Source organism: Oncorhynchus clarkii, chromosome 3 (assembly GCF_045791955.1).
Source record: "Oncorhynchus clarkii lewisi isolate Uvic-CL-2024 chromosome 3, UVic_Ocla_1.0, whole genome shotgun sequence".
NCBI classification, from domain to species: domain Eukaryota; kingdom Metazoa; phylum Chordata; class Actinopteri; order Salmoniformes; family Salmonidae; genus Oncorhynchus; species Oncorhynchus clarkii.
In genome coordinates, this window is record NC_092149.1 from 17,529,022 (window position 1) to 17,589,969 (window position 60,948).

At 41.3% G+C, this 60,948-nt stretch overlaps 3 protein-coding genes and 1 long non-coding RNA gene across 4 annotated transcripts; 2 read left to right on the forward strand and 2 right to left on the reverse strand.

Annotated features, from left to right (window-relative positions):
* Positions 1–1,376: 1,376 nt before the first annotated feature.
* Positions 1,377–10,253, forward strand: LOC139405778 (C-X-C chemokine receptor type 3-2-like). The gene is made up of 3 exons (XM_071148199.1): positions 1,377–1,522; positions 6,257–6,383; positions 7,153–10,253. Exons 2-3 carry the CDS (start codon positions 6,351–6,353, stop codon positions 8,260–8,262), a joined length of 1,143 nt encoding a protein of 380 aa, XP_071004300.1. The 5' UTR covers positions 1,377–1,522; positions 6,257–6,350; the 3' UTR covers positions 8,263–10,253.
* An 8,607-nt stretch (positions 10,254–18,860) lies between these two features.
* On the forward strand, positions 18,861–22,640 carry LOC139405779 (C-X-C chemokine receptor type 3-like). The gene is made up of 3 exons (XM_071148200.1): positions 18,861–19,052; positions 19,764–20,123; positions 20,442–22,640. Exons 1-3 carry the CDS (start codon positions 19,041–19,043, stop codon positions 21,216–21,218), a joined length of 1,149 nt encoding a protein of 382 aa, XP_071004301.1. The 5' UTR covers positions 18,861–19,040; the 3' UTR covers positions 21,219–22,640.
* Positions 22,641–23,460: 820 nt separating this feature from the next.
* On the reverse strand, positions 23,461–25,147 carry LOC139405780 (C-X-C chemokine receptor type 3-like). The gene is made up of 2 exons (XM_071148201.1): positions 24,814–25,147; positions 23,461–24,635 (listed from the first exon to the last, which is right to left on the reverse strand). Exons 1-2 carry the CDS (start codon positions 25,075–25,077, stop codon positions 23,901–23,903), a joined length of 999 nt encoding a protein of 332 aa, XP_071004302.1. The 5' UTR covers positions 25,078–25,147; the 3' UTR covers positions 23,461–23,900.
* Positions 25,148–36,244: 11,097 nt separating this feature from the next.
* On the reverse strand, positions 36,245–37,073 carry LOC139405781 (uncharacterized). Its single transcript, XR_011633912.1, has 3 exons — positions 36,940–37,073; positions 36,547–36,658; positions 36,245–36,452 (listed from the first exon to the last, which is right to left on the reverse strand). It is a non-coding gene; the product is annotated as an uncharacterized lncRNA (long non-coding RNA).
* Positions 37,074–60,948: the final 23,875 nt, after the last annotated feature.

Below are 60,948 nucleotides of genomic sequence, written 5' to 3' on the forward strand. Positions count from 1 at the left end.
TGCGGTTTGCGTCACATGATGCTGCGTTTTGAGTCATATGATGCTGTGTTTTGCATCATATGATGCTGCGTTTTGAGTCATATGATGCTGTGTTTTGCATCATATGATGCTGTGTTTTGCATCATATGATGCTGCGTTTTGCGTCATATGATGCTGCGTTTTGCATCATATGATGCTGCGTTTTGAGTCATATAATGCTGTGTTTTGCATCATATGATGCTGTGTTTTGAGTCATATGATGCTGTGTTTTGAGTAATATGATGCTGTGTTTTGCATCATATGATGCTGTGTTTTGCATCATATGATGCTGTGTTTTGCATCATATGATGCTGTGTTTTGCATCATATGATGCTGTGTTTTGCATCATATGATGCTGCGTTTTGCATCATATGATGCTGTATGATGCTAACCACCATTTACTAAAATATCCACACAAGCCACTAGCCAGCCAGCCATATACCATGAGTTAGAAGATTATGAGTATTAGGCTATAGTATGACTTTAGTGAGCATTGAAGATAAATCACAATCAGTAAAAAAATATTGAGCTAGCTAATTAGCAGATTCAAATCAATCATTAACATCAATGACCAGCTTATAGCCTACCCTCTTTTCCTGATGTCAATTGTGTCTTTGAGAGGCACTGTAACCATAGCAGCTGGAAGTAGAGGCTACAGCACCCCTTGATTAATCAGAATAATATATATATATAATTTTTTTAATCGCACCAAATTAGTACACTGGGCCTTTATTACTCCTATATGAGCAGACAAAAATAGTCGTCAGCAGTGTGGGGAGAAAAGATTCTACACCCCCACCCAAAATATCTTCCCTCTGCCATAACTGTAACTAGCTTGCTTACGATTAGTGATTGTAAGTGAGGGTGTTGTTGCAGAAATAAACAGTTCTATTCTAAAAATACAAATTTAAGTAGATTTTCTTTGAAATAAGGGGGGAGTGCCCTTTTTTTCATTTTGAGCACTTTCCCCCTGAAAGGTCTGTGCATGGCTCTGTGCACAGCTCATAGTACTACTGTTAGTGTTTAAATACTGGAGAGTTGAGACCCAATCACGGACGCTGGACAGAGTGGATTTCAGTTGTAACAAAAGACAGTTTTAATGAGTCAAAGATATCTTGTCCCGCAGTTTTACGTGCACGGACCTAGTTCACATAACTCGGCAAGGAGTCAGGTGAAAAAGAGGCCTTATACAACGGTTACATTCATTTTTATACATAGAATAAAGTAGGTGGAGTCTTGTCGTTTCGGTCTTCTTGACTGGTCGGAGGGTTGGAGGCAGGCCTTGCTCTAGCCAGAGCAGAAGCCCCATTGGTGCACAGCAGAACCTTATCCTGAGCATCCGACCAATAGAGGGGGTCAGTCTTGTGGCTGGGTGTATGTGTTCTTGTGACGGAATGTCTTTGTTTATATGAGCTATGTGTATGAATATTTGTATAACACTACCCTTTCAATAGGATGATACATGAGAACTCAGCTGTGCAACGTCTGTGAGGGCTTTTCTGAGGTGAGTTTTTGTCGCTCGTCACTGAAACCAATTAGAGCAGGAGCATGCGGTGGCCTCTTTCATACTCCCTCTGACTCATTCTAAATATATTTTCGCTAAAAGGCTCTCTGTGTGGCCTTATCTGTCTCACTACTGTTTGTGGAGTTATGCTCTGATAAAGGTCGACTGACTGGAACTGACTGGAATTGACTGGAATTGTGCATTTGACTGGAAGTTTGCAGTGACTTTTTCATCTTTCTCCATGAAATTGTGAAATCTTACACTCGTGTGTGCAATGTAGTTGCTTTCTGGTTGGTTTCCTTAAACAAATAGTAGTATATGTTGATACACTATAAGATCAAGTGAAAAGGTTTCCCTCAATTGGATAGAAAAGAAACGCCCAATCTGAGAGCTTTAAAGATTTTCAAACAAGATTTGCATAATCCCCTTTAAAAACTTTACTTATGACTAATAACACCAACGAATTACCCATTAATATAATAAGAAAGTTATTTCCCCATATACCTTGAATAGTTTACCAAAACATACTTTGTACATGATCTTACTCTCAATGCCCAACAATCTGTTGCTTTTTTCCATTGACTAACATCACACCTCTCATACAGCCCTGTGAGTCACAGAGTGTAGAGGAAGGAAACAGCAGCTACGAAGTTGCACAATAATAGCCACCACTCCAAACAGTAACAACCTAAACATGCTGTAATGTCCCTCAAATTCAGCCTTGTCTCTGCACAAATACAGCCTTGTCTCTGCACAAATACAGCCTTGTCTCTGCACAAATACAGCCTTGTCTCTGCACAAATTCAGCCTTGTCTCTGCACAAATTCAGCCTTGTCTCTGCACAAATTCAGCCTTGTCTCTGCACAAATTCAGCCTTGTCTCTGCACAAATACAGCCTTGTCTCTGCACAAATTCAGCCTTGTCTCTGCACAAATTCAGCCTCGTCTTTGAACAAGTTCTAATGTTGTGTATGCTATGTAATGAGTTTTATTAAGATTAAGAGCAAAGGTATTGCAGGTATTTTCAGACTTTTGCTTCTTCCATTTGTGCTCCTGTTTAGTGCCTCTACATACCTTTGTAATATTGACCTCACAACCCAGAGTAAAAACCTTGTAGCGTCTTTATTCTTTAGGCAAGTGAATAAAGAAGACCTGACAGCTCCACCACCTAACGTCATTTACTTGAACACCCATGACATCCATCCACATCTGAATAAACTGAATTGCACAAGAAGTATCTATGTGGATTGAGATCGTTACCCTTAGTTAGAGGTTGTTGTTACACATGGTGACATGCTATTTTGATACCCCAGCAGTGGTAAAATAAATCAATAAATAAAGTGTGGAAAATACTTATTTTCCACCATAATTTGCAAATAAATTCATAAAAAATCCTACAATGTATTTTTCTGGATATTTTTTTCTCATTTTGTCTGTCATAGTTGAAGTGTACCTATGATGAAAATTACAGGCCTCATCTTTTTAAGTGGGAGAACTTGCACAATTGGTGGCTGACTAAATACTTTTTTGCCCCACTGTGTGTGTGTGTGTGTGTATATGTATATATATATATATATACACACACACAGTGCCTTGCGAAAGTATTCGGCCCCCTTGAACTTTGCAACCTTTTGCCACATTTCAGGCTTCAAACATAAAGATATAAAACTGTATTTTTTTGTGAAGAATCAACAAGTGGGACACAATCATGAAGTGGAACGACATTTATTGGATATTTCAAACTTTTTTAACAAATCAAAAACTGAAAAATTGGGCGTGCAAAATTATTCAGCCCCTTTACTTTCAGTGCAGCAAACTCTCTCCAGAAGTTCAGTGAGGATCTCTGAATGATCCAATGTTGACCTAAATGACTAATGATGATAAATACAATCCACCTGTGTGTAATCAAGTCTCCGTATAAATGCACCTGCACTGTGATAGTCTCAGAGGTCCGTTAAAAGCGCAGAGAGCATCATGAAGAACAAGGAACACACCAGGCAGGTCCGAGATACTGTTGTGAAGAAGTTTAAAGCCGGATTTGGATACAAAAAGATTTCCCAAGCTTTAAACATCCCAAGGAGCACTGTGCAAGCGATAATATTGAAATGGAAGGAGTATCAGACCACTGCAAATCTACCAAGACCTGGCCGTCCCTCTAAACTTTCAGCTCATACAAGGAGAAGACTGATCAGAGATGCAGCCAAGAGGCCCATGATCACTCTGGATGAACTGCAGAGATCTACAGCTGAGGTGGGAGACTCTGTCCATAGGACAACAATCAGTCGTATAATGCACAAATCTGGCCTTTATGGAAGAGTGGCAAGAAGAAAGGCATTTCTTAAAGATATCCATAAAAAGTGTCATTTAAAGTTTGCCACAAGCCACCTGGGAGACACACCAAACATGTGGAAGAAGGTGCTCTGGTCAGATGAAACCAAAATTGAACTTTTTGGCAACAATGCAAAACGTTATGTTTGGCGTAAAAGCAACACACCTGAACACACCATCCCCACTGTCAAACATGGTGGTGGCAGCATCATGGTTTGGGCCTGCTTTTCTTCAGCAGGGACAGGGAAGATGGGAAGATGGATGGAGCCAAATACAGGACCATTCTGGAAGAAAACCTGATGGAGTCTGCAAAAGACCTGAGACTGGGACGGAGATTTGTCTTCCAACAAGACAATGATCCAAAACATAAAGCAAAATCTACAATGGAATGGTTCAAAAATAAACATATCCAGGTGTTAGAATGGCCAAGTCAAAGTCCAGACCTGAATCCAATCGAGAATCTGTGGAAAGAACTGAAAACTGCTGTTCACAAATGCTCTCCATCCAACCTCACTGAGCTCGAGCTGTTTTGCAAGGAGGAATGGGAAAAAATGTCAGTCTCTCGATGTGCAAAACTGATCGAGACATACCCCAAGCGACTTACAGCTGTAATCGCAGCAAAAGGTGGCGCTACAAAGTATTAACTTAAGGGGGCTGAATAATTTTGCACGCCCAATTTTTCAGTTTTTGATTTGTTAAAAAAGTTTGAAATATCCAATAAATGTCGTTCCACTTCATGATTGTGTCCCACTTGTTGTTGATTCTTCACAAAAAAATACAGTTTTATATCTTTATGTTTGAAGCCTGAAATGTGGCAAAAGGTCGCAAAGTTCAAGGGGGCCGAATACTTTCGCAAGGCACTGTATATATGTATGTATATATGTATGTATGTATGTATGTATGTATGTGTGTATATATATATATATATCTATCACCTTCACATAAGGATTCAGACCCTTTACTCAGTACTTTGTAGAAGCACCTTTGGCTGTGATTACAGCCTCTGTCAGGTTGGATGGGGAGCGTCGCTGCACAACTATTTTCAGGTCTCTCCAGAGATGTTCGATCGGGTTTAAGTCTGGGCTCTGGCTGGGGCACTCAAGGAAATTCAGAGTCTTGTCCTAAAGCCACTCCTGCATTGTCTTGGCTATTTGCTTAGGGTCATTGTCCTGTTGGAAGGTGAACCTTCGCCCCAGTCTGTGGTCCTGAGAGCGCTGGACCAGGTTTTCATCAAGGATCTCCTTGTACTTTGCTTGATTCATCTTTCGCTCGATCCTGACTAGTCTCCCAGTTCATGCCGCTGAAAAATATCCCCACAGCATGAATCTGCCACCACCATGCTTCACCGTAGGGATGGTGACAGGTATCCTCCAGAACGTGACACATGGTATTCAGGCCAAAGAGTTCAATCTTGGTTTCATCAGACCAGATAATCTTCTTTCTCTTGGTCTGATTCCTTTAGATGCCATTTGGCAAACTGCAAGCGGGCTGTCATGTACCTTTTACTTAAGAGTGGCTTCCGTCTGGCCACTACCATAAAGGCCTGATTGGTGGAGTGCTGCAGAGATGGTTGTCCTTCTGGAAGGTTCTCCCATCTCCATAGAGCAACTCTGGAGCTTTGTCAGAGTGACCATCTGGTTCTTGGTCACCTCCCTGACCAAGGCCCTTCTCCCCCAATTGCTCAGTTTGGCCTGATCGGCCAGCTCTAGGAAGAGTCTAGGTGGAAGAAGTTTGGTGGAGGCCACTGTGTTCTTGGGGACCTTCAATGCTGCAGAAATGTTTTGGTACCCTTCCCCAGATCTGTGCCTCGATACGATCCTGTCTCCGAGCTCTACGGACAATTCCTTCGACCTCATGGCTTGGATTTTGCTCTGACATGCACTGTCAACTGTGGGACCTTACATAGATCTGTGTGTGCCATTCCAAATCATGTCCAATCAATTGAATTTACCGCAGGTGGACTCCAATCAAGTTGTAGAAACATCTCAAGGATGATCTCATAGAAAAGGGTCTGAATACTTATGCAAATAAGGTATTTCTATTTGTTATTTTGGATACATTTGCAAACATTTCTAAAAACCTGTTTTGCTTTGTCATTATGGGTTGTTGTGTGTAGATTGCTTTAGAACAAGGCTGTAACTTAACAAAATGTTTAAAAAGTTACGGGGTCTGAATACTTTCTGTATGTACTGTACATGTGCAATGTACTACATATTACTAATATAAGCCAGGAATAACAGCTAGAGATGGACAGAGAAATGTTTTTCTAGTTATGCACTGTCTCTTCGATATGTCACAATCCCCATTGGACACAGTCACCGGTTCCCAACAGCTGTCTTTGAATAGATGTGCTTGGGCTAAAATATGAGAGGATTCGGTTCCTGAATTGCTAACTTCTCCTTTTTAGTTGGTTCAGAGTGGCAAAAGAAGAGAGGAACGCGGGTGAGAATACGAGAAGAGTGTCCTGAGTCTGAAGGTGTTCCGCTGTTTCGTTGGTAACAATGGATTACGTCAAGGCAACCACAGATTACTATGTGAGTAACGGTGTTGTTATGCGACATACTAATAAATGTAGTTCTTTATGACTTCAAGAGCAATAGATGGTGCAATAAATAATTGGAACTAGCAGACAAAGAAAAAGTATAAGCTAAATAAGTCAAATAAGAAATTATATTTTACAACAACATGGTTAGTCAAGAAAATAACAGAATAAAAAAATATATGACAATGAATAACAATCTGTACATGAATATCATAGAAGCTACTAGTGTAGGACCTTAATTTGATCATGCTTTTGTTGCTAAGAATTTTTCTGCACCACAGGAAATGCAGATAAACTTTGAAATTGACATAAATTCACTGAAAACGTACAATAACTCACGGTTATATTAACATTACTTTTCATGTAGACTACTTTTGTCCAGCTAATAGCCTAACCACTGATCAAGCACCATTATGGACTAAATGCTCATATCAGGTCGCTTCAGGACTATTTAGCTGTGACTATATAGGTCAAATTAAGATCTGTAACAGGTACACACATCTGTATGAATTTAGCACTGCATCATCTTGAGTTTAGTCAGAGATACAAATGCATTCTGTCCTATGAGGAGAATCCAGGGCCTGTATCCATAAAGGGTCTTGGAGTAGCAGTGCTGATCTAGGATCAGTTTTACCTTTTAGATCATAATGAAAAAGATTATATGGGCAGGGCGGAATGCTTTATGCATACGGACCCAGAACATTGTTGTAGTTAGCTAATTTTCCTTCCTCTCACTCTCTTTTCCCCTCCTATGTCTCCAGATTTATGATGACAACTACAGCTTTTCACCAGAAACAGGCAGTAGCCAATCCAGTGGCGTGCCCTGCAACCTGGATGGCATCATGGACTTCACCCGGAGCTACTCCCCTGTGGTCTACAGCCTGGTGTTTGTGCTGGCGCTGGTGGGTAACATCCTGGTGCTGTGTGTGCTGATGCGCTACCGCACCTCTCAGACAGGTGGGACCTGCTCCTTCTCCCTCACCGACACCTTCCTGCTCCACCTGGCCGTGTCCGACCTCCTGCTGGCCCTCACGTTGCCCCTGTTCGCCGTCCAGTGGGCCCTCCAGTGGGTGTTCGGCATGGCCGCCTGCAAGATTTCCGGAGCCCTGTTCTCTCTGAACCGCTACAGCGGCATCTTGTTCCTGGCCTGCATCAGCTTCGACCGCTACCTGGCCATTGTCCACGCCATCAGCACCGGCTGGAAACGCAACACCTGCCATGCACAGATTGCCTGCACCCTGATCTGGACAGTGTGCTTGGGCCTGAGTGGGGTGGACATCACCTTTAGACAAGTGGTGAAGGTGGAAGTGGGGCGCTCGGGGGATCATCAGGGCCTGCTGGTGTGCCAGACGGTGTTCCCCCACAGCTCAGTGCAGTGGCAGGTGGGGATGCCGCTAGTCAACTTGGTGCTGGGTTTTGGGCTGCCCCTGCTGGTCATGCTCTACTGCTACATCCGTATCTTCCGCTCCCTTTGCAACGCCTCGCGCCGCCAGAAGAGGAAGTCCCTTCACCTCATCGTCTCCCTGGTGTCCATGTTTGTGCTCTGCTGGGCACCCTACAACTCCTTCCAATTGGCCGAAAGCCTGAAGAAGCTGGGCGTGATTAGTGGAGGCTGCCAGTTTGGCCGCACGGTGGACATCGGGATCCTGGTGTCTGAGAGCATGGGCCTGTCACACTGTGCCCTGAACCCGCTGCTGTACGGCTTTGTGGGGGTGAAGTTTAGGAGGGAGCTGACCAGAATGTGTAAGGGGCTGCTGGGACAGAGGTTCTATCCAGGGATGAAGGAATGGGGAGGACAGAGGAAAACACGGAGGCCCACTAGGTCCTTCAGCTCAGCAGAGAGTGAGAACACCCACTCTATCATGGCGTGAGCCAGCCACGTGCACAGATAGGGGTCTACCTGTGCCCAAGCACCTTTTTGTTGTTGTTCTGAACCCACAAGTCATCAAGTTCACCACCCCCAACCCCCCATCCCATTGGTCTGCCCTGTACAGAGCTTGCATGTGCCTGGTATCCAAACATGCATGGCTTGAAATGCAGTCACCGGTCGAGTCTGTGTAGCAAGCTACCTAGTTTAAATATCAACAGTACTGCCACAGCAGCATAACATTTGATCTACATCATCATCAATATTTGGTTTGGCCTACATAGCCTTCGAGCAGCAGAGAGGCAGAAGACATAGAGAGGAGCAGCTGCATTCAGGCTCTACAACCCATCTCAATCCCTTCATCAGTCAGGTGTTGCACATGTGTGTCAGGGCAGCAGCAACACAGGTAGTCTAGACTTTAGCTAACCACCATATACTAAAATATCCACACAAGCCACCAGCCAACCAACCATATACTTACTATAGCATGAGTTAGAAGAGTATGAATATTATAGTATTATATGAAGTTATGATTTAAGAGCATTGAAGAGAATCACAAAATGCTAGTTAACTATCAGATTTACATCAATCATCAACACAATGATCAGCTGATAGCCTATCCTCTTTACCCGATGTCAGTCATGTTTAGGAGGCACTTTAAATATATAGGTTTATGTTTTTGTTTTTTTAGGTAGTATGTTATACATTTAGAGATATCATTTTTTTAAAGGTGGTTGTCACTAGTTACCACAGGCACAAAGTCCAAATTGGCTATAATGTAAAAATTCATGAAAACAAATATTAGCTTTTTGGTCTTAATTTAAGGTTAGGGTTAGGCATAAGGTTAGCAGTGTGGTTAGGGGTAAGGTTAGGTTTAAAATCAGATTTGAAGAAGAGAAATTGTAGAAATAGACAGGAGTCTAGCCATAATTATGACTTTGTGGCTCTGGTAACTAGTGAGGACCGTGAAAGGTCTGTGCATCACGGCCCAGGTGAGAGCCTGGAGAGAGGGAGAAAGAGAGAGAGGGAGCGGGGGATGTGGAGACTGACAGAAAAAGAGAGAGGAAGAGAGAATACAAGTCAAAAGGGGGACAGGTAATATTGAACTAGTGGGTGCTGAAAAGAGGAAACACAAATTGTTTATTATGAAAATGACAAAATGGGAAAGAAATACAGATGTGCACATTGTGTCAAAGTGAGGAAAAAATGTATGTTATTTTGTTGTGATTCGTTCCTCTGGTGCTTCCTGATAGTGGCCCTGCTCCTACTGTAATAGGTCAACATTATGGTGCTTTTAAAGACAACACATTCTCAGGGAGGACATTTTTCATATAGTAGCCTATTTTCACTCTCTTCTTGTAATTTTGGTTAATGAAATTCTACTGTCCATCCAATCGTATAGCCTTCCAAGTTAAAACCCCATCTGCCTCTCGTGTGACCATGTTATCCCATCTGCCTCTAGTGGTGTGACCATGTTAACCTCATCTGCCTCTAGTGTGAGCAGCAAAGACTGCATAATATGAAGGTGAGCAGTGAACAATTTCTCAAGCTGTTTGGTTTCCTGATAAGTTGATGACTATAATTTCAAGGAACTGGATAATTTCTTGCAAAATATATATTTTTAAATGTATGAAACCTACTTCCTCAAAAGGCAGCAAACACTTATACCTTTCAAATCCTGCAGCAATAGTTTTTTCTTTGGTTGATTGCTTCATTTTTTCACTTGTTTTAGAGGGGAAACAAAGGTGTTAAGTAAGTCATGACAGACATGCAGCTTTACTTATGGCAAATGTCCACGTGTCCTTTGGTACCAGACTGTTATTCAACATTTTCTAATTCACTTCTTTAGATGAGATTGTTATACATCAGTCAGCACAACACATATGTACATAGGATTGTATACATGTATTTCTGTGTTGTAGAAATCTTAGGAAGTAGAATAAAACATTGGGGGAAATGTACTTTTGATATATCAATAAATAAATGATATGCAAATATCTTGTTACGTCTCTAGATATTTTTGGCTATACAACATTTCAAGGTTAATTTATCTGCATTAATGTAGCCAGTATCAGGAAACATTCAATAAGCACTTACAAAAAAAGGCCAATCTCGCCATCTGGTGGACAATGTATAAAAAATGTATGATTTATTCCTTTCCTTATTCTCTTAATCTGTAGGATACTTTATCTCTACTTTGAAACAACCTGGCAGGTGAAAACAAATTCCCAGGCCATTCAACCTCGTCTCAGAGCATTTTGATTTATTCTGTATGTAAATCCGAGACACTCCATGTTATGTTTGGTATGGGTACCAGTGGAGGCTCCTCAGAGGAGAAAGGGGAGGACCATCCTCCTCAGGGAATTTCATACAAATAAAACATTTCAAAAGTTTCCCTTTTTAGATAAAACTATACTAAATATATTCACATGTCACCAAATAATTTATTAAAACACAATGTTTTGCTATGAAGGTCTACAGTATCCTCAACACCACTCTGTAGGGTAGCACCATCGTGTAGCCAGAGGACAGCTAGCTTCTGTCTTCCATAGACTTACACAGTAATCATGACAACTAACAGAGGACGTCCTCCAACCTATCAGAGCTCTTGCTGCATGAATGAGAAGCCCCTGACTGCAGTTTGCAGTTCAGGGCCCGGCTCAATGTGGACGGAGTCAAATGCGTTTAACCTTCCCCTCTCCGTCAAGGTCACCCAAGTTGAGGTAAACGTCGGTATCAACGTCAACAAAAGCGAATCTTAATCGAACCTAATCAACATGGATAAAATTATAAATCGTGGAAGTAAGTGAGATTGTAATTATGCATAATGTACTTAGTAATATTCTTGTATACCAGTGCAGTGGTATATTTTTAATATGGCCAACTACTACACTGATATTAGCATAGCGTTAATTAGCACCTTTTATTTTATTTACCTTTATTTAACTAGGCAAGTCAGTGAAGAACAAATTCTTATTTTCAATGACAGCCTAGGAACAGTGGTACAGTTGTACATTGTCAGCTCAGGGGTTTGAACTTGCAACACTCTAACCACTAGACTACTAGGCCACCCCAAATTAATTAATAATTGCTCACAATGAGGAAATCTTATTTGGACAGATTTGCCTACATGAGCAGTAAGCCTAGGTTTACGAGTACGCCATCGTGCTCCATCGTGCATACATTTATTTTGTCCCCCCACCAAACGCGATCACGACACGCAGATTAAAATATCAAAACAAACTCTGAATCAGATACATTAATTTGGGGACAGGTCGAAAAGCATTAAACATTTATGGCAATTTAGCTAGCTAGCTTGCACTTGCTAGCTAATTTGTCCTATTTAGCTAGCGTGGTGTTGTTAACTAATTTGTCCTGGGATATAAACATTGAGTTGTTATTTTACCTGAAATGCACAAGGTCCTCTACTCCGACAATTAATCCACACATAAAACGGTCAACCGAATCGTTTCTAGTCATCTCTCCTCCTTCTAGGCTTTTTCTTCTCTTGACTTTATATTGAGATTGGCAACTTTCATAAATTAGGTGCATTACCGCCACTGACTACATTCGTATTTCAGTAGCATGTGGGTATAACCAATGAGGAGATGGGAGAGGCAGGACTTGCAGCGCAATCTGCTTCACAAATAGAACTTAGCCCTTGGCAACGCAGATGCTCGTTGGCGCGCGCAAGAAGTGTGGGTGTAATAATGAAATAATATAGATATGTAAATGTATTTTGCAACGCGAGCGTTGTAGTCAGCCTGTAAGTTACACATAGCGAGTCTACACAGCCTACACATAGTATATACAATAATGAAATCACCTGATCCCAAAATACATAGTAAGTCAAGAAAAGTCGTTGTAACTTGTCCACACTGCAAACTGAAGTTAAATAAGAAAAACTTCAAACACATTGACGAAGAAAGTATACACATTGCTTTGAAACAGTGTCCAAGGAAAGAGTTTTGGCATGTGAGAAATGGTGTGTTTGCAGTCGAAAATACATTTTCTGATCCAGCATCACCCATGTTGTGAAAAATACTTGGGCTACTTCAGTTCCAACTGTGTTCAAAACTGTTATGCATGCTGGAGTATTAAAAGCTGTTGAATTGTACTTTTTCTTTACTTTCACATACACGGTGTTCACAGAAACATTGCTCTGATCTTGTCCCCTGGACATTGGAGGACTTTTGGTGTGGATGTTCAGGTTAGATATTCCATTAAATGATTCCACTGAACTGTACCATTTGATTGTCATTCCTGTATTGAAAATTGTACCTTGTTCACACCACAGGGCCTACCAAAGCAAGGTTTCTCAAACAACTGTGGGGTGTTTGTTTTGATGGTAAGATGCTATTCAGTATATTATATTAGTCCTATTTTCTGTTATAACATATAACAGGTTATTATTATTTCTGTGCTTGCAGCATGCAAAGCACACTATTGTTATTGCTCATACTTTTTCTTGTTTATTATTCTTGACACTTTTTGGGACCTATTTCCTACAGTTTTTACACTACATACACTATTCATGCATCAAACTCCTGCAGAGCTGGATGCTGATGTGACATGCTGTGACTTCTTGGGGGGGGGGATGTCTTTATTAGTATTATTATTTACTATTATCATTATTGTTGTTATAACTATCAAACTTAACAACCTACTCTTTCTTAACTTACAGTACACTCTGTACATTGCAATGGAAGCACAGTGTGATTTTACTGAAGTATGTATGAAATTCTCATCACTAGTGGATATAATGTTTTATGTGATACCCATCCGATTGTGTGATTATCTTTTTCAAAGGAAAACATGCAGCAAATTAGGCGATGCTGGTGCCTGGTTCTCCTGCAGAACTTTCCCATGTCGTAAGTCTTGAACATTATGAAAACTTCCTTAAAATCACTTGTTTTACTGTCGCCAGACTGACCTGAATATATCTTCATTTTTTATTTTTGTTATTTTTATTTCACCTTTATTTTACCAGGTAGGCTAGTTGAGAACAAGTTCTCATTTGCAACTGCGACCTGGCCAAGATAAAGCACAGCAGTTCGAAACATACAACAACACAGAGTTACACACGGAATGAACAAAACATACAGTCAATAATACAGTAGAAAAAAGAGAAAACAAAGTCTATATACAGTGAGTGCATATAAGGTCAAATAAGGGAGTTAAGGCAATGAATAGGCCATGGTGGTGAAGTAATTACAATATGGCAATTAAAAACTGGAATGGTAGATGTGCAAAAAGATGGATGTGGAAGTAGAGATACTGTGGTGCAAAATGAGCTAAATAAATAAATACAGTATGGGAATGAGGTAGATAGATGGGCTGTATACAGATGGGCTATGAACAGGTGCAGTGATCTGTGAGCTGCTCTGACAGCAGGTTCTTAAAGCTAGTGAGGGAGATGGGAATCTCCAGCTTCAGTGATTTTTGCAGTTCGTTCCAGTCAGTGGCACCAGAGAACTGGATGGAAAGGCGACCAAAGGAGGAATTGGCTTTGGGGGTGACCAGTGAGATATACCTGCTGGAGCGTGTGCTACGAGTGGGTGCTGCTATGGTGACCAGCGAGCTGAGATAGGGCGGGGCTTTACCTAGCAGAGACTTGAAGATAACCTGTAGCTAGTGGGTTTGGTGACAAGTATGAAAGCGAGGGCCAGCCAACGAGAGCGTACAGGTCGCAGTGGTGGGTAGTATATGGGGCTTTGGTGACACAATGGATGGCACTGTGATTGACTGCATCCAGTTTGCTGAGTAGAGTGTTGGAGGCTATTTTATAGATGACATCTCTGAAGTCAAGGATCGGTAGGATGGTCAAGGGCAGACAGGTCTGGAGTGAACCAAGGGCTATATCTGTTCCTGGTTCTACATTTTTTGAATGGGGCATGCCTATTTAAGATGGTGAGGAAGGCACTTTTAAAGAATAACCAGGCATCCTCTACTGTCGGGATGAAGTCAATGTCGTTCCAGGATACCCCGGCCAGGTCGATTAGAAAGGCCTGCTCGCTGAAGTGTTTTAGGGAGCGTTTGACAGTGATGAGGGGTGGTTGTTTGCTGGCAGACCCATTACGGATGCAGGCAATGAGGCAGTGATCGCTGAGATCTTGGCTGAAAATAGCAGAGGTGTATTTGGAGGGTGAGTTAGTTAGGATGATATCTATGAGGGTGCCCGTGTTTACGGATTTGAGGTTATATCTGGTAGGTTCATTGATAAGTTGTGTGAGATTGAGGGAATCAAGCTTAGATTGTAGGATGGCCGGGGTGTTAAGCATGTCCCAGTTTAGGTCACCTAGCAGCACGAGCTCAGAAGATAGATGGGGGGCAATCAAATCACATATGGTGTCCAGTGCACAGCTAGGGGCAGAGGGTGGTCTATAGCAAGCGGCAACGGTGAGAGACTTGTTTCTGGAAAGGTTAATTTAGAAGTAGAAGCTCAAATTGTTTGGGTACAGACCTGGATAGTAAGACAGAACAGGTTATCTTTGCAGTAAATTTGCATTCATACTGAATGTATGTAATGTATGTCGTTCACTCGCTAAGGTCTGAAGAAGAGAGGTTGAAAGATCGAAAAAGCAGTGAAAACAAAACACACTACAGGTAGGTGTCATAATGTTTGATGAGTGGTATAGTCTTAAACTAATGTATCTGTCCATTAAAAAGAGAATACCAGTTGACTGCTTCTTCCCTAAATAGTTATTGCATAGTTTGGAGCAGTGCTTTGGGTCATTGTCGTGTTGTAGGAGGAAATTGGCTCCAATTAAGCGCCATCCACAGGGTATGGTATGGCGTTGCAAAATAGAGGGATAGCTTTCCTTCTTCAAGATCCCTTTTACCCTGTACAAATCTCCCACTTTACCACCACCAAAGCACCCCCAGACCATCACATTGCCTCCACCATGATTGACAGATGGCGTCAAGCACTCCTCCAGCACTTTTTCATTTTCTCTGCTTCTCACGTATGTTCTTCTTTGTGATCCGAACACCTCAATCTTAGATTCGTCTATCCTTAACACTTTTTTTCCAATCTTCCTCTGTCCAGTGTCTGTGTTCTTTTGCCCATCTTAATCTTTTATTTTTATTGGCCAGTCTGAGATATGTTTTTTTCTTTGAAACTTTGCCTAGAAGGCCAACATCCCGGAGTCACCTCTTCACTGTTGACCTTGAGACGGGTGTTTTGCGGGTACAAGTTAATGAAGCTGTCAGTTGAGGACTAGTTGAGGCATCTGTTTCTCAAACTAGACACTTCAATGTACTTGTCCTCTTGCTCAGTTGTGCACCGGGGTATCCCACTCCTCTTTCTATTCTGGTTAGGGCCAGTTTGCGCTGTTCTGTGAGTAGAACACAGCGTTGTACGAAATCTTCAGTTTCTTGGCAATTTCTCACATGGAATAGCCTTAATTTCTCAGAACATTTCTCTTGCCTGTTTGGAATGTTATTTTGGCATTAATACGTGTCTCATATCAGTTTGCAAACAATGTAAAAATATATTTCATTCAGTTAATAACGCTGCATACACACGGTCTCTTTTTTGTTTTCTTGAATAAGGCAGCTCCAAAATGCAGGTGTTTCAGCCTAGCTCAGTGCTTTCTGTGGTGGTGGGGCGAGCCAGCAGAAAATAGGAGCATTGCGCCGTGATTGGCTCAGTGTTCTGTCACTCATGGGGACAGTATGTCATCACCAAGTTTAAGTCCTTAGTAAGGGTGGACATCCAAAATTTCAGCCCTTTGGGTCCTGCCATAGAGTTATATTACAAGTGCCATTCCAAGAAGGCTCAAGGTCATTGGCCACAGATAAACCAAATTCCTGGTTAAATAAAGGTCAAATAAAAAGTTTTTTTTAATCATGTCAAATCACGTTGTATGTACATTAGCTTTGATTGGACTGATGATGTCAACATCTTACTTTCAAAGTCTTAGTTAGCAGTCATCATCATGAATCAAGTCAACAATCTACTGACAAATCCTTTTAATACTTGTCATATGAAGATAAATTATTAAGATAAATTATAGATAAAACGTAGCAGTAATCATCGGCCATTGGACATAAAGATTACACAACAATTTGGAAATTCCAAATTCAACGATGAGTCGTTGGTCTATTTTCACCAATGTGGTATTGTAAACACATCGTTCGTGGCCCAGTGTGTGTTTGTTTGGCAACTTTTTTTGTACAGCTTTAACAGTGGTACTGATGTTAGTGCTGGTACTTGGCCTGCACATAAATTCAGCACCCATATCTTTCTATAATAGAATTGTGTAATTTAACGTGTCAAATTAAAAGTTTATTTAACGCGTCAAATAGTGTTATATATTTTTTGACACACAAAGATCCAAACGGCATTCAATGTGCTACACCCTAATCATTTGGTATATTTTCACCTCTTCATTTCGCCTACTGTTCTAACTTGCAGCACATGTAGCCTATAACCTGTTTTCGAGAAATGTAATCGTTGAATATTGTAAGAGCTTTCATTGTCTGTTTATATGCCCCCTTTATTTATCCTACGGTTCTGACTTGTTGTACAGGGAGAATACTGTAAGAACGGCCCATGTTCTGAATTCTGTCTCTGTACATTTCAAAGGTGCTAAACAAATAGTTATATTGACTACGTCCATCGTCGCTCGCTCATTAATGTCTTAATCGGAATTACAGATTGTCTCTTATTCGCTTGTCGTCCCATTATGCCATAGTTTGTACATCTAAATTGTCAATAGAAACCACATTTGTTTAAGCAAGTCAGCCATATCAGCTGTTTTTTTTTAAAGGCAGTAAATGAGTGAACTGTTTCGCTGCCAGACAAGGCTTCACTGATAGCCAGGTGTAGCAGTGGTAAGGTGTTGGAACTGCTGTTGGCACTCTGCTGTTGGGACAGCTTTATGTAGGCCCTAACAGTTTGTGGGCATGGTTTGTCACCATTATAGTGAAATGTATGTATTGTTTAGTGTTGTGTAGAGGCATTTCTGGCATGCATCCCCCCCAAAAAAAATTTTGCCCCACCAAGATCTACAATTGCCACTGACCATACTAAACATAACATATCAAACTAAATTTCATCTCTCAGAATGACTTATAGAATAATACAAAATGCTCTGAGACCAGGTTGGGCCATAGAAAATGTAATGTAGGTATGCATAACCCTATTGCTTTTAGTAGGCTAATCTTGTGTCTTTAGATCAGTGAAGGAGGAGAGGATATGAGATAGTTTAGGGCAGGAGGTGTTGTTAGTCTAAACTATTGAGATGGACTTGTACCACAAATGTAATATAACTGAAGCACTATTTTGTCAGGCCCCGATGTAGCACAACTACTGTGATTGAAGCGTAGGATATGCATGCAAACTAGAACTGTCTCCAACACTTCATGTTTGGACCTTGGAGCTCATATGTATAGCAGCGGCACCTACCAATACAGAAGTGGATAAACGTTTCCCTCGAAGTAACGACAGCTGCTCATACCAGCACTATATTTGCCAACCTGGTCTCGGAGCATTTCATATTATTCTGTATGTACCAAAGCACTATATTTATTATGAATTGTATTTATTTTATTTTTATTTAACCATATAACTAGGCAAGTCAGTTAAGAACAAATTCTTATTTACAATGACGGCCTACCTCGGCCAAACCCGGACAATGCTGGGCCAATTGTGTGCCGCCCTATGGGACTCCCAATCACAGCCGGATGATACTGTACGTTACGTTTCGTATGGTATGTATTAATTTGTGGATGACCATCACCCATTTCTTATGATATGTTACCAATTGCAAATCCTATTATATGTTACGCATTTGCAAAACGTACAATATGTTACAGATTTGCAAAACTAAAATTTTTGCTATGTGGCAAGGTGGCTAACATTAGCTAGGTGGCTAACATTAGCTTGCTGGCTAACGTTAGCTAGGCTACAGGTTAGGGTTAGGAGTTAGATTAAAGGGTTAAGGTTAGGGGGGTTAGATAAAATGGCTACGGTTAGGGTTAGCTAACATGCTAAGTAGTTGCAAAGTAGCTCAAAAGTAGTAAGCAGTTGAAAAATTGCTAATTAGCTAAAAGGCTAAATTTGTCCATGATGAGATTTGAATTCACAACCTTTGGGTTGCTAGACGTTTGAGTTATATGCCGACCACAACCAACCACCATACTTTAGTTTTTCCTTAAGTAACCCTCTGTCTTATCTAACCATACTAAACGTAACATATCATACACATTTTTGTTTCACGGATCTGGATTTACATTTACTATGTTGTGTCTTGTCTATGAGACCAGGCTGCAACATCAAAACAACACTTCCAACAAATCCACTCTCGCCAGATGCAACTTTGTTATACTGCGCACAGCACTGCTTTTGTGAGCGCAAGCCCTGCCAAGTACATGTTATTGACCAACAATCGGCATCTGTGGTAGGTGTTACCTCTGCAAAGCTCCCAAAATACGGGCGCTGGTTCTCTGGGTGTGTGACGTGTATACTGTACAACTCTGCTCACGGTGAGAGTAGAGGACTGAAATGACTATACTTCCTCTCTTCTAAAAGTCTTGCATCATCCCCATGACCTCCTTCACTTTTCTTTTGTGTGAACTGTTAGGTGAAGTTGTTGTCTCTTTTTCCCCTCTTCCTTTAAGCTCTTTTCTGTTCTGCTTCTTTAAGTGCTCAGGGGATGAAGCCATTCAAACAAACTGCCTGTTCTCTCCTGGCTTATTTATAGTGTAAGTAAACAGCAGTGTTTGTCTCTAGTTTCTCCAATGGTACTGGGACTAGTAAATGATTGGTTATAGAACATGGCTAATGTGGTAAGTACATTTCTCATTTCAAACCCTTTCTACTGTCTAGGTGTCTTCTCTTTTCTCCTCGTCTGTGGTCTTTGTCCTACACAAGTTCTCTTTACTCCGCTTAAGTCTTTCATGCTGTTTGAATTCCTTTCTGTGTGTTTGTATGCATATGTCTGTGCATCCATACACCCATATTTCCCAGGATATGTTCTCTCTCTCTATCACTTTCTCTCTGTCTCCCCCTCTCTCTTGCCAACTCCCACCAGTCTTTCTGGTTTAACAGAAAATCAGATAAGTATAGAATACCTACAGAGAGGTTAGAGAGTGTGGTTAGAGCACAACGAGACAAGCTCCCATAGTGTGTCAATGGCACCAGTCAGATGGTCTGCAGTGCAGTGGACAGGAGAACAGTACTTTCCGCTCTTACTATGCTGTGTGTAGTGTTTCCTCATCTGGTGACATCGGAATCATGTGAGCAGCGTGAATGTAATCTGATCTGGCCCTTGTCAGATGAGACACTTCAGGGGATACCTCTCGTTCTCACACCCACACAACCTGTCAGTGTTAGAGCAGAGGACCGGAGACTAAAGACAGATCTCTCTAGGTATAACTTTGTGAAAAAGGAAATTGTTGTCCTCACCAACACATATTCTGCCCGCACTGTTTTTATCTTAAACCCAATAGATTGGCCTGTATTACCCAAATGATCAACTGATTTCGACTTCTCCACAGACAGACATGGATTTGGACCTGGGAGGGATATTTCTAGAGAATAGCACCTATAACTACGATGAGGACTATGTTTATAAAGAGGACTGCTCCCCTGAAGATGGCATTGGGGTGCATTTTGGCACGGTGTTCCTCCCAATGCTCTACTCCCTGACGCTGGTCCTGGGGCTAGTGGGTAACGTGCTGGTCCTGGTGGTTCTGGTCCAGAGGAGGCGGAGCTGGAGCGTGACTGACACCATCATCCTGCACCTGGGCATGGCTGACACCCTGCTGCTGGTCACGCTGCCCCTTTGGGCTGTTCAGGCCACTGGGGACTGGAGCTTTGGGAACCCCCTCTGCAAGATCACTGGAGCCATGTTCACAGTAAGGACTGTGGGGGACAGGATTGGTCAAGCAAGTGTATATACCTGTATGAACACATAAACTTGGGGTTGGGGATGGGGAGAGAGGGTAAATTAAAAGGATTTGGAATAGTGTGGAGTGGCGTGGTACATGATGGGGGGTACAGTTAATGGGCTCTTCCTCTGAGTCCATTAATAAACTCTCAACATTTCTGGGAAAAGAGGAAGTACAGAAGAGGAACACAGCTGTGTCAACTTAATGTTCATTCCAGCCAAAAGCTTTCTCAAGTTTATATCTCTCTGTCTCTCTGTCTCTCGCTCTCTCTCTTTCTCTCCTCAGATCAACTTTTACTGTAGCATCTTCCTGCTGGCCTGCATCAGTCTGGACCGCTACCTGTCCGTGGTCCACGCGGTCCAGATGTACTCTCGCAGGAAGCCCTGGATGGTGCAGGCCAGCTGCCTGTCCGTGTGGCTCCTCTCCCTCCTCCTCTCCATCCCCGACTGGCATTTCCTGGAGTCTGTGAGGGACACCAGACGAGACAAAGTGGAGTGTGTTCACAACTACTCGTCCCTCTCCCAGTCTTGGTTTGAATGGCGCCTGGCCTCCCGCCTGCTCTACCACACGGTGGGCTTCCTCCTCCCCTCTGCCGTGCTACTCTTCTGCTACTCCTGCATCCTGCTGCGGCTGCAGCGTGGCTCCCAGGGCCTCCAGAAGCAGAGGGCCGTCCGGGTCATCCTGGTGTTGGTGCTGGTCTTCTTCCTCTGCTGGACTCCCTACAACATCACCCTCATGGTGGACACTTTTCAGGGGAGACCTGGGGAGCCTGTTTCTGTGTCCTGTGAGAACGGGAGGACAGCTGTGGAGAACAGTCTGGTTGTCACGTTCGCTCTAGCCTGCCTGCACGCTTGCCTCAACCCAGTGCTCCATCTCGGACTGTGTAGAAACTTCCGGCGACGCGTGCTGGATATGGTGAGGTGTGTTGAGGGGGTGCAGCACGATCTGAAACGCTCACTGTGGGATTCAGGTGTGGTTGAAGACTCACCTGACCAAGCAGAGGAGAAGGGGACGTTGAACCCAATGACAATCATGGGACAGGTACAGTCCACCCAGAGCTGATGGGTAGGAAGAGGATCCAAATGATTAATATAGTATGTCTTCCTGTCTTGAGGGGAAGTTGATGTATGGGTGATGGGTTTGAGTCTGGGGACGGGTGGATGACCGTAACCTGGGTCATGAGAGAAATACATGCATAGTAGAAAGCCCCTTATGAGGACTGCTTTCTTTGAATTGCACTTTAATGGATAACGCTCAGATGAAATGTATATTTATATATTTTTATAAAGTCAGCGGGTTGTCTGCTCTTCACGTTTTACCTATCAATGTCGTCCGGGTCTGTAGAATCTGTTGGAAAGAATCATGCATCCATTATTCAAACCTAGATCTATATATATATATATATGTGTGTGATTCGGAATAAATGTGACATGGAATGGAACAGAAGAACTGACCTGGAATTTTCATGACAAAACTTGACCCTATTTGTATTTTGGTTAAGCTGAATGTCTGGTTTACCAAAAAACACAATTTTAACCACTTTTCATCTTTCCTGTTTTCGCTCATGAACATACTTGCTTTGGTTTTGTTTTACTGTGTGATATTTCACCTCTTGTTTTCTATGAGATACGGAGGACAGGGAAATCATGTATCAGTAGCAGCAACACACCAAACTCAAGATATGACCTGCTTCCTGTTTCTCTTCCTGTTTCAGCTAAAGTGGATTACACTTTTCTCTTCTTGCTAAAAGGTGTTCCTTTCCCTTTGTTTAAAAACCCTGTCAGTAGTTTGCTGTAAAGCTCAATCTCTCTGTAAATGCCATGTCTGTAGATTTCTCTGTTTCACTCTCTTTATGTATTGAGCTATCTTTTGTTTGAGCACCTCCATATCACTTTGTCCTCACCTGTGAGTATTGTTTTTGGTTATAGTGTTTGTTTGCTGGTGGGAAAAGGGGGAACCAAGACAAGTCGCCCATGGGCATACACTACCCGTAGGTAAACTTTGTTAAATACACTAGTTAGAACTGGGCCGACCACCCACTGTATTTTTGGTTAGTTAGTTAGCTGTTGTTGAAATAGGCTAGTCTAGCTTAGGGGTGTTTTTGAATACTTATTTCTTTCCTTGGGTCCAGCTCAGCCCCTTTTCCTGCTCCCCCCATTACCGTGTGTTTTCCAATAAACCCTGAGTTTTTGGTAGATTTCAGTTGTCGTGGTTATTTCGTTCTCACTTTTACTTTTTCACTATTATAATTTGCATGAGTTATGTTACGGGTCTCGTCTCCCCTAGACTGTCGGGCCAAAAGGGATTCGTAACAAACCGGAAGGTTGCAAGTTCAAACCCCCGAGCTGACAAGGTACATACATATCTGTCGTTCTGCCCCTGAACAGGCAGTTAACCCACTGTTCCTAGGCCGTCATTGAAAATAAGAATTTGTTCTTCACTGACTTGCCTAGTTAAATAAAGGTAAAATAAAAAAATAAAAAATCGCTCCTCCTGTGTTATATATATATTTTTTTTTTAACTTTGTTTTGTGTGCAAAGCCCTTTGGTGCAAAGACTTGTCACCCCATGTTGGTAAGCTTTACTTGGCTTCCTGCCACAGTAAAAGTATGTCTTTTTCAGCTGAAACCACAGAACTTGGGTAATTATGTTATCTTTTTGCGGACACTCTTATCCAGAGCAATTATGTGCCTTCAAACCAGTGACTTTCCGGTTACCTGTGCAACACTCTTAACCGCTAGGCTACCAGCAGGCCTACCATGTGTTCATGGAATGTTTGCAGATAGAAATGTGCTGTATAGAGCTGCCACAATTCCCCATTCTACATGCCAGACAATCATAGATATCAATACATGTCTATGATTGTTCTGTGATGTTGAATCATCCTGAAAAGGCCTTTGGTGGTGGTGTGTCTACATCACTTATGCTGATCTGAGTCTTGCTTCCTCTAGGGGTTTTAATTTTTGGTGTACAAGCATCTATTAACCAACCACTAAAAGACAGAGATTCTGAACGATAGTATAAAAAAATATTTACTTTATTTAGTATTTTACTATGGTTCCTTGAAATGCTAACCTGATACTGTGCATTTTTGTTATGAAATGGGATGTCAGTAATAACAAATGCATTAACTATAACAGAGCACATATGCCAGTTATCATTTAACAAAACATGAAGCAGGTAAGTAAAATGATTAATTACAAAATTAAAACAAAGGTATTTCTATACTCAGAAATGTTTTTAATATTTGTTTTTATAATGGAAATATAATTTTGTAATCACGTTAATATTATTTTTTAAGTATGTTCAACTGATTGATTTACTTGTGTAACTTCATTATAGGCTCCATTCTTTACAAAGAGTTTCTTTAATAGGAAATAATTCTAAGCACTCTATTGGGAAAAGATGATGGTGAAACAGTGCGGATCTAACAACCTTTCCTCCAGCCCAAATCTGCTGGAGGGGAAGTTGGAGTAGGCCAAAGGTCACATTGATATTCCACTTATTGAGTCAATAACAACTCAAGAGCAACAGGATGCAGCGTTTCCTAAACTCGGTCCTCAGACACCAAGGGGTGCACGTTTTGGTTTTCGCCCTAACATTACACAGCTGATTCAAATTATCAACGCTTGACGATTAGTTGATTATTTGTATCAAATGTGTAGTGCTAGGGCAAAAAACAAAACATGCACCCTTTGGGGTCCTTAGGACCTAGTTTTGGAAATCTTGGGATAGAGAGAAGTACTTAATAGATGGCAGAGGTGTGGGAGGTGTCTCCAGACTCAGACCACATGGAACTCCTCCGGCTGGCAGTCTGCAGCCTGACTCCACTCTTCAGCTTGCAGCCCAGGGACCTCAGCATGTCCAGCAGGTGGCGCCGAAACTTCACCCCCACGAAGGCGTAGAGCACGGGGTTGAGGCTGCAGTGCAGGTAGCCCAGAGAGGAGGTGGCCGTCAGGGAGATGTCCAGGGCATTATGGCTCTCGCAGGTGTCCACCAGGGAGTTGCTGGAGTAGAGGGTGTCCACCATAAGGGTGATGTTGTAGGGCGTCCAGCAGAGGAAGAAGACCAGCACCAGGAACAGGATGACCCGGACGGCCCTCTGCTTCTGGAGGCCCTGGGAGCCGCGCTGCAGCTGCAGCAGGATGCAGGAGTAGCAGAAGAGTAGCACGGCAGAGGGGAGGAGGAAGCCCACCGTGTGGTAGAGCAGGCGGGAGGCCAGGCGCCAGTCAAACCAAGACTGGGAGAGGGACGGGTAGTTGTGAACACACTCCACTTTGTCTCGTCTGGTGTCCCTCACAGACTCCAGGAAGTGCCAGTCGGGGATGGAGAGGAGGAGGGAGAGGAGCCACACGGACAGGCAGCTGGCCTGCACCATCCAGGGCTTCCTGCGAGAGTACATCTGGACTGCGTGGACCACGGACAGGTAGCGGTCCAGACTGATGCAGGCCAGCAGGAAGATGCCACAGTAAAAGTTGATCTGAGTTAAGAGTTAGAGAAAATCAGACTGTTATAAAACTGTTACAAAGTTCAGATAAAGAGTAGGTTTGTAATTGGGTAAAACAAATTGATGACAATTGTATTCCATTCACTATTGTTTTCCTCAGGAATGTAAACTAAACCCAACAGTTAATTTATTTAATGTGTATAGTCCTTACTGTAAACATGGCTCCAGTGATCTTGCAGAGGGGTGTCCCAAAGCTCCATTCCCCAGCGGCCTGAACAGCCCAGAGGGGCAGCGTGACCAGCAGCAGGGTGTCAGCCATGCCCAGGTGCAGGATGAAGGTGTCAGTCACGCTCCAGCTCCGCCTCCTCTGTACCAGAACCAAAAGTACCAGCCCGTTGCCCAGCAGCCCAAGAACCAATGTCAGGGAGTAGAATATGGGGAGGAACACAGCGTCAAAACGCATGCCCTCCTCCATGCTGCACACCCCCCCAGTAGAACAGCACGTGTCACTGTAGGTCTCATTATAATCCCCATCATAATCACCAGAGAAGTGGTCAACTCTGGTGAATGTTAACTTTTCACCGCCGGCAATGAGGGAATCCTGTAAGTGAAATAGAACTAATTGTCTTTGACATTTAAGCATAATAATGCATCACAGTGTGTGAGTAAAATGCAATGGCAAAAAAAGTGACAAATGTAGTGTTTTTCCCGAGTCTTTAACCTGTATGATTTCTGTGTGATATATGTGGCTATTTTACATTTTGGAGGGTTGATTTTCAGATGACTGGGACTGTAATTCAGATGATGATATCCTCATGCCAATTGATCATACAGACTGCTCTATTGTGCACCCAAGGGGGCGCTGTCTACTCACTGACACAGAGGTAATAGAGCTCTCCAGCTTGTAGTCCTAAAGACCTGAAAGGAGTTCGTTTCGTTCAGCCATTCCTGTAGAGTACCACGGTATGATGTTTTGATAACCGTGGAAATCTCTCTAGGACAAGGTGACAGTTACGCTAGGGTAAGCCTACACGAAACACAGCCCTTATTTTAAGGGTTTCTAAAATTCGCTCTAAAACTCTTCCATTGGATATGAATGGCTTTCTGTAATTTCATCGGCAAAATTGTCTTCAGTTAACCCTATCAGTCCAGAGACCCCAGCAAAAATTGGCTTTTCATTTATCTACAGCCCTTATATCTTGCCTCACAATAAAGTGTTTTTAGCGTTTTCTTTTCAGGACAACAAGGGCTACAAGTACAACACAAAACAATTGGACATAACCAGTTGCACTCATTAGTTTTATTGACAAATTTGTATATTTAAAAAAATCTGTAGGTATAGAAGTGTTTGCTCACTGGGAAATAAATATCTAACTAGTCAGTAACAACTGTTTAGAGTTTGTGACAGCAACTATGTGAGCTTATTACAGTATTAGAGACACTATGTTCTGGGATTACCAATTATCTTCTATGTAGAGTAACCCCTTACCTTCTAACAACTCTTGTGTAGCTTGTGAGAATCATAGAGCAGAACATGTTACATGTGCGTGTTCGTGAGAATCTCAGCTTTTCAAAGATAGCTTTTAATAGTTCTACTTCAAACCATTCAGACTCTACATTTTTGTAAAAAAGACTCAGCCCCGGGTCCCTTAAAGGATCTACCCTTGTCTCACAAACACCACTCAGCCCTCGTTAATCACACAGACTAAGGGTTGGTATCCATAGACAAATCGAATGGTACAACCCAGAAGACTTTAGCTCTGTTTAAAAGGGGTTTGAAGTCCAAAATATACTAGGAGAAGGAAGGAGAATATCGTCACAATAATGCTCCCCAATAATGCAACTGTGATGATTAATATTGGTGTGTTATTGTGGAACATGTGAACATCTTAACAAAATGTGTGGGTACTGTCTTTCTTTTCACACATTTTATATACCCGGGACTTCACCTGTGAAATATGTTAGATGAGATGTGGGCACACTACCTGAAACCCTATCTGAGTTTTATTTCCTCTCAACAGGTTTCAAATGTCAATAACGTAGGGGTTTCTTAGGTCTGACTAAAATTTAGGATATTTCTGAAGCGCGTCTAACAAATTAAAAGTCTATTATTACTATCAATTTGCATTGTGAAAAGTTATGTAAAATTGCTTATAATACCATTAATACTCCCAACTGTTTTTTTTTTTTTTAAATAGACAAATAAAATAAGTGTACCCAGTTGTACAAAATCAATGTTGTTATTCAATATTATAGTGATTATTCTGTATATGCAGTTGAAATATGTGTCTATAGGGACACTTACCATGCCTTTGAATGGTATTGATGCAGTCTGTCAATCAGTTTCCACAGAGATGATGGGCTGGCGCTGTTGTGAGCACAATGTCAAACAGAACTGCTATTTTCAGTGAATGGGGAGGAACTAGTAGAGAGGAAATACGTTTAAAAGCATTCATATGTAATCATATGTAATACTTCTACAGGCCCAATGTTGATCACAGATGTATTTTATTTAACTAGGAAAATCAGTTAAGAACAAATTCTTATTTACAATGATGGCCTACCGGGGAACAATGGGTTAACTGCCTTGTTCAGGGGCAGAACGACAGATTCTTACCTTGTCAGATGGGCGATTTAATCCAGCAACTGGCCCAACGCTCTAACCACTAGGCTACCTAGTGGTCAGATTTATTTTATGAATGAGCATTCATTTGTATTTATTATATTCTATATACCTTGTTTTCCTGTCCTTTGTAATAAATGTGTTATTACTTAAACACATTGTTGAACGCCACAACATAAAGAAAAGAGGTGAGAGTTGAAAAAGTCAACATTGTTAGCTTGCACATTCTAACACAAAGGTGAAGAATGATAAGACTCTCTGCTAAGGCTGCACAATGAACCACACAGTCACACTGAACAGATTACATATCACTGCCCAACATGACACTTTCAACTCTCTCTCTCCACCTACCCCAGAGTGTGAATTACGGGCGACTAAATCCCCCTGAATGAGAGATGAGCACCCCTAAATGCAACAAAAGTCAAAGTTTGGAGGGTCTCTAAGTAATGCCAATTTAACCATTCTCCTATTTGTTAAAAATTCAATTTTGTAGTGCTACAGTGGTAAATATCCAAATGAAATGAACACACACAACTCTCTGTCATAGCTTAAACATTGTTTTTCCCAGGTAGCTGAAGTTGTCATCCTGGGACAGTCCCGTATTTCAGCCCCTTTTCAGGTATCTTGAGTTATTTTTTTTATTTAAAAGGTCAATTTATCAGCAAGATGCATCAGTTAATTCAGGCTACAAAACTGTAGACCTAATGAAATCACCGAATGTGACTTTTTAGCAATTTGTAACAGTTGTGTCTTTCCATTCATCAAATAGCAGGTGCACATAGTGCACTGTTTGGATGCTGGAATAATTTTGGAGTGGACGAACTTGCACAGGTCGATAAAAAAAATAAAATCAGATGAAAACATCATTACTGGCTGTGTTCATGCCACATTAAAAGGTCATACAATTTTTACAGTAAAATTACATCTCTCCCGTTAGGCCCATGAAAAAGAGATATAATTCACACTCTGCCCTACCCTTTTTCTTTCACTCTTATCCCCTCTCGCTCTTTCTCTAGTTTCAGTGAAATGGGATAAAAAGGTGAGAAGACACCCTTCCTGTGTGTGTCGGTCTCTGACACTAACATACAGTGGGGCAAAAAAAAAATTTGACAGCCACCAATTGTGCAAGTTTTCATCATAGGTACACTTCAACTATGACAGACAAAATGAGAAGAAAAAAATCCAGAAAATCACATTGTAGGATTTTTAATGAATTTATTTGCAAATTATGGTGGAAAATAAGTATTTGGTCACCTACAAACAAGCAAGATTTCTGGCTCTCACAGACCTGTAACTTCTTCTTTAAGAGGCTCCTCTGTCCTCCACTCGTTACCTGTATTAATGGCATTATCTACCAAGGGAATTCTCTTTGATTATAATCACAGCCGTATATATTCCCCCCCAAGCAGACACATCGATGGCTCTGAACTAACTTTATTTGACTCTTTGCAAACTGGAATCCACATATCCTGAGGCTGCATTCATTGTAGCTGGGGATTTTAACAAGGCTAATCTGAAAACAAGACTCCCTAAATTGTATCAGCATATCGATTGCGCAACCAGGGCTGGTAAAACCTTGGATCATTGCTATTCTAACTTCCGCGACGCATATAATGCCCTCCCCCGCCCTCCTTTCGGAAAAGCTGACCACGACTCCATTTTGTTGCTCCCTGCCTACAGACAGAAGCTAAAACAAGAAGCTCCCGCACTGAGGTCTATTCAACGCTGGTCCGACCAATCTGATTCCACGCTTCAAGACTGCTTCGATCACGCGGACTGGGATATGTTTCGTATTGTGTCAAACAACATTGACGAATACGCTGATTCGGTGAGCGAGTTCATTAGAACGTGCGTTGAAGATGTCGTTCCCATAGCAACGATTAAAACATTCCCAAACCAGAAACCGTGGATTGATGGCAGCATTCGTGTGAAACTGAAAGCGCGAACCACTGCTTTTAATCAGGGCAAGGTGACCGGAAACATGACCGAATACAAACAGTGTAGCTATTCCCTCCGCAAGGCAATCAAACAAGCTAAGCGTCAGTATAGAGACAAAGTAGAATTGCAATTCAACGGCTCAGACACAAGAGGTATGTGGCAGGGTCTACAGTCAATCACGGATTACAAAAAGAAAACCAGCCCCGTCATGGACCAGGATGTCTTGCTCCCAGGCAGACTAAATAACTTTTTTGCCCGCTTTGAGGACAATACAGTGCCACTGACACGGCCTGCAACCAAAACATGCGGACTCTCCTTCACTGCAGCCGAGGTGAGTAAAACATTTAAACGTGTTAACCCTCGCAAGGCTGCAGGCCCAGACGGCATCTCCAGCCGCGCCCTCAGAGCATGCGCAGACCAGCTGGCTGGGGTGTTTACGGACATATTCAATCAATCCTTATCCCATTCTGCTGTTCCCACATGCTTCAAGAGGGCCACCATTGTTCCTGTTCCCAAGAAATCAAAGGTAACTGAGCTAAACGACTACCGCAGCACTCACTTCCGTCATCATGAAGTGCTTTGAGAGACTAGTCAAGGACCATATCACCTCCACCCTACCTGACACCCTAGACCCACTCCAATTTGCCCACCGCCCAAATAGGTCCACAGACGATGCAATCGACTACAGCTCAGCATTTAACACCATAGTACCCTCCACCCTGGGTCTCGACCCCGCCCTGTGCAACTGGGTACTGGACTTCCTGACGGGCCGCCCCCAGGTGGTGAGGGTAGGTAACAACATCTCCACCCCGCTGATCCTCAACACTGGGGCCCCACAAGGGTGCATTCTGAGCCCTCTCCTGTACTCCCTGTTCACCCACGACTGCGTGGCCACGCACGCCTCCAACTCAATCATCAAGTTTGTGGACGACACAACAGTAGTAGGCTTGATTACCAAAAACGACGAGACGGCCTACAGGGAGGAGGTGAGGGCCCTCGGAGTGTGGTGTCAGGAAAATAACCTCACACTCAACGTCAACAAAACTAAGGAGATGATTGTGGACTTCAGGAAACAGCAGATGAAACACCCCCCTATCCACATCGATGGGACAGTAGTGGAGAGGGTAGTAAGTTTTAAGTTCCTCGGTGTACACATCACAGACAAACTGAATTGGTCCACCCACACAGACCGCATCGTGAAGAAGGCGCAGCAGCGCCTCTTCAACCTCAAGAGGCTGAAGAAATTTGGCTTGTCACCAACAGCACTCACAAACTTCTACAGATGCACAATCGAGAGCATCCTGTCGGGCTGCATCACCGCCTGGTACGGCAACTGCTCCGCCCACAACCGTAAGGCTCTCCAGAGGGTAGTGAGGTCTGCACAACGCATCACCGGGGGCAAACTACCTGCCCTCCAGGACACCTACACCACCGATGTCACAGGAAGGCCATAAAGATCATCAAGGACAACAACCACCACTGCCTGTTCACCCCGCGATCATCCAGAATGCGAGGTCAGTACAAGTGCATCAAAGCTGGGACCGAGAGACTGAAAAACAGCTTCTATCTCAAGGCCATCAGACTGTTAAACAGCCACCACTAACATTGAGTGGCTGCTGCCAACACACTGACTCATCTCCAGCCACTTTAATAATGGGAATTTATGGGAATTGATGTAAAATATATCACTAGCCACTTTAAACAATGCTACTTAATATAATGTTTACATACCCTACATTATTCATCTCTTATGTATACGTATATACTGTACTCTATATCACCTACTGCATCTTTATGTAATACATGTATCACTAGCCACTTTAAACTATGCCACTTTGTTTACATACTCATCTCATATGTATATACTGTACTCGATACAATCTACTGCATCTTGCCAATGCCGGTCTGTACCATCACTCATTCATATATCTTTATGTACATATTCTTTATCCCTTTACACTTGTGTGTATAAGGTAGTAGTTTTGGAATTTTTAGTTAGATTACTCGTTGGTTATTACTGCATTGTAGGAACTAGAAGCACAAGCATTTCGCTACACTCGCATTAACATCTGCTAACCATGTGTATGTGACAAATAAATTTGATTTTGCACCTGTTTGAACTTGTTATCAGTATAAAAGACACCTGTCCACAACCTCAAACAGTCACTCTCCAAACTCCACTATGGCCAAGACCAAAGAGCTGTCAAAAGACACCAGAAACAAAATTGTAGACCTGCACCAGGCTGGGAAGACTGAATCTGCAATACGTAAGCAGCTTGATTTGAAGAAATCTACTGTGGGAGTAATTATTAGGAAATGGAAGACATACAAGACCTCTGATAATCTCCCTCGATCTGGGGCTCCACGCAAGATCTCACCCCGTGGGGTCAAAATGATCACAAGAACGGTGAGCAAAAATCCCAGAACCACACGGGGGGACCTAGTGAATGACCTGCAGAGACCTGGGACCAAAGTAACAAAGCCTACCATCAGTAACACACTACGCCGCCAGGGACTCAAATCCTGTAGTGCCAGACGTGTCCCCCTGCTTAAGCCAGTACATGTCCAGGCCCGTCTGAAGTTTGCTAGAGAGCATTTGGATGATCCAGAAGAAGATTGGGAGAATGTCATATGGTCAGATGAAACCAAAATATAACTTTTTGGTAAAAACTCAACTCGTCGTGTTTGAAGGACAAAGAATGCTGAGTTGCATCCAAAGAACACCCTACCTACTGTAAGCATGGGGGTGGAAACATCATGATTTGGGGCTGTTTTTCTGCAAAGGGACCAGGACGACTGATCCGTGTAAAGGAAAGAATGAATGGGGCCATGTATTGTGAGATTTTGAGTGAAAACCTCCTTCCATCAGCAAGGGCATTGAAGATGAAACGTGGCTGGGTCTTTCAGCATGACAATGATCCCAAACACACCGCCCGGGCAACGAAGGAGTGGCTTCGTAAGAAGCATTTCAAGGTCCTGGAGTGGCCCAGCCAGTCTCCAGATCTCAACCCCATAGAAAATCTTTGGAGGGAGTTGAAAGTCCGTGTTGCCCAGCAACAGCCCCAAAACATCACTGCTCTAGAGGAGATCTGCATGGAGGAATGGGCCAAAATACCAGCAACAGTGTGTGAAAACCTTGTGAAGACTTACAGAAAACGTTTGACCTCTGTCATTGCCAACAAAGGGTATATAACAAAGTATTGAGATAAACTTTTGTTATTGACCAAATACTTATTTTCCAACATAATTTGCAAATAAATTCATTAAAAATCCTACAATGTGATTTTCTGGATTTTTTTTCTCATTTTGTCTGTCATAGTTGAAGTGTACTTACGATGAAAATTACAGGCCTCTCTCATCTTTTTAAGTGGGAGAACATGCACAATTGGTGGCTGACTGAATACTTTTTTGCCCCACTGTATCTATCTGCATGGTGGTGTGTCTGTGCTATGAATCTGTGAGTACTTAATTGTCTGATTGCAGGCAATACCTGATTTCTAAATCTGGACCCAAAGTACATTATGACAAGTAGGGCCAGGAGTTGTTTCAAGTTATAGGCTATAACAGGTCACATGGCCAAGATAACTCTGCCACAGACATATGACATCTTAAATGATGAACTAGTATTATGACATTGTGATCTCTAAGGTTTTCAATATGAATGAACCAAATGTTCTTTATCTTGATTTCAACGTATTTGATTTAAAAAAATCTTATCTTACTTTCTAACCCTCTTTACATCCTGTTTCTACTACTTTCTTTCATGTTGTGATCCCCTCTGTCTCACGCACGCACGCACAAACGCACACACACACGTCTGGTTTGTTTCAGTGTCTGCCTCGGTTCTTCTTGTCTGGTCTGTGCATATGGTGTGGTTGCAGTGTTTTTAACACCTTTGCAGCGTCCGGTGCAGCTGTACTATGTGAGGTGAGCTATCGATAGAACAAGCTGCATGTGGAACACAAAGAGATAGATCTCATCTTTATATCTGTGCCATTATAGTGTCTGTGACAGCATGGCCAGCGCATAGTGGAAGCCCTCAATGTCAATGTTCATGCTAAAACAGGTTATATATACAGTATATATATACACACATGATCAGTCCTCTATATATTTCTATAATGAGCCCTAAACTCTGCTCTTCTCATCACTGTTCACCTGCAAAGACACCCAACACCAACCCCCAACCACACACACACAAACACACACAGAGAGATGCACACACACAAGGATGCACAGATGCACTCACAAAATTGGATATCAATGTATTCTAAACATTTTGTGGACAAACAGCCTGATTGATCTATTATGAGTTATTAGAGTAAACAGGAAGTAATGTGCCGTTGGTCTGCCATTTGAAAGGTGAAGTACAGTTTCCAGGCAGCCCACTTCCACTCTCACTACCCTTCACCCATTCAAGACGGGTTTTATTAATAGAAACTAGGAAATGGAGACAGTTGAAAATATGACCGATGCATGTGATCATTAACTATGAAGGGAAACAGCGTTTTTTTTGTTGAAAATAATGTTTCAACTTTGTTACTGTGTAGCAACGTACAGGGATTCACATTGTTATTGTTCTGGGCTGATTGACAATTAAATAAATCCTCACCATAACATGACGTGCCCTTATAAAAAAGTACTACTGAATTACTACACAAAACCTATTTGTGCATTTGTGACTATTTTGAGACTTGTAGGGATTGTGTAGTGAATGTTTAGTTTATGCACTACTCAAGTAAGAAAACAGTAGTGTTTAAAGTTGTAATCAGGTAGAGATTTTTCTTGGGTGTTGGTAGTACTTAACTAGCCAAAACACTACTGCTTTACTAAAGAGTCTTTTCAATAGTAACTAAACTGGCTTTTTGCAACCAGAGAAGGCAAAACAGGAAGTAGTTGGTTGTTGTTAGCTAGCTACTGTTTTTGACAATCCCGAATGTAATCACCTTCCATTCTTCATCATCCTGTCTTTGATAGCACTTATGCAGGCACCATCTGTAAGTTTAAATTTGTGTTTTATGAATACTTTGTCGTTGTTTAGCCGTTGATATAACTTTTTAGAATACTAGCCAAAATGGTATTAGCCGTTAGCCGTTGTCATAGAGATGTATTGAGTTTAGCCTATATGTTTGCTAGCCCGATTAAAATAGCCATTTAGCCTCTGTTTTTGTCACGCTAGCTATTAAGTATGTGTGTTTGTATGCAAATGTACAGTATGTTCCCATTTGTATACTTACCCATTCTAGTTACATATTTTAACCTTGGCCAAGGAAGCCCTCAACATACAGATGTAGGATCTTAATTTGATCACTATTTTATTGCTGCGAATTGTCATGGACAACAGGATATTCAAACTTGTAGTGTATTTGAGGCTTAAAAAGGCTTATAAAGTTTGGTTTCCACTTTTAAGTTTCAGACTTGATTTGCCCTTACGAAAATGTATGAACCCCTGCACAAATGTCCATTAATTATAATCCACATAAAAAATCACATTTCCTGTTGCTGCAGGAATATTTTCCTGCAGGAATATTTTCCTGCTGTAGCAAACTGACTCAAATTAAGATCCTACATCTGTTAGAAGACTAGAGGCCATTGTTGGTAAGATTAACATTGTTTATCAAATGTTGCTCTGTGTTATATTATGTGACCTCTGTTAGCAGATTATTGATAATGGCTTATAATTGTTTTGTTTTTTTTACTTTTCTTTATGTTCTAAAAAGGTTACGTGGGGGAGAAATGTAGCTGCAACTAACAAAGAGGATCTGAATGTCACGCTGGTATAACGGGTCGGAGGACAGGGGCCTGTTGCACAAAACTAGGATAAGGGATTAAGCCAGGATATCTTGGTGATCCTGGCTCAATTGATCCGTAATCCGGTTGCACTAAAGATGGATAGGGGGCAGGAGGATATGTTATGGTATAAATTACCATGGAGATTTATTCTGTGGAGCTAGCCTGCTCCAGACCAGGCTAAATTCCAGGATCTATTTAATCTCATCCCTAATGTCAGTCAGCAGTCACCACAAATGGAAACCAATAGTTATTTCACTGCTCACTATACATTGTTATCACATATAACTAGACCCACTGTTATTTAAACGTTTGTGATCATTAATTTCAATGATTTTGGATAAAAAATGATTTAGATGTTGCTATCATTAGATAATTTACAGTTTCCCATAGACTATAAGGCTATATATAAAATGCTAGAATATTAGGGCCACAGAGGGGAAAAAAACACAAGTCATAATATTGTAACCAGTTGTTTTAAAGGAGGACAGTTGTTAAAATGACAGATGTGGGGCATTTCGTGAAATTGTACTTCAGTATGGTTTCATAAACAAAGACATGCTGATGTGCCAGAATATTAAGTATCACATTGTCATAAGTATCAAAACTGTAAAAACAATATGTAGCTTTACTGCAGAAAGAACCAGCCTCATAAATTTATGACTTTATCCTTTTTCTTCAGTGTGGCCCTAGTACTCTGTCATATAAACAAATACACATTCCATATGAATATAAAAACACAATGTGTAACATTATGTTCCTTTATTGAATAAGGACAAAACAAAGCAGGTAAACCATCAGCTCCTTTCAAAACTGAAGTCACAGTGACTCTACAAGATGGAAAGCACAGAATCTAAGCATATTATACAAAATGATACATATACAGACCTTTGAATGTGTATAACACACCCTGCATGTCTGCACACTAAAATAAATGCAGGACAAATCCATACACATCAACTGAACAGACAAATGAATGGATGCAGTAGCCTCCCTGCAGCCTTGTATTACACACAGTATACCGCACAAACATCATAAGAGGCCAAATTCGTCAAAAAACGAACCCAAAAAAACCCAAATTCCTCTGCCACCGCAGGACATATTTAACCAAAATTGAAAGCACACATACTAACTAAAATAATTCAACACATATTGGTCCCTCAGCAGCCGACCACTGTCGTCATCAGGGAAGATTGCCGGATTGTCCCAGTCCATGGCTGGTGGCACTCTGGGGGCCCTCTCCTTCCTCATGCAGGCCACATTGTGAAGGACAGCACAAGCCACAGTAATATCACATGCCCTAACAGGGCTGACCCTTAATTTGTGAAGGCAGTGAAAGCGTGCCTTCAGGAGGCCAAAGGTCATTTCAACTCTGGCCCTGGTCCTGGCATGGGCATGGTTGTAGGCCTGCTGTGCTTCCTGGGGGTCTGTGAAAGGTGTCAGGAGAAAAGGCTGGCAGCCATACCCCCTGTCTCCCAGCAACACACCAGAGAATTCACCTGTCAACACAAAATCTCATCATTACTACCTCATAAACACAGTGATATTCTTGACACAGCCATGATGGTTATAAATAGGGGTTGTGTGGCTTACCTTGTGATAGGCACTGATAGATTTCAGAGGCCCGAAAGATTCTGGAGTCATGGACTGAGCCAGGCCATTTTGCCACAACATTGCTGATCACACAGTCAGCATTGCAGACCATCTGAAATCATAAGATGAGGAATATTACACCAATCAATGCACATCACTGGCAATGCAGAGTGTTCGTCAATGGACAATATCAAAAAGTTATGTTCACCTGAACATTAATGCTGTGAAAGGATTTCCTATTCACAAAATCGGCCTCATGGGCACCTGAGGGGGCTTTTATCCTTATGTGTGTGCAGTCCACTGCACCAATGACATTGGGGAAACCTGTCACACAAAGTAATGAGTATCCTACTATGTGTTAACAGTTGTCCTGTAATTTGTAGATCCTCTTACCTGCAATCCTATAGAACTCCTCTTTGATGTCACAGAGTCTTCTGTGGCCAGGGAAGGAGATGAAGACATCTGCTAATGCTTTGATAGCCAGACACACACTCCTTATTGTGCGGCAAATTGTGGCCTTGTTCAGCTGTTCTGCATCCCCCACTGAGTACAGGAAGGCTCCACTAGCAAAAAAGCGCAAGGCCACACAAACCATTTGCTCCACACTCAGTGCATGGCTCCGTGCAGTGCGGTGCTTAATCCTGGGACCCAGTAGTCTGCATAGATACCTGATGCCATCTGCAGAAAACCTGTATCTTTCATATAGATGGTCATCAGGGAAGGCCAGTGGGTCCAACCGGTCCCTGAAGACCCTTTCTCACCTGAAGGCTCTCCTCAGCACAAGTGCTTCTTCATCCACCACATCTCGCACGAATGGGCATGCCATTGTCAGAGCAGAAAGGAACACACAATTTTGGGCCTTCATATAGGCTAGTGGCCACACCTGGTGCTGGGGGGGGTGGGCAAAAGAGGGCGATGCCTTATAACGATGACTTGGTTGTACTGATTGCTGGGAAAATAAAAAAAACCTTAGAAAGATGCCACCGTCCTGTGTGCTCACAATAAGAGCTCATATGTCATGGCTCACTTGACTTTACGAGAATATACCTAATTTTTATTTTGAGCTGTGTCATCTTCTTGGAGCTGGGGGAGGAAAGAAAAATAATGATTAATACATTTGTGTTACAGTTAGCATACAGTGTACATTGAAGGCATATCTCACCTCCCTCTCAAGTTTTTTTATTTCAAGGTCCAGTTTCCTAATTGTCCTCTTTTTTATTTCGAACTCCAGTGCAAGATTTTCCATCTTTTTCTTCTTGTACTGAATGTCTATGTCTGCCAGTTCTATTTGGCACCGGAGGTGGTTGCCATACAACTTTCTGATAGCTTGTGAGCTCTGTGAACACAATACAATTAGCGCAGCTGGAATTTGGCAGGATGTGGTGTCCTTTTATTAATACGCACTATGTTGCCAGGCTGGTTTTCCCACTGTATAGCATCTGGGTCCTGTAAAATAAATTATATTTTTTGATTTTGATGAGGACTCCTCACCATTGTAGAGTAAATAGTACTTTCACAGTCTTAACATGATACCTCATGCCTTCTGGAATCCAGAGAGATGGTCTCCTCCTCATCATCGTCTCCATCATGTGCTGTTGCTGCTGCACTGGGGCCTTCACCCTATCACATTTAATCGGATTCATATTGAAGCTAGTAGACAAGACATGCCAGGCCTACAGTATGCCTTTGATGGAGTACTCACTGGATCAGCATCGTCTGGTGCTTGTGCTGGTGGCTCTAACAGGAACACAGTGCTGCCAGACACTGCAAGGCAATAGGTAAACCAAAGTCAGACAGTCCAAATTGATTCAATATGAATGTGGTTGTATCCCATGTAGAGATGGAAGGACATACCTTGAATGAAGCGGGTGGCATCTTGGGAGGAACCTATGCTCGTCTCTTTCCCCCCAGGGATCCCCTCTAAGACGGGCCTGCCTTTATTTAGCTCCAAGGCCATGTCCTCTGCTGGGGTAAGGTCAGCCTTTGGTGACCCACCACCCGTGCCTTGTCTGTGGGTATTCTTTTTCACTGCTAAAACAGTACAGACAATGTGTGAGCAGGCACCTTCTGGGTACAATATATGCTTGTGCTTTGTTAAATATTAGTCAGGGACCATATCATTCTGCAGAATGTTCTTGTATTTGATTTTGACCTGCTGCCATGTCCGTTTTGGCCCGTTCATGTTTAATCTACACACACACACACACTTAATGGAGTCACACTGCAAAAAATTACTTGGTATTTTTGTCTTGTTTTCAGTAAAAATATCAAAAATTTTATCATAGCTTTATACAGTGTGATGGAGTTACTTTACACAATTTCACTCATATCTGCAGTGCATTTCAATAAAAAAAATTACCCGTTTCATAATTACAGTACAACTGCATTTTTGGAGATGTGAATTAAATATTTGAATTGTAATTGTGATGTTTCAGCGGAGCGGTGAGTGTGTAATTGTGCACTACTTACGCATTCAGGCGGTCTGCAATACTTTGCCACGCTTTTTCTCTTTGCTTTATCACTGTGGCGGTGTTGCCTTTCTTCTTAATTATATCTTTTACCTCCTCGTATGCCTCCATGAGGATTTGTGCTTCCGACGGGGAAAAGTACGCGGCTCTAGTTGCCATGGTAAATCAGTTAATCTGTGATCTGTGGCGGGGTCTATTTGAGTGAGCCGTGAGCGCGCACCTATCCAGGATTGGTTTCACCTGGCTTAATGAATCCGTGTCTGCTCATCCTGGCTTGGTCTTTGTGCAACCAATTAAGCCTGGACGCACATGTTTTGGCTTCATTGAGCTCAGCTGAGTCATTTATCCCGGATGTCTTAATTCTACTTTTGTGCAACAGGCCCCAGGGGCAGGAATGAGTAATGTTTTTGTTTTTTTTCACCCAAATTACAGCGTACCAGGTAAAGGCACGGGGACGAAGATCAAACAAACATGTATACAAAACACCGGTTTGAAACCCAAACAAAAGAGCGAGGTATACCTCGAATAAATAACACAAGCGCACAATGACACCACACGGGATGAGACCCGTAATCATCTGCGCAATACAAGCAGCACGAAAGCCAAAACAACACAGCACAGGTACTCACACGACCAACGGACATTGTAACAATAATCAACAGGACAAAGGGAACACTTATACAATTACTAATCAAAGGGAATTGGGACCAGGTGTGCGTAATGGCAGTTCCAGAGGGATCCGTGACACCGAAGATAAAAGCTGAATGAAAACAAGGACTCAAAGGGGCTAACAAAAAAATATATATATATATATATATATATATTTGTAATTAATTGAATGAATACAAAAGTGCTATAAAGTTTGTATTGGCATATTATTTCTTGTTTCATGATATAATTACAGTTAGAAACTTGAGGAAATAACATGTGCACAAGTCTAGTATCGACACAGTACTGAAACAAGATGTCTATAGTGATTTTGAATAAGCAAACAGTAGTAAATTTAGTAGTTTAATTCAAAAGGGTTTATTTTTGGAAATGAAAAAGGATCAGGAGCAATTCAGTAGTGGTCAGTAGTGACACAACACTACACACACACAGATGGCACTGGCAGTAATATCAATAGGGATTGAGTAGGCATACAGCAGTAATGTGTAGGCATTGTGTAGTAATTCAATAAACATGTAGGAATTGTTTAAGTATGTGTAGGTTTTAAGTATTAGATACCCAAAAGCTCATTAGTTACACAGTAGTCATTAAGGGATAAATATGTAGTGATTTAAATAGGAAATATGTAGGATTCACCAGTAGTAAAATGTCCCAATGTATCACTCATTACTACCTAAATTACTACATAAATCACTACTGGTTTACTACACATCTCAGTAGCAATCGAGTAGTAAAATCAGTAGCTTTTGTATAGATCTTGTGTAGTACCTTTCCAGGAGGGCGATGCTGCAGCTTGTTCAAAGGGGTGGAACATGTGGCTGCTGGACACTGTGTTTCCCATGGGACTGGAGAAACTTACTGAAGAAGTAGAGGGGTAGTCTGTAATCAGTGTCACGTGAGGACACACTGGTATAAACCACCTGAATGACTGGTGGTGCTGGTTGTGTAACCCACTTACAAATGCTGCCTGCCAACGATTCTACGAATGTGTTGAGGGTAAAAAGTCATTAAAACATTATTGAGCCATAAAAACTTCACTGAGGTTCTGTAGGCCAGAGAGGTGTGAATGGGCCTAGTCACTATCAAACAAAAGGTTTCACTCAAATCCATTTAGGCAAGATTGATGTATCAATCACAGGATTTCTCATTAGTTGAAACAATAAGACTTGGCTTCATCATTGCTGATGAATGCATTTGGCTCTCAGTTGTTTTTGTTTTCTTTCCCACCCAAAATAATGGATACCCATGACATTACACCTGTGTGTACCGTAACAAGTTTGACTGAGTACACTACTTCTGTGTGGTATGGGAACTGAAATGTGAAAATAGTAAAAAGGAACCTCTTTTACAGATGTGTCTTGTCTTACCAGTTCCTGGAACAACAACATGGTCTGTGATTTTATGTCACTATGGTGACGCTAAGCTTGACCAGCAAACAAACCATATCTACAGCCACACAAATAATAGGACATATCATAGATGTTATGCTGGAAGGTAGATGGTAGGTGTTCATTCCCCCTGTCCTCAACTTTTCTCCACAGAACAATGAAATAGGATGCCACTTATAACCCCCCACCCTAGACTGGGGTTGACCAATCAGAAGTCATTGCAGTACAACTGGGCCAATGGCCAAATAACAAGTATCCTGCTCCAGACTCAATGTACAGACCAATAAAAACATGGCACACGTAGCTCTGAGTTCAGGACTGATATTCCACAGATTATAAACAGCTGTTGAACTGAACCAACTATTTCAATTGACAATTCCCTATTGACCATTAGTACTCTATTTAGTTGTTGATACTCTCGTCCTCTCATCCTCTGCGTTGTGTATTTATCTTCAAAATATTCTTATACTTACCCCCTACACCATTTTAAAAAGAAATATACTTCAAATGTATTTTAGAAAACATTAAAAAATAAACAGAATAAAACATTAGCAGGAAGCATAAAATCATTCACATTAAACACCTTGCGTTCCTATAAAACACAAAAGGCATATTTTACTTGCCAGAAATGGATTTCAGACAAAGTTATAGAAAAGAGGTATTAACAGGTGTGATACCACATCTGAGGGAGCATGGTTCGTTACAGCACAGAGGAGAGTTACCACTGACATATTGACCACAATCATGAGGCTTGGTGTGATGATGAGGACCCTTGTGACCCCCATCACATTCTTGTGAACACCACTGACACCCATCTCCAAAAGGACACGGTTGATGAATCTTATGATATCCCCCATCACGTAACCATCGGATTTTAGCAGACAAACATCAGGCAATAGCACACTTGATAACCTGGATGAGGATAACAAAAATAACCACAACTCCCACTATTGGAAGTATCATGCCCACCAAAAAACATCCCCATGTACTGAATGTGGAAGACAACCACATGACTAAGCCTAGATCATCTGGATTGTAATCATGATATTTAGCGCCCTCAGTCCTGATCTTTTGGATTAGGTCAGTTATTTCTTCAGAATTATCAGGAATGTAAGTACAGCATTCAGCACCAATAACAACACATGTACCCCTTGTGCAGACAGAAGATAATCAAGCGCTAAATTATTTTGCATCGACACAGTAATAATGGAAACCATCTCAGCAGTAATTAACTCAAGACTCTCAGCTGTTCTATTTGCTAGGATTTCCAAAGAGTTAGCCATATTAATAACTTCCCACGCTATTTTAGAAATACCATAAGAGAGAAAAGCAATCGCAAAGAATCTCTCCGTTTCTGTAATCACACAATAATGACGCTGTGAAAAAAAGAGAATTCACAGAATGTCTTACATGGGGTACTACATATCCCAAATAACACAACCCTAATAACACGACCCTTAACACAACTTTGGTAACCAGGAATAGGCATAGGAGCCACAGATAAAGTAAGTCCCAGTAGGCGCTATCATACCATTATTGATGATATTACCAAAGGTATTGACACATTAAAGTAGTCCTAGTGCCATTACTGGGCATTACTAGTGCCATTATCACTCCAGGATGTCAGCTCCACCCCCAACTCATCCACATGCTGTTGAATGGACACACATCCAGGAGTATCAGGCCTCCTCCAGCACCTATCTGCAGAACTATGTACTCTCGCATGTTGATACTCAACATTCTCACCCCAATTAGTACCAATACTCACCTTATACCAATTAACATCTTTCCATATAACCAACATTTCACTCTGGTTAAGAGGAATAGCCCTTAATGGAATACCTGGCCTTGATGTGAATGGAGCATAAGTACAAACCCAACAACTACTTTGATTGACTACTGTGGCATAGTGTACCGAGAGAGCTAGAAACGTATTGACTCCCGAGTGTCCCTCATCCTGCTGATGCATCTCTGTGTTAGATATGGAAACACCACCCACATCCTGTATAAGGAGGAAACTCACAAGGAAAATAATTTCAAACATCTTTCACTTGTCTGCAAGACAATAATATTCAATCATCCCTTTGTCAAGGTAATCATTCACCAAGTCCTTTAAAAGTGACCAGCTCTTCCACACTGGTATCAGTCCCACATAGATAACTATTAGACATGATGTTCTGACAGTCTGCCGGTAGTGAGGAATTATTCTTCCGTTCTACTGGTTGCACTTCACCGTGATATTGTATTGTTTCAGGTACAGTCAAGGGATATTGCTGCAGCCTCAGATGGTAGATTCTCATAACCTGTAACGAAGGAAATAAAAAAGTGAAAATAACATGTCCTGGTTTCAATAGAAATGGATATTTCACAGAGATTTCCCTAAGTAAGCATGTCCCGATTTTCAGGAAAAGGTTGGACATTTCACCGCGATATCCCTAATATGATGACTGCAGTATACAACATAGAAGCTTATCAGGTTCTGATCATCTTACTATGCTTCTTCACCTGAGATTGGCCCCCAATTGCTAATCAATCAGTTCTTTATTCTCCAGGCTCCGCTTTGTCATCAACATGGACAACCTTGCAATGAGTGACATGTATCCATCGTGATTTTCCCTGGAGCAAAATTTGATAACGACCTTCCCATTTTGGCCCTATTGTGTCTGTCACATATTTTTTTACCATCACCCACTGTCCTGGCACTACATCATGTCCCCCCTCGGGAGTTATTCCCCTTTAGAGAGTTGTCTACAATAGTTAAGCATTGTGTCATTCATAAAGTGAATGTCTGCTTTCCTCAAATCTAACGTGCTTGGTATTATCACATTGTCCATTGTAGTAAAAAGGAGGGGTGCGTCACTTGAGTGGGTTGAGTCACTGATGTGATCTTCCTGTCTGGGTTGGTGCCCCCCCTTGGGTTGTGCCGTGGCGGAGATCTTTGTGGGCTATACTCGGCCTTGTCTCAGGATGGTAAGTTGGTGGTTGAAGATATCCCTCTAGTGGTGTGGGGGCTGTGCTTTGACAAAGTGGGTGGGGTTATATCCTTCCTTTTTGGCCCTGTCCGGGGGTGTCATCGGATAGGGCCACAGTGTATCCTGACCCTTCCTGTCTCAGCCTACAGTATTTATGCTGCAGTAGTTTATGTGTCATGGGTCTAGGGTCAGTTTGTTATATCTGGAGTACTTCTCCTGTCCTATCCAGTGTCCTGTGTGATTTTAAGTATGCTCTCTCTAGTTCTCTCTTTCTCATCATGTTTAGTGTTCTCTATGGTTAATCTGTCATCATGTTTAGTTTTCTCCCTGGTCAATCTGTCATCATGTTTAGTGTTCTCAATGGTTCATCTGTCATCATGATTAGTGTTCTCCATGGCTAGTCTGTCATCATGTTCAGTGTTCTCCCTGGTTAGTCTGTCATCATGGTTAGCGTTCTCTATGGTTCATCTGTCATCATGTTTAGTGTTCTCATTGGCTAGTCTGTCATCATGTTTAGTGTTCTCTCATGTTAGTCTGTCATCATGTTTAGTGTTCTCCCTTGTTAGTCTGTCATCATGTTTAGTCTGTCATCATGATTAGTGTTCTCCATGGCTAGTCTGTCATCATGTTCAGTGTTCTCCATGGCTATACTGCCATCATGTTTAGTGTTCTCCATGGTTAGTCTGTCATCATGTTTAGTGTTCTCCATGGTTAGTCTGTCATCATGTTTAGTGTTCTACCTGGTTAGTCTGTCATCATGTTTAGTGTTCTCCCTGGTTAGTCTGTCATCATGATTAGTGTTCTCCCTTGTTAGTCTGTCATCATGCTTAGTCTGTCACCACGATTAGTGTTCTCCATGGCTAGTCTGTCATCATGTTCAGTGTTCTCCCTGGTCAGTCTGTCATCATGGTTAGTGCTCTCTATGGTTCATCTTTCATCATGTTTAGTGTTCTCCATGGCTAGTCTGCCATCATGTTTAGTGTTCTCCCTTGTTAGTCTGTCATCATGTTTAGTGTTCTCCCTTGTTAGTCTGTCATCATGTTTAGTGTTCTCCCTTGTTAGTCTGTCATCATGTTTAGTCTGTCATCATGTTTAGTGTTCTCCATGGTTAATCTGTCATCATGTTTAGTGTTCTCCCTAGTTAGTCTGTCATCATGGTTAGTGTTCTCCATGGCTAGTCTGTCATCATGTTTAGTGTTCTCCCGTGTTAGTCTGTCATCATGTTTAGTGTTTTCCATGGTTAGTCTGTCATCATGTTTACTGTTCTCCATGGTTAGTCTGTCATCATGTTTAGTGTTCTCCATGGTTAGTCTGCCATCATGGTTAGTGTTCTCCCTGGTTTGTCTGTCATCATGTTTAGTGTTTTCCATGGTTAGTCTGTCATCATGTTTAGTGTTCTCCATGGTTAGTCTGTCATCATGTTTAGTGTTCTCCATGGTTAGTCTGTCATCATGTTTAGGTTTTCTCCATGTTTAGTCTGTCATCATGTTTAGTGTTTTCCATGGTTAGTCTGTCATCATGGTTAGTGTTCTCCCTGGTTTGTCTGTCATCATGTTTAGTGTTCTCCATGGTTAGTCTGTCATCATGTTTAGTGTTCTCCATGGTTAGTCTGCCATCATGGTTAGTGTTCTCCCTGGTTTGTCTGTCATCATGTTTAGTGTTCTCCATGGTTAGTCTGTCATCGTGGTTAGTGTTCTCCATGGTTAGTCTGTCATCATGTTTAGTGTTCTCCATGGTTAGTCTGCCATCATGGTTAGTGTTCTCCCTGGTTTGTCTGTCATCATGTTTAGTGTTCTCCATGGTTAGTCTGTCATCATGGTTAGTGTTCTCCATGGTTAGTCTGTCATCATGTTTAGTGTTCTCCATGGTTAGTCTGTCATCATGTTTAGTGTTCTCCATGGTTAGTCTGTCATCATGTTTAGTGTTCTCCATGGTTAGTCTGTCATCATGTTTAGTGTTCTCCATGGTTAGTCTGTCATCATGTTTAGTGTTCTCCATGGTTAGTCTGTCATCATGTTTAGTGTTCTCCATGGTTTGTCTGTCATCATGTTTAGTGTTCTCCATGGTTAGTCTGTCATCATGGTTAGTGTTCTCCATGGTTTGTCTTTCATCATGATTAGTGTTCTCCATGGTTAGTCTACTTTTATATACTGACTTATTTTGTATGATTGTATTGCTTTTTATCCTATTGATTTTCTTGGTGTATGTAAATTGACTGAGTGTTGTGAGAAACGATTAAAATAAAATGCATTATTATTATAAGGGTTGTCATCGGGAGAAAGAGAGGGATCGGAGGACCAAAGTGCAGCGTGGTAAGTGTTCATGATGATGTTTAATTAAAACTCAGAACACTAAACATTAAATGACAACGTGAATTTACCAAAACCGAAACAGTACCGTGTGGACCAAACACTCACACGGAAACAAACACCCACAAACCAAAAGTGAAACCCACGCTACCTAAGTATGATTCTCAATCAGGGACAACAATTGACAGCTGCCTCTGATTGAGAACCATACTAGGCCGAACTCATAAACCAACATAGAAAAACCAATATAGACTGCCCACCCCAACTCACGCCCTGACCATACTAAAACAAAGACAAAAACAAAGGAACTAAGGTCAGAACGTGACAATTATTCTTCATGTCAAAGATGAGTCATAAGGGAACCTCTCTCTCTCCCCCCTTAGTTCACTCTGAACCACTGTGCCGCTTAAAACCCTAAACTTGCCCCTCTTCCTCCCCCTTTCTTTCCACTGCCGCCTGCTTGCCTGTCGTCTATCTTTCCCGTTTCACCGAAAACCGTGATATTAGGTTCTCAAAACATATCAAAAAGGCAATTGTTTCAAAATTCAGTTGTTACACATGTAACAAGTTTGACTGAGTGCACTATTTCCACATGGTACAGGAACTGAAATGTACTAATAGTGAAAAGGAAACTCTTTTATAGATGTTGTTCCAGGTACTGGTACCACAAAACATGAGCTGTGATTATAGTTCACTATGGTGCTTGAGCAGCAAACAAACCGTATCAACGACAACACAAATATTAGGACTGAATTTGACCGAGTTGAAAGGTTGTTTAATATCTTCTTAGTGTTTTCAAATTGGTGTACACACCAACTTATTTTTTGGGAGAAAAAGAATACTGAATCTATTTTAGTACCAGAGTTTTACCATTTGCACTGAAGATGTGACTTTGAATATGTGTTTCGTAAAACCACCCTTCCCTCTCTCACCTCTCAATTTTCCTGTTTGGTGGAAGATGAGGTCGAAGTATCGGAGGTGTTAGGTGTGGTGAAGTTCTCAGAGTCTGTGGCTTGCACCGAGGGTCAGGATAAAGGAGTCTGACAGTAGGAGTGAAGTTTTTGGCTGATCCATTTGTGGTTTCAGGGTGGTTGAAAACAGAGTTTTGTGCTGTAGAATCAGGAAGGGTATCCAGAAGTGGTCTTGTGATAATTGTTTGTGTTTCTGCTGGTCAGATGGAGAAGGCGCTCCGCGTTAAACGAATGGGAGCAAGAAATGTGAATTGTTTTGCTCTCAAGAAAAGGGTGTCATTGAAAGGAGTGATTACTGGGGTAGCAGTAAATGTAAAAGTTGACCAACTGAATGGGAAGATTCCTGAGGTTTTTGATGCTTTTCGTTTGGTGCGACGCAGACATGGTGGTGTGAGTGGTGAAGCAGAAGAGTCATTGTCTGTTCTTTTGAGTTTTGATGTTGAGTCTTTGTCCGACAAAGTGATGTTAGGATATATAAGTTACCCTGTACGAGCTTCTGTGGTTATCCTGTACGAGCTTTTGTGGTTATCCTGTACGAGCTTTTGTGCTGAATACATGATGTTGTACAGGTGTCAAGCTTATGGGCATGTGGCAGCAGTGTGTAGGAGGGAGGTTCCTAGGTGTGAGAAGTGCACAGAAGGGCATGAAACAAAGGAATGTGTAGCATTGGGGAAAGTAGTGGTATGTGTTAATTGTAAGGGTGCCCATGGAGCTGGGGATGAGAAATGGCCCGTGTGAGAGAGGCAGGTTGAGGTTTCCAGGGTTAGAGGAGTGCAGAAGTTGTCATATGCTGAGGCAGTGAAGTAGAGGAAGATGGGTCAAGGGGGAGGGATCCTGAGAGGAGTGGTGTGAGTAGTAGATCTGTACCGGTACAGAGCGATAGGGCAACAAGTGATATACAGTACCAGTCAAAAGTTTGGACACACCTACTCATTCAAAGGGTTTTCTTAATTTTTTTACTATTTTCTACATTGAAGAATAATAGTGAAGACATCAAAACTATGAAATAACACATATGGAATCATTTAGTAAACAAAAAAATTCAGCAAATCAAAATATATTTCATATTTGAGATTCTTCAAAGTAGCCACACTTTGTCTTGATGACAGCTTTGCACACTCTTGGAATTCTCTCAACCAGCTTCATGACGTAGTCACTTGGAATGCATTTCAATTAACAGGTGTGTCTTGTTAATAGTTCATTTGTGGAATTTCTTTCCTTCTTAATGCGTTTGAGACAATCAGTTGTGTTGCAACTAGGTACAGGTAGTATACAGAAGATAGCCCAATTTGGTAAAAGACCAAGTCCATATTATGGCAAGAATAGCTCAAATAAGCAAAGAGAAACAACAGTCCATCATCACTTTAAGACATGAAGGTCAGTCAATCCGTAGAATTTCAAGAATTTTTTAAGTTTCTTCAAGTGCAGTCACAAAAACCATCAAGCGCTATGATGAAACTGTCTCTCATGAGGACTGCAACAGGAAAGGAAGGCCCAGAGTACACTCTGCTGCAGAAAATAAGTTAGATAGATGCTTCACATTGTTACTTGAACTGACACATCTCAACATCAACTGTGCCTGGCTATGCATGACAGGAAAAGGAGGGCTGAGTACGCCCCCATTCTCATCGACGAGGCGGTAGTGGAGCAGGTTGAGAGCTTCAACTTCCTTGGAATCCACATCACCAACAAACTATCATGGCCCAAACACACCAAGACAGTCGTGAAGAGGGCATGACAAAGCCTATTACCCCTCAGGAGATTGAAAAGATTTGTCATGGGTTCTCAGATCCTCAAAAAGTTCTACAGCTGCACCATCGAGAGCATACTGACTGGTTGCACCACTGCCTGGTATGGTAACTGCTCAGCACTACAGAGGGAAGTGCGAACGGCACAGTACATCACTGGAGCCAAGCTTCCTGCCATCCAGGACCTCTATACCAGGCAGTGTCAGAGGAAGGCCCTAAAAATTGTCAAAGACTCCAGCCACCCTAGTCATAGACTGTTTTCTCTGCTACCGCACAAGCGGTGCCGGAGCGCCAAGTCTAGGTCCAAAAGACTTCTTAACAACTTCTACCCCCAAGCCATAACACTCTTGAACAACTAATCAAATGGCTACTGAGACTATTTGCATTGCCCCCCTGCCCCGCTGCTGCTACTCCTCTCTGTTATTATCTATGCATTGTCACTTTATCTCTACCTACATGTACATATTACCTCAATTACCTCGACTAACCGGTTCCCCTGCACATTGACTCTGTACCGGTACCCGCTGTGTATAGCCTCGTTGTTATTTTACTGCTGCTCTTTAATTATTTTTTCTTTTTTATTAAAACTGGGTTGTTGGTTAAGGGCTTGTAAGTAAGCATTTCACCGTTAAGTCTACACCTGCTGTATTCAGCGCATGTGACAACATTTGATTTGTTCAGAGACTGCGTGAAATCAGGCCTTCATGGTTGAATTGCTGCAAAGAAACCACTACTAAAGAACACCAATAATAAGAAGAGACTTGCTGGGCCAAGAAACACAAACAATGGACAATAGACCTGTGGAAACTTGTCCTTTGGTCCGATGAGTCCAAATGTGAGATTTTTGGTTCCAACCGCCGTGTCTTTGTGAGACGCAGAGTAGTTGAACGGATGATCTCCGCATGTGTAGTTCCCACCGTGAACAGGGAGGAGGAGCGATGGTGCTTTAATGGTGACACTGTCTGTGATTTATTTAGAATTCAAGGCATACTTAACCAACATGGCTACCACAGCATTCTGCAGTAATACACCATCCCATCTGGTTTGCGATTAATGGGATTATCATTTGTTTATCAACAGGACAATGACCCAACACACCTCCAGGCTGTGTAAAGGCTATTTGACCAAGAAGGAGAGTGATGGAGTGCTGCATCAGATGACCTGGCCTCCACAATCACCCAACCTCAACCCAATTGAGATGGTTTGGGATGAGTTGGACCGCAGAGTGAAGGAAAAGCAGCCAACAAGTGTCAGCGTATGTGGGAGCTCCTTCAAGACTGTTGGGAAAGCATTCCAGATGAAGCTGGTTGAGAGAATGTCAAGAGTGCGCAAAGCTGTCATCAAGGCAAAGGGTTTCTATTTGAAGAATCTCAAATATATTTTGATTTGTTTAACACTTTTTTGGTTACTATATGATTCCATGTGTGTTATTTCATAGTTTTTAGGTCGTCACTATTATTTTACAATGTAGAAAATAGTAAAAATAAAGAAAAACCCTTGAATGAGTAGGTGTGTCCAAACCTTTGACTGGTACTGTATGTTTCAGTAAGATTGGAATTTTAGCATGTATAGCAATGGTTATCAACTGTACTGCAGGGATGGAACTTAAGTCGCTGAAAATTGAGGTTGATGTGGCAGCTGCAGAGTATTTGGGTGTGCGAGACTTGACATCAGAAAAGTTACAGGGTGTGTTAAGTGGTGGTGTCCCATCCTTTCAGGTTGTTGGCCTGAGATAGATTTAAATAGTGGAGTAGGTGGTTTTGTTTTTTGTGAGTGTAGTGTTTGATGGCAGGGTATTTTTTTTTCTTCCCCCAAGCAAAGTATTAAGGAGATGTACTCCAGTCATGTAGATGGCGGTAATGCAACATTTATTGGATGCCAACAGCTGTTATCATTACCTCATCAAAGAACAACATTGTGCCACAGATGGATAATGGGGGTGTTGCTAGTGTAACAGATGTGAAATAGCTAACTAGTTAGCGGTGGTGCGTGCTAAATAGCGTTTCAATCGGTGACGTCACATGCTCTGAGACCTTGAAGTAGTGGTTCCCCTTGCTCTGCAAGGGCTGCGGCTTTTGTGGAGCGATGGGTAATGATGCTTCGTGGGTGACTGTTGTTGATGTGTGCAGAGGGTCCCTGGTTCGCGCCCAGGTATGGGCGAGTGGACGGTCTAAAGTTATACTGTTACACTAATCAGGCAATGTAGTAGTTTTTCACAGAGAGTAGTGTCTGTTTTGAGTGAAGAGGAGTGTGACCATAGCCCCCAGAAGTCTGCAGACTACAGGGATTAATCTATTTAAACTACTAACTATAGCAGGACACGATCAGTAAGAATGTAAGGTCCTCATTTGGGTACTGGTAACAGGAGTAGCAAGAAAGACTGCCTTTCTTATGACTTCTGGAGTCTACATCACACTCCTCTCACAGAGAGAAAAACGACATGGCTGCTGTTTAAATATATATATATATTTTAAATCAGGGTGAATAACAGGGATAGAGGACATAACCATAAACTATCTATAAACTACAATATACTACCACAGCATAGCAACCACTACACTACTAAATTAACTATAAAACAGGAAACCTTAAGCATAGACGAACATCCAGCTGAATTTAATAAAATGTGAGATTAAACCTTTACACACTTATGTAATTACTCAGGAGGAAGATGTGGCTGAGAAACATCAGGTGTGGGGACATCAGTCTGCAGAAGTCCTTTGAGGGCCTGAAGAAAGGGGGTTACGCTCTCTGCGAGGAGCACTTAGAAGTGTGTTTTACTCTGATTATTGCCCATCTTTGCCAATAAAAATACACTTCAGTCACATGATACCTTTCTGGTAAAAAATGTCTTCCAACAGGGTTCACGAAAGACACTGTCCTCCAAGGCAATACCTACCAGAATAAATTGCATGAATCCACCCCCTCAATCTGCAACAGATGCACAGCGAAGTAGAAAAATAAGTCAACCACAAAACCACAAAGGTGCATCGTTATTGTTTTATATCAACAGGTTTAAAGTCTTTAATTGCCTATTTTTTAAGTAGAGGATAGGGAAGAAGACGTAGGAGTTTAACGTGAGAAAGAGAGAACAAGAGAGTGAAGGAGAGCGTAGTCCCAGCTCCAGCAGAGGAAGCAGCAGATGCTGAATTTAGTTCAGGTGGTCTGCAGGAAGTGGTCTGTCAGGTGACAGAAGGCTTCCTCAGAAGCATACAGGAGGCGGCTCAGGTGACAGAGGTGGCGGAAGGAGTCTTCCTCACAAGCATACAGGAAGCAGCACGTAGCACAGGTGTCATGCAGGAGGAGGCCATCATCCAATTGAAGGAGGTCTATAGTATAATAATGTTCCCATAGTGATTAATTGCACACACATTGAAACAAAAATATCACAAAGTTAATCTCATACAGATGTTACTTTAATAAGAGAATACAGCTCCTGGAAAAGAAGCTGTCAAAATCACCAAAAAACAACAGGCAAACGCAAAGTAGGCATGTCTAGCAAGGCTAAAAGCCACCAAAACCAAGTACGTCATCACCTTATAGATTGGAATAACAGAAATGGAGGACATACAGTAATTGACAAAAAAACGTAGCAGTCTCTGGGCAAAAACTGGCATTGTGTAAGGACTAAGAGTCCTCTTACTTAGATCTAGCGCCTTTGATTGCATCCTAGAAGGCCATGTAGAGCATGCCTACCCCCTCATAGAAAATATTATAAAGAAATGCACCATGTGTAGAATGTGAGTGCAGCTTAAAAAAATGAATGGTGAAGTTAACAAACCAAAAACCATAGCACAGAGAAAACGGAAGTGTTTCACCGGATAGTACTTTTCTTTTGGTGCCCGTCATTTCACTATCCTGGTGAAGAGAACAAAAACAAACAGAGGAAAGGAGGAGTCATCCATTCCCTTTATCCCAGGGATCATCAACTAGATTCAGCCGAGTGCCAATTGTTTCTTGAGCAGATGGTTGGGGGGCAGGAATATAACAACAGATCATTTGTAGACTGAAAATTGACTGGAAGCCAGAACAAATATTTTTGAATAAAATAATAATTCAAACCTTACTTACATTTGTATATGATCAGGTGTCTCTTTTGCATGGGAATACATGAATAGATTCTTAACTGAAATCAAATCGGAGCTGATTTCCTGGTGTTTTTCCAGTCTGTTATGTACAACAATAAAAAAAAAAAACATTAAATTGCAGGGCCAAATAAATCCACCCATGTGCCAAATTCGCCCAACAGTTGGTGGAACAGTGCTTTGTCCTCACTGTCACTCAAAATAATTACAATGTCTGCCTGGAATTGGTTATGTTCAAAACAACAAAAAATTATTTGTTGCAACACCTGGTTCTAGCTATTTTGAGGTGTAACGATGCAGTACTATAGAGAGTACATAAATTCATAAACGTTGTTCGTCCGTGCTCATCCATTTTCTAGCTCTTCAAATAGGCTGGACAACAGAACGAGTCAAAATTCACTCAAGGCTGAAAAACGGCAATAGAACGTTGGCTAAACTGGAACACTAGCGTGAGCCCATAGCAAATTAATTTAATCATACGTGTTTTGCCTGGTTTTGCCTATTTTGACTGGAATTACGCTTGGAATTCATTTTAGCCGAAATGGCACAACAAATGTTTTATCCCTTTTCATATTACCACTACAATTTGTTCTTAGGAACGAAACAGAGAGAAAAAAAAACTTGTGGAGAAGGTAAACATACTCACCTCGATGGTGTCAACTGCGCTTATGTCTGTGTAACAGCATAGACTTTACGTCCGTCCCCTCGCCCCGATCCCGCTAACTAGCTAGCCATTTTACATCGGCTACATCTGCATAACGAGGAAGTATAAAACATAATTAGAAAGAAGCGATTATCTTTAATAAAATGGTGTCCTACTTTTTTTTATCGAAATATACACATTGAGAGATATTTGGCGAAATATATATACATACCTCCATTTCCCAAAACAATGGCAGTCTGAAAGTTCCAAGAAGTCGTTTATTTAACCAGTTTACCATTTATTTACTACCATTTGTCTTTTTGTGTTTAACATTTTGTGGTTTGTAATCTAGCGGTTAAGAGTGTTGGGCAGTAACCTAAAGGTGGTTAGTTCGAATCCTATGTATCCAGATCTACTGTCTTTACTATATTACAACAGACCAGCTGTATCTACTGTCTCCATTTCACTTTGGCCATTGTTGTGGGCCTGCCCTCCCCTCAACAGCCTCAAATAGGCTATTTCATTTCACAAATAATATTTTATATTATTAATTTCAAACAACGACATTAGCATGAGAAGAACTTACCAGTCCAAAATGATGTCCTCTCCATTCAAAAAATATTCCTCCATTTGGGAATCGCTAAAATAATTGTCCTCGATGAATTTCTTCTAAAATTGTGTGTACATCTGTATATCTAGACTTAGATTTAGCTTTCCCTGACTTAGTCGCCATACTGATTGATATAAACAGCTGAATATGCGCTTTACCAAAACAACGCCGTGCGCAACATGCGTTGCTCCTTCCGGTATAAAACTACCATGGTGAATGACCCTCTTTACGCCGGAGTTTACTACATGGGTTGGTCTTCCAACACATAAACATTACATATTGCCATTTACCTCAGCTCATTGGCTATCTAACCAGCTAGATTTCAAGACGATCAGTGGACATTGGGTTAAAATACAGTCAATCAACAAAACAGCGGGCAAATCATTGGTGCACAATGATGCCATTACTTGTTGTCTTCAAATCGGTTTCTTTCAGTCAATACGTCCCGCGAAATGACCCATCAGGTTTGGTTGTGTTACAAACAAACCAATTGATTGCAATGAAACCAAACATGACTGGAAAAGTCACGTTCTGTGTGTGTATTTACCTCGAGTGTGTCGTCAAAAACGGAATGAGACGGAATTCACGACACAAGAGGTTCACAAAATGTTTCATGTTAGGCTATAAATTTATTTTATCAAACAATAGACCATTCATTGTGTAACAATGAGCATTGGGATTGCAAACAGAGGAAGATCGTCAAAGGTAAACAATGTATTTTATTGCAGTTTGTGATTTTGTTACGCCTGTGCTGGTTGAAATTGTTGGGGCTCTATCCTCAGATAATCGCATTGTAGTCTTTCGCAGTAAATCATTTTTTAAATCTGACAACACAGTTGGATTAGCAAGATTCTAGGCTTTCGAAACATGTGAGACACTTGTATTTTCATGAATGTTTAATATGACTATTTATGTAGCGATCACCGTATGTTGTCGAATTTCATCCCGCTACAGGGTTCCGTGCGCAGAGAGGTTAAGGAGGCTATAAAGAAGGGAGAACTATCTGTCTCTCTGAAGCAAGGGGTTATTACTCTTATACCTAAACCGCACAAGGATCTCTTAAATATTGATAATTGGCATCCAATCACACTACTAAATAACAACTACAATATTATAGCCTTAATCTTTGCATAAAGGTTAAAGTCTTGCTTGAATGATCTGATTGTCAATCAGGGTTTAATGAAAGGGCGCCATATATCTAATAATCTGAGGCTGGTGTTAGACTTGGTTGAGTATTGTAATCTATAGTATGACTTCCCTGTTATCCTATTTTTGGATTTTCAGAAAGCATTTGATACAGTAAGCCACAATTTCATTTTTGATTGTCTTAAGCATTTGAAATTTGGTTGTTTTTTTGTTGGTGCTATTAGAACTCAGTATAATGGTGGCAATAGCTGTATCAAACTCTGTCATGGAACATCCTCAAGGTTGAACATTTACAAAGGAATACAAGGTTGTCCAATTTCACCTTTTTTTATTTTTGTTAGTATCTCAAATTCTATGCTCATTAGTTCATAAAAGTCAATTTGAAGGCATTACATTCCAGGCCAGAGAGATCAAGATATCCCAACTGGTGAATAACTGGTGGATGACACCTCACTTTTTTTGAAAAATGTGTCACAAACTAGATTAGCATTGGATATCGTGAAGCAGTTCTCCTAAATCTCAGGTTTGGCATTAAAGCTTTCCAAATGTGAGATGTTTGTTTTGAAAGGAGCTGTCAATCCAGCAGATTGTAACATCTCTGAAAAAGATAGTGTAACCTACTTCGGTGTAAAGATCACCAAAAATCTTAAGGCTGTGAATGATCTTAATTTGAACCCTGTACCTGAATCTGTCAAAACAAAATTATCCTCATGGTTAGGGAGGGATTTAAGTCTTCAAGGAAGGGTGCTTTTATCCTGAGGTGCTATCTATTGACATTCCCAAATCCTCTTGCTGTACCTTAGATAGGCTATTGTACAACTTCACATGGAAAAACAAGCCACATAAGATAAAAAGAGATGTTATCACCAACAGGGTTTGTGTTAGACGTCACTCTCTTCAATCAGATATCAAAGGTCAACTGGATTAAAAGGTACATAGAAAATCCTCAATTTCTGGAATATTAAACCTCATTTTGTTTTTCAGAAGTTCTGAGGGCTTAAAACCTCTTATGGCTGCGATCCCCGTACAGGGATCAACATCAGAGGACATTTCAGAGTGACAACTAAAAATACAACGTTGTAACATTAAACATTCTTGAAAATGCAAGTGTCTTACATCCTTCAAAAGATTAGAATCTTGGTAATCAAACTACGTTTTCCGATTTAAAATAGCTATTACAGAGAACAAATACCATGCTTTTGTTTGAGAAGAGCGATCGACTGTATTTCTGCCCAATGACCACTGATCTTCTTGAAATCTAGCTGGGTAGATAGCCAATGAGCTGAGGTAAACGCCAGTATGTGATGGTTATGGGTTGGGCCACCATCCCTTGTTTGGAAACGCACGCGTAACGAACTTCATTCTCGCCTTCACCATCAGAGTTGTTGCAGTCACGCTTGTTACGCACAGCAGTGTTTTGGAAAGTAGTATTTTGGAAAGTGTTTTTTCAACGATTTCATTGAAGACATCATGGCGAATAAATCAGGAAAAGCGAAGTCTAAGTATACAGATTTGCACCAGATTATCGAAGAGATTGATCGGGAAATTGAGACAGATTTTTTGTTTGAATAATCTTTGAGTGTTATGATTCAAACATCGAGGAGCTGTTTCTGCAAGGACAGGACGTACTTCTGGACGGGTAGGTGCTAATGCCGTTTTATGAAAAATATATATATATTTTTTTTGCAAAAATATTATTTTTTTGCAATTTGCAATGAAATGTGTGATGAAATGTGTAAAGTACACATTGGCTATAGTGTGTGTGTGTGTATGTATGTGTACGACCCATAAGCTGTGTGTGTGTGTATTGTTTGTTTGTTTGGATGTGTATGTATGTGTATATATATATATATATATTCCATGTCAGATATATATATTTTCCATTTTTTATTCAAATGGAATGGAGTAGAACAGCAATCACACACATGGCCACTGCGCCTGCTACTCCTCTCCATTTCCATATGAAATAGCCATTGGGTGCTGTTGGGGGGAGGGCAGGCCCACAACAATGTCCGGAGTTGAATGGAACAGCACTTCACCTTAGTGACTGTTCCCTCTGCTCTATACAATACATATCTGTTTATTTTATGCGATGATAAAAGGCTCATACAATACAAATATTTTTTTCAATGTTTTCTTTCACAGTAATAGCGACTCCGACTGGGAGCCCCCGGTGCCAAGCTGCCCGCTCTACCTCTGCCCCCTCTACTCCTGCCTCCAGTGGTGTTCATATGCCACAGTTCATTACTGCAAGCATGACTGTGCCTCAGGGCCAAAAGGGCACAGCATGGAGGCGTTGTTGTCTTCTGTGTCGCATGAAGTTCCCCATCACCTGCACCACTTGTTCAGTTTGCCTCGGCTTTACATCAGAAAGAGACTGCTATGGGACATGGCACAGGCAGCAAAATATTGTGTAGAGGACTTCCAAACGGTCTACCCCTGTTTTTTTTAATGTTTTTTTTAAATAACATTTTTTTTAAACATTTTTATATATATTTTTTGTGTGTTAGAATTGCTTTTTGATATGTTGTACATAGTTATTTGCACTGTTGTATATAGTTATAGGTCATTTCACCAATTCGGCCACTTGGGTACATTTGGGCAACTTGTGTGGGACACCTGGGTGACTTCTAAATGTCATGTAGCTCACACATTCCTGAAGTTATCAGTCTGACGCTTTGCACACCTACAGTTGCCCTCTTGTGTTATCCATCAAAATTATCTCCAGCATCCTATCTGACTGTGTTGCTATTCTAGTACATGTGAAAGATGATACTACAACAATAAAAACAGAAAACGTATGCTCTTTCTTTCTCTTTTCTTCCACCAGATCTACTGTGTTATATTCTCCTACATTCAATTAACATTTCCACAAACTTCAGAATGTTTCCATTCAAATGATACCAAGAATATGCATATCCTTGCCTCTGGGGCTGCGCTACAGACAGTTAGATTAGGGTATGTCTTCAGGCGGAAATTGAGAACAAGGGATGCAGCCATAACAGGTTAATGTTTTACTACAATGTCCATATATTTTTTTTTTATTTTTTTTTTTTTAATTTTTTTTTTTAACCTTTATTTAACCAGGCAAGTCAGTTAAGAACAAATTCTTATTTTCAATGACGGCCTGGGAACAGTGGATTAACTGCCTGTTCAGGGGCAGAACGACAGATTTGTACCTTGTCAGCTCGGGGGTTTGAACTCGCAACCTTCCGGTTACTAGTCCAACGCTCTAACCACTAGGCTACGCTGCCGCCCCATATTGTGGGTAAACTTCCTGTGAAACTGGCGGCTTTTCACAAGCAGGCTTTAATGTGCTGGGCTTTGTTGTATAAACACAACTTTTCACCTCAAATGTTTTATATGGAACAATGGGTCGATATTACATAGAAAAAATATGTTATTTAACCATAACCAAAAACAGTGTCCTTGTCAGCCAATTAGTTAATATTAGTGAGAATCTATTTACACTGAGAGAATTTATGGAAAGATACAACTTTGAGGTTTCAAGCAAGGAATATGACACTGTTATTAAAGCTATACCTAGCGGAATAAAAACTTTACTTCAGAATAATGCATATTTTGGAATATCTCCGATTGTAAGCGATATCCAGGTGAATGGCATAGGTCTACTAGATACGGAATTCAACAATTGTTTATCAAGGGATATTTTCTACAGGAAGCCTATTCCCTCTGCAATATTTTGTTGGGCTTCAACGTTTGATGTAAACTGGCGCCGTGCTTGGCTCACTCCACACAAATTTATGGTGACCAATAAAGTAAAGGAGATCTCCTTTAAGATTATCCATAGATTCTATCCGTGTAATAGCTTGATTTCTAAATATATACCTGATGTTACCAGTGAATGCAGTTTTTGTGAACTAGAAACTGAATCTATTGAACACTTATTCTGTCATTGTTTATATAGTGAAGTGTTCTGGACTGATGTAAAACTATATCTTGGCCTCATATTGCATACAACCATTGAAATTTCTAGGTTTTACATATTATTTTACTACACTGGTTCCACAATTGAACGTGAGTATGTCATAAATCTATTTTATTAGGAAAGAAATACACAAATCAAAATGTATGAAGAAAAAGTCCCTTTTCTTAATTTTTTTTATCCGATTTGGAAATCTATTTAGTCATTAAAACTTAAACAAAAAATGTATTCGCTACATATCTGTATTTGAATTGATATAATGTGGATTAGTTTTATTTTCTCTCATTTCTTTGTGGAATCCCTCTGGCTGTTATGTTTAGCATATTAATGTTAATAAAAATGTATTAAAAAACACCACTCCCCTCACAGGAAAACTCCTGCGCACGCGCTTTTTTCTGTTCCTTTCCACACTGCTAAAGCAAGTGGAAGGACTGAAAATGCATTTAACAGATTACTGTGAAGTAATATAATGATTCATGTTTATTATTACCTGTTTATGCTCATGTTTTGAAATTATACTTCATTACTATAACGATTATCAATACACTTGAACATTAACTCAGTCACCTCTGGTCAACAAAAACGTATTTTCCTAGTACATTCATTGTCAAATTCGTCAACCAGCATCGACCCGCTCTGCCTTCTCACAAAAGTAGCAAACTCAACAAGACCCGCCAAAAACTCGTGCTGTCAGCGGCAGAGAGCACTCTACCTACTCGCGCAAGCGAGGGGCATGTGGAGGTAAATTTGCTAAACGCTAGCTTTTTATAATGCATGTCTACTAGGTTTGAGGTTTAGCGCACCTGTCTAGTGATTATTTGGCCGGGGTTCAATATCTGCCATAGTCACTATTTATTTGCTCTCCCAAAAGCAACACAGGCCTAATACGTGATAAATAGCTAACTGTAAAGTCATGAGTGAGCGTTTTAGAAAATCATTGGACATATAGTCTTTGGTTTCATGCCATTTTATGTCAATCATATTGCTGCCTATAATTGATGCTTCGTGGTCTTATGCTGCCATCTATTGGGAATATTTAGCAATTAAACGTTCTTAATTCACATAAAGGCATTAGTGAAACAGCTGAGAAATAAATTGTATTTTTCCTATTAATTCCTGAGATCAGTCTCAAACCTGCACCACCTATCCCCGCCAATTGCTGGACTTTCACATATAGGTTACTAGTTCACACCCAGTTCAAACCACATTTTAAAAATAAAATGTGGCTTGTTTATCAAGTGTTCTGCCTTGCAAAAATATATATCCTAAAATAACAAAAAATAGCAAAATGCTTGCATAGGTTTTGATTTTAAAAAGTATCAAAGAGCTACTTAGTACTATAATGGTATTTACTAACATTATTACAAAATTGTTTAAAAGTGTTCTAGGCTACCCTACCTAAGAATTAAGGATAGGGTTAAGGCTAAAATAGGTTATACCTAGAAGG

Excerpts from the sequence above, each read along its gene's own strand:
- LOC139405778 (XM_071148199.1), top strand. The coding sequence starts at position 6,351 with ATGGATTACGTCAAGGCAACCACAGATTACTAT. Across the intron at positions 6,384-7,152 it reads AGGCAACCACAGATTACTAT|ATTTATGATGACAACTACAG; the intron begins GTGAGTAACGGT and ends CTATGTCTCCAG.
- LOC139405779 (XM_071148200.1), top strand. Across the intron at positions 20,124-20,441 it reads TCACTGGAGCCATGTTCACA|ATCAACTTTTACTGTAGCAT; the intron begins GTAAGGACTGTG and ends TTCTCTCCTCAG.
- LOC139405780 (XM_071148201.1), bottom strand. The coding sequence starts at position 25,077 with ATGGAGGAGGGCATGCGTTTTGACGCTGTGTTCCTCCCCATATTCTAC. Across the intron at positions 24,636-24,813 it reads TCACTGGAGCCATGTTTACA|ATCAACTTTTACTGTGGCAT; the intron begins GTAAGGACTATA and ends CTCTTAACTCAG.